The sequence below is a fragment of the Echiichthys vipera genome, assembly GCF_963691815.1.
Source record: "Echiichthys vipera genome assembly, chromosome: X".
NCBI lineage: Eukaryota > Metazoa > Chordata > Actinopteri > Perciformes > Trachinidae > Echiichthys > Echiichthys vipera.
The window spans coordinates 27,008,563-27,080,651 of record NC_139825.1 but is presented as its reverse complement, the minus strand read 5'-3'; the positions used below and the strand labels follow the sequence as shown (position 1 = coordinate 27,080,651).

General features: G+C 40.8%; 5 protein-coding genes across 5 annotated transcripts; 2 read left to right on the top strand and 3 right to left on the bottom strand.

The window, feature by feature from the left end:
* Positions 1-1,298: 1,298 nt before the first annotated feature.
* LOC310965679 (G-protein coupled receptor 61-like) lies at positions 1,299-2,702 on the bottom strand (the record flags this gene model as incomplete). The annotated part of the gene is made up of 1 exon (XM_083939406.1): positions 1,299-2,702. The coding sequence occupies one exon, from the start codon at positions 2,700-2,702 to the stop codon at positions 1,299-1,301; it is 1,404 nt and encodes a 467-aa protein (XP_083795532.1).
* A 20,069-nt stretch (positions 2,703-22,771) lies between these two features.
* On the top strand, positions 22,772-24,304 carry LOC310965254 (amphoterin-induced protein 1-like; the record flags this gene model as incomplete). Its single annotated transcript, XM_083938756.1, has 1 exon — positions 22,772-24,304. One exon carries the CDS (start codon positions 22,772-22,774, stop codon positions 24,302-24,304), a length of 1,533 nt encoding a protein of 510 aa, XP_083794882.1.
* Positions 24,305-28,116: 3,812 nt separating this feature from the next.
* Positions 28,117-32,090, bottom strand: LOC310965572 (pepsin A-like; the record flags this gene model as incomplete). The annotated part of the gene is made up of 9 exons (XM_083939244.1): positions 28,117-28,254; positions 28,530-28,628; positions 28,717-28,861; positions 29,578-29,694; positions 29,801-29,997; positions 30,624-30,742; positions 31,101-31,218; positions 31,304-31,454; positions 32,035-32,090. The coding sequence occupies 9 exons, from the start codon at positions 32,088-32,090 to the stop codon at positions 28,117-28,119; spliced, it is 1,140 nt and encodes a 379-aa protein (XP_083795370.1).
* A 7,018-nt stretch (positions 32,091-39,108) lies between these two features.
* Positions 39,109-42,492, bottom strand: LOC310965054 (RNA-binding protein 15-like). Its single transcript, XM_083938435.1, has one exon. It carries the CDS (start codon positions 42,359-42,361, stop codon positions 39,818-39,820), a length of 2,544 nt encoding a protein of 847 aa, XP_083794561.1. The 5' UTR covers positions 42,362-42,492; the 3' UTR covers positions 39,109-39,817.
* A 13,170-nt stretch (positions 42,493-55,662) lies between these two features.
* Positions 55,663-64,019, top strand: LOC310965370 (sodium-dependent neutral amino acid transporter SLC6A17-like; the record flags this gene model as incomplete). The annotated part of the gene is made up of 11 exons (XM_083938923.1): positions 55,663-55,945; positions 58,735-58,892; positions 59,632-59,758; positions 60,988-61,169; positions 61,259-61,369; positions 61,459-61,700; positions 62,176-62,368; positions 62,465-62,657; positions 62,842-63,001; positions 63,116-63,278; positions 63,612-64,019. 11 exons carry the CDS (start codon positions 55,663-55,665, stop codon positions 64,017-64,019), a joined length of 2,220 nt encoding a protein of 739 aa, XP_083795049.1.
* Between the last annotated feature and the right edge of the window lie 8,070 nt (positions 64,020-72,089).

Below are 72,089 nucleotides of genomic sequence, written 5' to 3'. Positions count from 1 at the left end.
TGAGTGGGGTAGGCAAACTAAATCCAAATGTATTCTCCTTAAAGGATAAAAAATCTCCTCAGGTGAAAAAAAGAAAAAAAAAAAAGTTTTAATGCAGCAATTACTGCATACGAATCAAAATACATCAGCCTTGTTATAATGAAATTCATAACAAATAATTACACTCACTAATAAAAAGAAAAATGGGCATGCTAAGTGAAACACACAACCCAAACTTATACAGTTTTACTAAACATAGCATACAATTTAGTACATTTAACAAATGTAAGAAATAGATCATAATTGAACGTAATGCAGCGCATCAAGAGAATGCTGATTTTTAAGATCTATATTCAAATACACTGATAAATACATCACATGGCAGAAAGCTGGGTGATCCTTAAGATGAGTTATAAAGTTGACCTGCATCCTAAACTGAGATCCGCCTTTTTAAGCAATACATTTAAAAAAAGAAAAAAAAAGATGTGTTTGGACAAGCAGCAAAGAAAGGAAAACAAAAATTCAGGTGGGTTATCTGTAAACAACTCGTAGCAATTCCATGAGAGTTATACCACAATATGCACGCCTCTTAATCGATTGTAATTAGATTGGCCTAAGGGTTAAGAGTGGTACTATCATTGATGAAAGCACAGCTACCAATCAAAAGTGACAGTAGTGCTTTTCCCTCAACGGATCCCCAAAATACTTCATCTATTTGTGTATTTTATTGCTGTCTTCTTCAAAATTACTTATTAAAAAATAATCAACTTAGTGGAGTCTCAAAAATGTTTGATTTGGCAGTTACAAATACAGTATAAGTTGGTGTGTGGAACTGTTTGATCTTCATTCCTGAATACCAAAGGCAATTTGTTTAATAGCAGAAGGAGGGAGCCGGTGTATTTATTTGTATATAAGTGTTAATTTGAGATCAAAGGGGATATTATGAAAACATGTCAGTTACCTTAATAGATTCAAACATATAGTTATTTTTTTATCTTTAATAAATGTTTGAACAAGTTACACCAATAGTAGTCATAAAAGTAATTTACTGTACAGAGCTGAGTGGTGGTGTGGAAGGCCATTTTTATTTATTCATTTAATTGTATCACCATGTCTGTTTTAAGGATGAAATCTGATGAAGCAAAGTGCAATGATTCAAAGATACAATTTAAAGTCATTTAAATGAACTGAGCTACCTGTTGGACAGTTTTCAGTAACAACAGAGAAAGCATGTTTTCACTAAAATAACTCCTGAAACAGTTTACATCTGAATGACCACAATGAGTCTTATTTTCAGACATTTCATTTAATTAATTTTATTAATTGTCTGTATATATATGGTTGTTTTTCACCTGTTCAGTCTCAATCAATTCTGAAGTCTCCTCCGCAATTTGTCCAGGGATACGGAAATCTATCGGTAAGGGCTGTGCTGGCTCCGATGGTTGGGACTGAGACACGGGACAGCAGGCCTCCCCTTTAGGGCTGGAGATGCTGTGAGAGTTTTGAGGATCCAAGTTGCAGCCGGTGCCCTGAAGAAACTGAAGGAAATTCTCCTCGATGGATCCTTCACGGCTGGGCAGTCTGTCCTCCATCTCAACCCCTGCTCGACGAAACAGACAAGGCAGATGTTTGCCCAACTCCTCCCGGATCTGTCTGTTGAGACAGCCATAGAAGAAGGGATTGGAGGTGAAGCAGAAGTAGCCAATCCAAGTAACCACCTCCTCCAGAGAGGCTAGTGTGGCTGGAGGGCTGGCAGCCAGTGCTGAATACAGGTGGAAAGTAAAATAGGGCAGCCAGCAACAAAGGAATTGCCCACCTACTGCTGCCAACACCGCTGCCGCCTTTCCTCCCCCAAAGGGACGCTGTGGAGTGGCTCTGTCTGTCCCAGTCCCCATCCCAGAGCTGGTAACCATAGTGGAACGGCTGCTGAGTGACTCTGACCGCTGGCGACGAGGCGTGTCCATCCAGGTAGGCAGAGGCCCATGGTGCATGGCTGCTACCCGAGCCACTTTGAACATATTGCAGTACACAACAAGAATGACCAGTAGGGGACACAGGAAATACACCAGAGTAAACAGGGCCATGAAGGCTAGGCGATTTGACCCTCCCCCCGTCCAATGTAGTGAGCAGCGCCTGTGACCCTGAGCAGGTGGAGAAGGGACAGCTCCACCTCCTCCTCCCCCCACTCCACTACTCTCCATTAGAGGAGTTCTTCCACCTTGCAGAAACCAAGCGAGCAGTGGCAGAGCAGACATGGCCAGGGCTTTGACCCATATCCCCACCAGCACTGACGCTACCAGGCCAACAGTCATCTTCACTTCATAGCGCATCGGGTGCATGATGTAGTAATAACGCTCCACATTGATGACAGAGATAGAGAGGATGGCAGCGCTAACCAGGCACACACTGAGGAAGAGGTAGCTCCGGCACAGGGCCTCCCCGAAGACGGCTCGGCTTGAGAGCATGCCCAGGGGCATCAGCACCAGGGCTGCCAGCAGGTCCACCAGGCACAGGTGGAAGACGAAGGCAAACTTGTGGAGCTGTGGCGCCTTAGCAATGACTGCCATGACAGCCACATTGCCCACCACAGCCAGCAGATCCATGAGCAGCATGGCCAGCAGAGCTAGCGACTGAGACAGAGCCCAGCCCTCAGGCAGATAGGAGGCAGACATGTTGGACATAAGCTGTGGAGGTGGGTGGGAGGAGTTCCACATCGGCTCCATTGAAGGGTGGGATGAAGCAGGCAGGCAGGAGCAGTCACAGGCCCATCACCCATCCTTCAAAGCCAGGAAGTACGGCCCAAAAACAGCAACTTGAAAATGAGGTCAAAAGCTGCCTTGTAGTGCGGAGTATGATGCTGTGATTGTCAGGAAGTTCAGATTGTATGATTCCTGTCCATTTAGAAAGTCTTCATGTCTGCTGTTAGTGACGACCCACCCTAAAAACAAAAGAGAAAGACGGATGAAAATAGGTGAGTTTGCATATGTATTCCTATATTGAGTGACACTTTTTTTTTGCATTTCTGGGTTTTATGCAAATTTTTAGAGTTTCACTTTTTCCCTAGCTACCATCTAAGATTAATAAATTTGGATCAAGCTTTATCAAATCCTCCTTAGCTTCACAAATCTCTGTTAAGGCGATTTTTCTGATAAGGTAATCCAAAACCAATTAACTCAATTTAAGCATGTATTATTCAAGCCAGGGACATCTGGCACCTTTTGAACAACATGCTGAGAAAACTGAAAAGGTGAAATGATTTGCAAAATCATTGATCATCCTGCAAAAGAGTTGAGTCACTTGAAACATGATGCCCCAAACATCATACAGATCCTCTAGAAAAAAAGAATTAAGGATTTTGGACCACCTTATTTTAATTTTTATTACTATTAAGGTTTAAAAAAAGGGTCAAAGATAAGTCCAGTCTGCTCCTTTGCCGAGAAACTACAGGTGATGAACACTTTTCAAGCGCACATCCTGTCAATGCACAAATGCACGATAATTCCCCAAAACTAGTCCTTTCGACAAATAGGTGGCAGCCCTTTTCAATCACATCTACACCTGCTGTGTGAGCTCTTGTTGAATATGCATACCCAGGGTCTAAACTGGGTAAGTAACAACACAATCACACATTACTGGAAGGCCTTGCCAATGTGCACCCCAGTATGTAGGTCAGATATTCAATGATTTTGTTTGTGTACATGTACTACAATAGCATGTCTGCCACTAAAGAAGCCTTGACCACTTAATATGAGTGAATGTAAAACTTGGGGGTATTCATAGGTTGCAGAGGCTGTCTGCATATTAACTATGCCTAGCTATTACAGACACACATACACGGGTGTCTGCTGCTATAAGTATGTGTCAGATCAAGGAAATCCAGTTGCTTACTGCTATGAATGCTCTATGCCACAGTAACAAAAGCCTGGGATCTGCCTCCAGTCTGCAGAGATAACAGTACAAATAAGGCTAAAAAATTATCTCTAACCTCCCTCATCACCTCTGAATAATTGCCCTTAGAGAGCAACGTCTCTAAATCCCACATAGGGGTACTCCGAATTCTGTTTAACCCTCCTGCCTGGTTCAGTCATGTCTTACCGCCTACTCATTTATATATTAATCATTAAAGCCTAACACCCACTGTATAAAGCAGACCCACGTTCTATATATCACATCACAACTGAATTTGATGTCGTTCACTCAGCAGTATATAATCAGCAGATATGAGAGAAGAGGGTGAGAGCAGGCGAGAAAATGTGGGAATCAGGGAGCGTGATGGGAAGAAACAGAGAGAGAGAAAGAGAGAGCATCATGTACCTGAATCAGAGTATTTCCTGATGTAGCTGTCTGCTTTTGGTCTCTGAGGATGAAAACCTGGTGAAGCTCCCACTGCTGAGGTACACAGTAGACATCAGTCACTGCACCTTGTGAATGCTGTTGAGGTACTTCCCTCTACCACTACCACCACCACTACGAGCCTGTTACTCTCCCCATCCCTCTATCTTCCTCGTGCTTCCAACCCCCCTGGATGACTGTGGCAGCAGAGGTTTTTCTGAAACGATGCTGATGTAAATGCATGCAAAGACCCCAGCTCACTCTCTGCTTTCCCCGTCCACTCACACTCACACTGCAGAGATGGAGCAGGAGGCAGCGAGAAACAGGACCAAAGCTGCTTTCGTCACAGGGTCCTAGTGTCCTCACTATATTGTCTATTTTTAAACCTTCTAAAATAAGGAGCTGAATATGATGGTAGGGAAATGTTATGCTGCCGCTGTAGTTATTAGCATTGTGAGCTGATGTTTATCAGTTAGGTATTAAAGATTAATGAAAATATCCCTCATTGTCCGATATTCTCGAAAACGACTCTAATTCTGTTGTCTTTAAAAAGCACACAGTCTATTATTGCTCAGGCTTATTCTGCTTATTCTCCTTCTTCCGCCTAAAACTTTGATTCGATTCAAGTCTGACGTTGCCAAAACATGCGCAAAACATACACCAAAACATGCGGAATAATTGGGAATGACGTGCTTTGCCAAGCCGTTTTCACAAAAAAATGGCAAAAAAACAGCACCAAAATTCCACATACAATAGGAAATTGTCGTGGATCAAGCTCAAACCCCCCCTCTTTGGGGCCACACCAATTCGCCATACTTGAATGCAGAAACCTGATAAAGAGTTTAAATGGGTCAGGGGATTTGCAACTTGCAGAAAACAACTTGGTCTATCTCACACAATTACAGACGAGTACACATTTGACCCTATGAGCCTCCAAGCGACAGGAGTGCCAACAAGTTTGCTGCAATACAAACTGAGACCAGAAATTGTCCAGATCACAGCAGACATCCAGGTTTTTAACCTGTTCTGCTTCTCACATATTTGACCCCACAAACATCAAAATGAACGTGTTCAGCGTGTCTTTTCTCTCTGGTGATGATCATTGGACATTGGATTCACTTTTTTTTTTATTAAAAGATGTTGTCTGAGAGGTGTAATCTCCATTAAATTAACTTTCCGACCCGTCTACATAAGTTGCTGTCTACCTGTCACCATGGAAACCAGGGCGGCAACAGGTGATTTTAGACAGTGACCTAATGACTGAGCATTCGCTTTGAAAAAAAAGGAAGGATGAATCTAATTTGACATTTCCAATGGATCTCTGATTGGTCCTTTGTATTTTTGTATTTTTGCTTGGACTTTATATTGTATCAGGCTGATGTAAACATTGAAGTCAGCATCTTAAGTAAAGCCTCATATCGTTCACAGTAAAATAGGTTTTTACGATACAACCTTTGGATTTTCGAGGCAAGAGAGTATTATTGATGATAACTAAGTCTCACAAATGCTATCACATCCTGTGGCTACTACTGCTGCTACTGCTACATCTACTACTACTACTACTACTACTACTACTACTACTGCTGCTGGTACATCTACTACTTCTACTACTACTACTACTACTACTACTACTACTACTACTACTACTACTACTGCTGCTACATCTACTACTTCTACTACTACTACTACTACTACTACTGCTACTGCTACTACTACTACTTCTACTACTACTACTACTACTACTACTACTGCTACATCTGCTCGTACTACTACTACTGCTACATCTACTACTACTACTACTACTACTACTACTGCTGGTACATCTACTACTTCTACTACTACTACTACTACTGCTGCTACATCTACTACTTCTACTACTACTACTACTACTACTACTACTGCTACATCTACTACTTCTACTACTACTACTACTACTACTACTACTACTACTGCTACTACTACTACTACTACTACTGCTACTACATCTACTGCTACTACTACTACTACTACTACTACTGCTACATCTACTACTACTGCTACATCTACTGCTACTACTACTACTACTACTACTACTACTACTACTACTTCTACTACTACTTCTACTACTACTACTACTACTGCTACATCTGCTACTACTACTACTACTACTACTACTACTACTGCTACATCTACTACTACTACTACTACTACTACTACTGCTACATCTACTACTACTACTACTACTACTACTACTTCTACTACTACTACTACTGCTACATCTGCTCGTACTACTACTACTGCTACATCTACTACTACTACTACTACTACTACTACTACTACTGCTGCTACTGTTGCTACATCTACTACTACTACTGCTACTACTACTGCTACATCGACTGCTACTACTACTACTACTACTGCTACATCTACTACTACTACTGCTGCTACATCTACTGCTACTACTACTACTACTGCGTCATGAACTGAGCGTGACAGGCACGCATTTCTGTCTTTTTTAACACACATTCCCGCCAAACATTGTATTTCTCATGCAGGAAAACATTTTATAATAAGCTGCAGCGCAGTAGCTTTGCTCTCACTATGGAACCAGCAGGAATCAAGCGCGTCTTCTCTGCAGCTCAATCAAGCTGCCACTTACAAGCCAATCAAAAAAAAGACGGGGGCCTCACAATGGTCAATCAGAAAATAGCACTATTGTATCCAGGTAAGATTTAACATAACAACCAATGAAAAAAGCATAGTTTTAGTGATTCTTTTTTTTTCATTTCATTACTTTATTCACACAAATAGACTTACAACAGTGATTACTGTTAAATCTTAAAACAATATAACAATAGTAACAATAACAATATCGCTTGGTTGTGCATATTTTTATTTATTTATTTGTTTATTTCGGGCATGTCAGTTAGATAAGTCATCATCACACAGTATCTTGGTTTACAATTCACATGACCAAAAGGGAAAGCGAGAGATGCAAAAGCTTATCTAGTTCCGCCCCTGTTACCCACTGAACACTAATCTTCATCGTACTATTTTTCTCGTGTCCAACATGTTTCAACAGCAGGCTGTAATCAGAGCTGCAGTCCAGCTTTATACAGACACACAGACATAGTGTCCATATTAGTCCATCATGAGTGAGCAACAGTCCCGTCTTGTTGCCTGCCATGTATTTTCTTTCCCATCCATCCAGGATGTACCCGTCCAGAGAGGTCCCGTCTCTGACAATCGCATTCAGTGACCAGCTTAGCAGCTCCATCGTGGACCAGTTGATTCTCATTAGTGCTGCGATTTATAGGACCCAGCTGAGTTCTTCAGGGGTCCGTTTCACAAAGCAGGTTAAAAAAACTCTGAGTTTTAACCCTGAACTCTGAGTTGAAACTCTGAGTTTTCGGTTCCAGAACAGTTGATTTGCGTTAGGTTGATCAACTCAGAGTAGTTTGACCTGGAGTTAAGCGCGTGCACCACAAGTAAAAAAAGACAGCATCAATGGAGCCCTGATTCGACGAGTCACCATGGCAACGGGGAAGCGAAGGGCTACGCTACAACTGGAATTGGAAATATTAATGCGCTCATACGGTGAGTTTGAGCAGGTTTACACCGCTGCAGCGGCAAAAGAGAGAGAGACGGTGCGGGAGAACATTGCGGCTCGGGTCAGTGCGTAAGTTTAAATGTAGTCCTGTTGCAATCACAGTAATATCACAGGGGAAACTGCTTGAGTGGGAGCCTATTAATTTATTTCATTTAAGTGCAACCCCGCGGGGGAAAAGCGCACTTGGCAGCAGCTTAAGATGAAAAATAAAAACATTGTTCAAACAGGTAAAACATCGGCACAATCTCATGGTGACACCTCATTTTGAGCAGGTTTTACATGGTAAAGTAAATATTACCGTAAGTGGCTGTTTTATATGTTGCAAAAAAAACTCCCATTTGCAAAAAAAACGCAGCGCAACACACAATATCTGCTGTGATATGGCACAGAACCGCTCAAAAAGAGAATTGCCTGGAAATGCAAGAACATCTATAATCAATAGTCTGATAATCATCTCCCGATGAATATTTAATTCTCTGTGCAGTAATTCTGCACCTTCATCCACGGGATCGTTATCAAAAGGACATGCCATGGTAGTGAAATAGTCGCCACCTAATAAAACTTATAATGACTGACTTTTGTAAATGATTTTCTGAAAAAACAGACGGAACTATACTACGCCAAAACTCGCCCGCTGACTGAATGAATGAGGAAATCAAACACCGTGTGTGGCTGAAAGAGGGCGGAGACAGAGAGAAACTCAAGGTTTTCTGAGAAAAACCTGGTCCCGACTAGGTTAGTTTCAGAGAGCATGTTACCATGGTAACTGACCGAGAGGTTAAGTTACCTCTCTTTGTGAAACAGGCTAGAGTTACCCCTCTGTCTCTAGTTTGAGTTACCTCCCTTTGTTAAACGAAAAACTCAGAGTTTCCCTCATTTCAGGGTTAAAAGACTCAGAGTTTTCACTAAACCTGCTCTGTGAAACGGGCCCCAGTAGTGTCTGTGTGATCTCTCACAGTGTTTGTTTTGTCTCCCATCCTGTCTCAACAACTGTTTATCTTGGCTCATTCTGTAGTGATTCAAAATCATATTTACATACTTCTTTTTGAAGACACTCCTCGCTGTTTAGTTCATTTCACTGTCTGATCCCTCTCAGATTGTGTCCCTCCCCTCTGTCTAAAAATAGTTTTTGCTGGTTGTGGGGGGGCTTTTGTTGGCAGCCTTATACATAAATAAAAAACAAAACAAAACATTGAAGTAAATAAATCATTACAGATCAAATTCATTACAAATGGCTTTAGTTTTCACAGCTTTGCAGTTGGTGCAGTACTTTAGTGTGTTCAGGTAAGAGTTAAAGTAAGAAATGAAAACAATTCTGTTCTGGTTTGCAAATTTGGTGGTGTGTATATAGAATTTCACCAATGAGAAAAATTTAAAAACATACAACTTTTTAACAGGAAATACATTTTCAAAAATACCAAAAAGAAATAAAATCAAGTTTGAGTTTGAGTCGCATACTTTTCTGTTTAAAAAGAGGGTAATGTCATTCCACAGTGTTTTACTAAAAGAGCATTCCCAAAAAAAAGATGTTAAGATGTTATGTTGTTTAATCTGTGACATGACATAAGGAGCAGAGAGGATCAATATTTAACAGATATCTTACAATAACAGAATTAACAGGATAACATCTGTGCAATCATTTCAGAGACACCTCTCACACCTTATTTGAGAAATAATTTCCTGGGTAATAACCATGGTTTTCACACTCTATATCAAAATACCAGGCAGGTTTACTAATTGTGCATCTTTGTATTAATTGCCTTTTACATCTATTATTATTCTTATACTAAAAAAAAGGTTCTAAATTTCCTATATTAAGCTCTGGTAGAGAGGTTTGCTGGATAGATTCTCTGATTGCAGATGAAAGTAGAATTTTAATACCTAAAGGAACGGCATCAAACACAAGGAAGGAGACACAGCAATGTTATTCTCTGATAAAAATTCATTATATGTAAACAAATTACCCTCCTTGTTAAGCTGTTGACAGACAAGAAGTATTCCATTATAACCCAATTCTTTAATAACAATGATTTGCGTTCAAAACATATATACTGGTTATTCCAAATGTAACATTTGCGAGGGGAAAAAATTTGTTTATACACAAGGGACACTAGGGATGTTTATACAGCTTAAAAGTAACTTAATGGGAATCAGAAACTTTTATGGGGAGCTTTTCTATCTTATAATTACATCTTAATAAAACAATCAAATCCTCCTGAAGCTTCAAATATATATGTTGAAATAAAATTCCACAATGAGGTTGGATTAGTTAAATATCTTTTTAACCACTCTATTTTAAAAGTATCCACCATTGCTTAGTTTAATCACAACACCCCCCCACACACACACACACACACACACACACACACACATACACACACACACAGTTAAAATTTCTTGCAGAATTTTTTTATATATTTATAAAATGTATTAAAATATATCAATAATTATATTTTATAAAATAATTTACTATTGGCTTGCCATGTAAAAGACATTTATCATCCTCCGAGCATGAAACAAATGAGATCGTTGATAGCCCAAAGTTTCCTCTATATTGTAGTTTCTAGTGGTTTTATTTAGTGGTTTTAACTTTGACAAGTTACCAGCTGCCTCCCAGGAGCTATAGTGGCACTGAAATGTCATAATAATAAAACTGTGGGCCGTGGAGTCGTGCTACACAGTTGTTAGTTGCGTCGCTGCTAATCATGTTAAATAAATAAAGACAAATAGATCTGTTTTATCTCACACATTATAGATAATAAATACACATCTAAATCAAAGGTTAAAAAAGAAGTGTCATAGATGATAAACAGCTGGCTGAATGGATGTATGAATTCATGAAAGCATCGCGTACCTGTAGCTGCCTCTAGTGAAGGGAAAACGCAGCATGCACCAATGAAACACCAGAAATATGGGCATTACAGATGGGCATTGTGCCCCGAGCTCTGGGCTGGAGGCACTTGTTCTGGCTTTAGCCTGTGCGAGTTGTAGGGGGCGCAACTATACGTGTCCTTTGGTCAACATTTACATTTTTTTTCATTAGCAGGTGAACCCTACCATGGCTGTAACCAGGAAGTTAGCATGTTAGCTTTTGAATTTTACTTCTCATCTCCAAACACAGCTACGAGCCGAAGAATCACTGAAGTCTGAGCCAGATCTAACAATACAGAGCTAAGTCTGTCACTCTAAAGATGTTTTTTCATGGGGGTATTAATATTGAGGCGAAACATTTTTATTTACACCCTGTCAATGATCTAAGAATAGCAAAGTTGTCACTTCCTTTTTCAACGATTGAAGAGTATTTTACATGTTCTTGAGGGTCAATGCTTAGATGACCTCCTAGTGACCTCTTTACTCATAAATAAATAGGAATGTGCACAATGCATGATACCTCACCCTCGTATCTAATCCCTTATTTCTCGTTCCTCTCCTGGTTTATTTATTTTTGTCAGTCAGTAATGATTTGGGTTGTAATTTCAGGGATTTAAGTGCCCTTCAGCTACAAGATTTAAAGACACAATGAGGCATTGATTAGGGCAGACCTCAGCCTCCACCATCTCAGCTACTCAAACTGGAGCTCCTGTTGCCACGGTGATCTTTTTCATATACAGTCCATCTCATCGCTCTGTCAGTAGAGGACAATGAAATCTGGGCTATTATGGCTAAGGCTACTCTTCTGAAGGAGCAAACATGGTTCTGCTAAGTCCTGGGTGTTTTTCATTTGCATTTGTAAGGCTACTGATCATACACATATCATTTGCATCTCATGGAAATCATGTCTTGCAACTCTTTTACCATTAAAAAGCATGTTTTAATTTTCAGCTCTCTCATTACCTGAATTTTTAATGCAGTTCACTAACAACCTCATTATAATAATGCCACTGGTAAAGTCACTGTGACAACTGAGGTCCTCCGGTTCAAATACAATACAGTTTGTTGCTTTCAGTGCAAAAATCAGTGAAAATACTGCACCAGGATCATAGATGCAGTTACAGATGCAATGGTGAAAGACACTTGTTTTACAAACTATTGAATAAAAGTGCTGTTTAAGTCTTATTTTATCACTTTATGTATAACACCACATGGTGTTACAATGATGAGTTGATGCAACTATCAAACCGAAAATTAACCTGCAACTACTTTGAAAACTGATTGTTTGAGTCATCAAAAATGCGACAAATTACCTGGTAAGGTTTAGGAAATGATCGCAGTTTGGATTAAAAAATTAAGTATGTCTGTTCCATAACTGACGTATATGTCGTTAGTTAAGTATGTAAGTTATGAAACATTAGTAAGTTAAACACGAGACAGACGTCTAGACTTTTCGTGGGTATACTCAATAAATGAGACCAGCCTGCCCTAAATATCACCATGACACTCTTCCCATTTCAGCCTGTGTTAAGTTACATTTTCGTCCACAATCTCACAATTCAAATAGCTTTCACTCTCCAATCTCATACAACAACATCACAGTAGTAGACAAGCATCACCACCTTTTGTAATCAGATTCCTCTATTTTGAATTTCATGCAATCCTGTACAATTAACCTATGATCTTTTAAACCTGCCTGGTTACATGCTAACGTCATTTGTCTCTTCCTGTCAACATGCCTGGACAGCAAAACACGATGGACAGTGATTACTACTGTTGTCATGGTGAAGATGTATCAAGATGTCTGGCAACACTGAGGAGAGATGGGAGACATACACGTGCTCGTAACACACGACACCTCAAACAGTATTTCTGTCTTAAACAACAATTGCGCATTGTGTGAAATTTGTTTTCATCTGTATTCAGGCATGCACACGTGTGTGTGTGTGTGTGTGTGTGTGTGTGTGTGTGTGTGTGTGTGTGTGTGTGTGTGTGTGTGTGTGTGCGTGCGTGCGTGCGTGCGTGCGTGCGTGCGTGCGTGCGTGCGTGCGTGCGTGCGTGCGTGCGTGCGTGCGTGCGTGTGTGTGTGTGCATGTATCAGGTGTTGACTCATGACAAAAATAGCAGAGTCTTGTTCGGCCGGCAGCACCAATCGCTGCCACCACAAATACAATGGTTTCCATGGCAACCTTGAAAATAGACTCCACATTCGCACTCAGAAATAGCAGGAGACTGCACTAACCCCAGAGAGCCCCAACTGCCAATAATAACTACCCATAGATATGGATGCACAAATACCAGCCGCACTCAAATCACACTATTGCATTTACCAAAACATAATTACCGCAACCTACACAAACAATCAACTCAAATCCAAATGCACATTAAGCACGGGTGTACCGAGGCATGGGAGAACATTAACCAGGTCTGTGTTTAATAACATCAAAGCAAAAGCAAAAAAAGGCTGTGAAGTCAGGCTCCACAACACCCGATTTGATTGAAGGACAGATTCTTTACAAATACAATACAATGCAAAACGCACCATAACAAGCATCTGTCACGTCATCCTTTCAGATATATTTTGTAAACGTATTGGAGTGGTGATAATGGATAATGGAAGGTTTATATCGCAGCAGACAGTCATTCTGAAACCGTGACTATGTGTATCTAATGTAGAATATTTTGCTGTTTGGGTATTTTTTTTATGCTTCCAGTGAATATTCAACAGTCTGGGGCTTCATCATCCCTGAGATTCATGAAATGTTTGGCATCAGGAATTAAAAGAAGGAGAAGACACACTCACACATGCACAAACAGGGGCTATACACATGCGTTAATGGAGAGATGTCAACTTGTTTATTTTTGTTTTTTTTATTGTGACCATGTCTTAGGTTGCTGGGGGGGGGGGGGGGGGTAGCGGGATTCATGTTGGTTTTTTTCTGTTTGTGTGTTCTTGTCTGCAAAATCCATTAAAAAAAATCTGGGAAAAAAAAGAGATGTCAGAGCGAGGGAGTTGCACATGGACAGACGCCCTGTGCAGATGAGGGTTCAGTGCCTTACTCAAGGGCCCAGGAGACGAACCGAACTGCCGCCCTCAACATGATGTTGGACATTATGAGTCATTCATAATAGGGATGTTGTTTTTCTGAATCACTGGGTCACTGGAAAGAGTTAAGAAAAAAGCTAACCAATAAATGTTTCCTGTGTAAAAATATACATAATTGGGATTATTTTCCCTCAGATGACTGCTATGATGCAAATGCATGTTTTTCATTAGTTACATTGTATGTTTTTGGCAGGATGATGATGGTTTCCTGTGAAACAACCCAACCCTCTCCATTTGGAGGAGCTCTTGGAGTTCAGAAAGTTTGACACCAACAACTACAATTGAGTCCATTAATATAATTTTGTGGACTACTGAATGAGAACAAACCAAAAAAAAAACTGTCAATCACTTGGACTTTTCAGTATTTCAGTCCTCAGACCTTCATTGTAAATAAAGTGGGTCAAAGTTATTGCTATTTTTTGGGTTCTTTCACAGATAGAGCTTACAATGCGTAGCTTATGTAGTGTTGTTTAGGTTTTGTAATAAAAGCAGATGTCATATATCATCATTGTAACGGTTTTCATCTGCTTCATAATACAGTATGTTACAACAAAATGCATCTGGACACCTTTGTCGCAATGGGTTTACCATCTTGCAGCAAAAATGAATGTACAGTAAAAAGAAATATTGTTTGCAATATTTTTTTAGTTTTTAAATAAATCTCATTTGACAATTTCTCTTAGACTGTCACGAGAAGCAGGTTTACTGAGTTATCTTCAGTCATGTTTAAGATTCAGTGCTGTTGTCTAGATAACTCAGCAAACCTGCCTCTGGAACAGGCCCCTGAACATGTTGGCTATGCCAGATGGTGGCAGTGTGTCCACTATATTTTGCGTTTTGTACAGTAGCTGCCTGCTTCATCCACTGTAACAAAAATGACAGCAATATCTCTAAGAACTGTTTTGGTACCGCATTATTTTGTTGCCACATTAAAAAAGAAAATAAGCATGTACATAAACATAACTGTGATACACTAGTGCAAACAAATTCTCCTGCACACAGTTCTTGTGTACATTCTTGTAAATAAACAGAAAATATAAATAGACACATAGGACAAGAATATCTCACATGCATCACGACTGCCAGGGAGTCATGATAACTTTTTACAGCAATAAAACTAGACTTTCATTGTGGGCTTTCAGATTTGGATGAATAATTAAACTAGAATCGATGCCTTGTGGTTGCATGTGTCCACCAACCAGTCAAGTTGCAGTTGACATCCAAACTGTCCAGACTTACATTATATATGTACTGAAGACTTTTAAGGGATTTAATCAAATGTATTAAGTCTACCTTTGTGTCAAAACATGCAAACACATCTATACACACATCTTCAACCCTCCATAATGGACAGATAAGTGTTTTTTGCCGCAGTGAAGTAGACCTTTTGAAAAAAAAATGTCATGTCCTCATCATTTTTTATCCTGTTTGTGTGAATTCCTGAGTTATGGCCAAAAATGTGTTTTGTGCTGTCACAGGGACTTTCATCTTTGACCTTCAAAATCTAATCAGTTCATCCATCCAACTGGACTCCCTCCAGGGGTTTCTGGGATATCACGTTCACAAGGATGGGATGGACAGACGGACAACCCGAAAACATAATGCCTCTGGGTGTCACCGGCGCCGAGGCATAAAGACGTTATAGTTCTGCTCGTGGTAAGATGATATATATCCGTATTCACTCTCCGTCTGAAATGCTTTAGATTTAGCGCCTGACTTCTTATTGGTCAGCATCTGAGCTCTAGGCACATCTGTAACGTCTTTGAAGCATGGGAATGACTGTAACGCCACTGTAGCATTGCTTATTTAGTAAAGTTGTGACATCACAACCGCACAGAAGTCCTGGCGGCTCATTTAAAGGCAGTTTCTGAATACAGGCTGTGTGCATTTCTCTGTGGATTGAACATTTTGATACTTTGACTGTATTTATGTTGCACCTCAACTTGCTTTATAATACAAAACATATGGAAATCTCACTTTTCACAATATTACTATTAGTAATAGTAATATTACTATTAATAGTAATAGTAACCAACCCATAGTCTGTGAGCTAAATTAAAAGGAGAACGACAAAGCCCATCCAATAAGCAATAAACCTGTTACTTGCATGCAATTCAAAACTGAAGTTTAAAAGAACCTGTTGTGGAGAAAACAATATAAAAACAATTATTATTTTTATTGATTGATGCAACTATAAACACATGCATATTATATGACACAAGCCTCATGGCACATCATCTGATATCATGACCAAAATATATTATTTCTGATCATTGTCACTTTTTACATCACAAAACATTTACATCCATTACTTTTCCAGATGACAGCAGTTAGCAGCTCTTCTTGAGAAGAGAGGCGGATCTCATTTAGCTGATAGAGCGCCATAACGTGCTGCCACTGCCCCATGGCTTTACCTCATTTATAATTCACAAGAGAACTGTACATCTCCAGAGAGTAGAACGCCATAAATCAACCCTGTAATGTGATACTTCCCGAGCACGTCGGGTTGAATCAGCTTTGTGAACAGACTGTCGTGACAGCGAGAGATGAGTTTACACGACACGCTCTGGAACAGAAAGTCACAACCGCCATGAGACAATAATGAAGATGGAGAGTCTGTAACTGTAGAATGAATAATTGTGACTTTGTCAAAGGAAATGCTGCATCAGTTGTGCCCTTTGTGAAGGTTGTCTTGATGAATTTAAAGGATAAGGTTGGTGATGTGCTCGGTTTTCTTTGTTTTTGAAAAAAAAGAAGAAAAGTTGGGTGAACTCAAAATTTCAAGGTGACAAACTTCGATAAAACTTTAAGTTGGGCAATTAAATTAAATATTTTAAGTTTTGCTTTTGAGTTTGCTCAATTCTGAATTCTGATTTTTTTTGTCAACTCAAATGTAAGTTGCACTTTACATTGTAATAACTTTTAATCCTTACTTCTGCTAACTCTCCTGTAAATTGTACCGACTTATCATTTTATATTGTAATAACTCTGATTTCTTACGCAGAATCCACTTAAATTTGGTTAAATTTAGTATAGCAGAATAATTTAAGAGGAATTTAAAATTGCACACTGCAATAGTTTATAATGTAACTATTTTTTATATCTTAAGTTAGAACCAATAACTTCTAATCATGTGTATAAATAATTACAGATGCAACACGTATAATGAAAACATTGTTTTATTTAAACTGTACCAGCATCAAATCCTTTCCAACGGTGCCCAGTAAATGCAAACTAATGAGACGTCTGTGATGCAGGCGACAGTGTTTCAGCAGAACAGCTTCCACGGCGTGGGTGAGTTTGCAGAACTTGCACTGCATTTATTTCAGTATTATATAGTATATTTCTGTATTTGTAAGGCGGTCAGTCGAAATTTTACACGTTTTATGAATTAAATGAGAAAGTAAACAATAGACTGGACTAGGGTTGACAAGACATTATAATATTCTGTCCCATTTTATTTCTTAATACATTTTACTGCAATAAGGTGAATTACAATTAACGTTTATTAATTAAGGACATCACTACACAAACAAACACCTTCAACAGTCTAGGTTAAGAAAGGCAGTAAAAATCATGGCAGTAACATATCAACACAATATCTGATCTACAGGTGATTCGTTCTTTCCTGCCACTACACTATTGTGATGATTTTATCTCTGATATGAACTACATCTTAAATTGACACAATACCAACCAGTCAGAAGATAATAGGCCGGTATTTGTCCAGACAAGCTAGCAGCTACAGTAACTGAGCATCAGTTAGCCGCAAACGTTAGCTTTCACTAATGACTGAAAAACTGTTTGTGTTTAAATGCTGAAAATGTGAAGGTTCCCTTCTCCATCAAACAACGTACAACGCGGCACAGGACAACTCAGAATAAAATACCCCTATCATTTAACTTAATTTAATTAAAGGTTGCCTGTGTGGACTCCAGCTCGAGGCAGCACAGCAACATGAGAGTGAGATATGACTCGGACAGTTGGCTTTCTCGCATTTCACAACAAAGAATTAAAAGTTTGCAGACTTTTGTCCCTTGTATTGAACTTCTACTTAAAGAAAGAAGTATTTCCAACCAACCAAATTGTTTTGGAGCACACAACTGGCTTGCTTTGTTGTGCTAACTAACATTATTGATTTAATTTAATTTGATTTATTTTTCCAAGTTTAACCAACTTAAATTACTTTTTGTAAGTTGTCTTTTTTGCAGAGCACAAAACGACCTAAACAACAGCACAGTCATCGGTCTCTCAGGACCAAACTTACCCAGCCTGTCAAGGCCATTGGCCTCTTTTAAAACTAAAATCTTCTGATGTTAGGAAAAAGGCACAGCAATTTCTGTTACTCAAGCTGGAATAAATGTGGTGTTTATTTTCCGCTGCAGATTAAAACACATTTGGTGAGCTTGTAAGTGTTTACAGCAGCAGTACGGTGTATGTGGGCTTGACTCCAAATAATCTACAATGCCTGTGCTCATCGTAATGAAGGAACATGTCAGCAAGTGCAACTATTGATGTTTTTTAATAGTTTTTGGATAACAATGGGACTCTATGGTACAGGTTTGACTACACAGATCAATTTACTGATGGTTTTGGTCTTTTCATGGGATTTGTTGACTATTTTTTTAAATTTGAGCCTGAGTATAGCATACTTATTAATTTTTAACTAAAGAAAAATGACACGTTCCCTGCATCGTAGCAGAAATGCTGTACATTCGTAGAAGCATGATGTGCTTGTTTTTGTGTGTGTGTGTGTGTGTGTGTGTGTGTGTGTGTGTGTGTGTGTGTGTGTGTGTGTGTGTGTGTGTGTGTGTGTGTGTGTGTGTGTGTGTGTGTGTGTGTGTGTGTGTGTGTGTCCAAACACTAAAAACACTCTGGTAATGACGGGTAATTACTACTGAGATCCATGTCAAATTATTATCCAGTGAGGGCTGCAGATGTGTTGCGCCTGCATAGCTCAGTCTCAGCAACACAGCTCCAGATCTCTTTGTATATATATATATTTATATTTGTCTACTAAAAGCTCCATATTTTGCTGATTTTAGGTTTAGAAATCAATTATTATAGGGAAGATGCTCTTTTGTGGGTTTAAACAATTATTTTATGTCTTAGACTAAAAAGACATTAAAAAACTGCTTTTATTTCATGTAAACCTTTGGAGATACATGGAGTAACAGCTTGATGTTTAAATTTCCAAGAGCTATCTCTAGATGAATTAGAATTTATATTTTCAATTTATAACACAATACAGCAAGCTTCGCATTTTCCCTTAATGCTCAGCAGCTCCAGCATAAGAACAGTTGGATTCTGACCCTGAACGTAGGGCAGCGCATATAATGACGTATGAATTCATGGAAACACACACTGCAGCAGTGTAATGCAAACTCATTTGGAAGAGGATGTAACGATGGATCCCTACTAAAATCTCTCAAACATTAATGATGATAATATCAGATAATACTCCTCAAGTTACAGCACTTAGTCTGAATGAGCCGATCCATATACAGCGCAGCATTTTATTTGTACGCTCATTTGATCAAGCTTTTATCATTATCGTCAAGTTTTGACACGTTCATCACATCCCTGAAAGCACTGGTCACTTTCCACTGTGGGAGAAAAAGGCTGCGTAAGAAGGAAGGACTACATTTACTTGTTATGCAAAGACTCCATGTAGACATTTCATATATATTTAATTTAAAGATATTGCCATTTTTGTTTCATCTTCAATCTGAAGAGAGCTCCTAAATGGAGTTTGTAATCTGAAATGCTAATTTATATAGTCATATTTGTCTGTAAGATTGACAATGTAGTCGAAAAGATTTATTTAAATATTTAGAATACACAGTATCTTTGACTTTGGCTAATCTGCTTTATTTAAAGGTCCCATTTTGTAAAATAAAAGTTGAATTTCCATTTTAAAGCAGGTTGAGGTGTACTGTGAAAGTATCCAAATGTTAAATCCACAGAGAAATACCCACAGTCTGTGTTCAGGAACTGAGCCTTTACACAAGCGGTCAGGACTTCTGCACAGTTGTAATGTCACAACTAATGGGTAGGTAGAAAGTGCTGCTGCAGTCATTCCCCGGCTTCAATGACGTATGTCCCCTTTAATGTTTCACTTATTGCTAAACTATCTGGATGGTGTAACATTGTCCTGTAAGTGAGACCTCATGGTGTGACTTGATCAACCATTAAAAAAATTTGTGTCGCAGTTTAAAACTTTTAATCAAAGACTTAATATCGAGTGCTCCATGTCGATCGTTTGCTCCCAGCTGACGTCATCTGTGTTCACTCTTCTCCTCCATCACCTTCTAGCCTTGAAGCACATAGCAACCAGACCTGTGGACCATTTAATCTTCACATCACTTTTTATGAGGTGACCTTGTGCTCAGAAGATTGATAACAAGGTATTTAATGTGCAGCTCCATGTGAGCTGGATGGTCATCTGTCATGTTGATGTCTGCAGGGTCGCCTTTTTCACCTTCTTCAGCTTTAGACTCCAGTCAAAGTCCAGTTCCTGCCCATTTGTTCTATTGGTTGTGCGAATGCTTCCTGTCAACCTGTCTGCCTGTTGTCAGATGTAACCCTCATCACTACATGATCTGTATTGTGTATCAGGCAGCTATTGTCAATGCAAATGCTTTAAAAACTGCACTGTACACAACTACTTGCTCAGCATTAAACAGCAGACAGAACATGCTGGTGAACATAGTGGAGCATTTAGCAGCGTCAGATATTTAGCTCAAGACTATGTAAAAATCAGAGCTGAAAGAGAGGGATTAGAGTAATAGTGCGCTTCACAGGCAAAAAGTCACAAAGTGCTTAAAGGACATAAACAATATAAAGAACAAACACAGAAAAACACATTACATCAAGAAAAAACATAATGTAAAATTTAAAACCTGAGCATCTCGTTGATCTAGAGTAGACAAAGAGTAGACAAAAATACAACTGAAAATGAAAGATAAGATAATGTCGCTCCATGACTGCTGGGGGTGTAAATATCACAAGTGTTTTCTAACCAGTTTACCTGTGTGCACAAGAGTGCTGGATTAATTCTGTATGTAATAACCATAATAATTATTATTATTAATTGTATTCAAGATCGTGCGACTTGCTGCAGCTCATTGGGGGAATTGTTGGGGTTCTGTAAATCATAAATTAGTTATATAGTGTGGTCTAGACATACAGACTCTGTTGTGTCTTGATATAATTGTTTTATGTATGGCACTATAAATAAAATTGAATTGAATTGACTTGTGATGATATGTCAATATCGTGTGGACAACTAGTATCTGCTGCCCCCAAGTGGCAAAAAAGACCTTCATTGCTTTGGTTTTGTGCTTAAACCAGCATTTTCCTAAAATTGTGGGGCCAGGTATTAGGAAAACAATTACACACTGCACAGAAAGTGGGAGGAAGATAAACAAAAAAAAGCAAGAGCTGAAAAGTACATGGAAGGAACAGTACTTCATGTTTAAACCTAATGTTATGACTGTACTAAAAGTGTTTTTTCCACTTCAGGACTATGTTTTCATACTGATATTGATCCCTCAAACACTGCTGCATTCAAATCACGTCCTGTGCTGAAGACTGCTGCAGCTGCAGTTCACACACACACACACACACACACACACACACACACACACACACACACACTGTCCTGCCCTGTCCTTCACCAGAGTATTAGCTGTATCATTACAGACTTATCGCACTGAAATGGCCAGCGTTAGTTAATGCGCCCTGAAAGAGGAGGGGAAATTACACCATCCCTGAGGACCCAGCTTTGTTTTAGGAAAAATGCCTCACGATAATGAAATGTAATGGTCATGAAATATAATCATGCAATGAGCACTGGGGAAGGGAAAAGACAACCAGCCTTCAGCCATCTGAAGCTCATCTCGAAGACAGTTCATTCTCCGCGTTTACCACAATGCATGGCCATTTTAATAATAAAATACTGTCGCTGAAATCAGACACATGGTATGATGTTGTCGTGGCTGTCAGCTTAATATAGTGCACTTGACCATTTGAGGATGATGTGTAATATCTCACTAGAGAGAGGGAGAGAGAGAGAGAGAGAGAGAGAGAGAGAGAGAGAGAGAGAGAGAGAGAGAGAGAGAGAGAGAGAGAGAGATGTGACACCCCCCCTGCTCTGCTCTGTTGCGCTCCTCAGATCAACTATCAGGTGGCTGCATTTCCTCATCTGTGCGGACCTCAGACAGACTACTCCGGTTATTCTGGGCTCCCCGGTGATCGCTGCTGCTGCTGTAATGAAGAGGATGAGACTGTCCTGTAGCGGATCATCGGACAGTCTCTTCGGATCTTAAGAAACCGTCTAAAGGTAAAGGCACTGCAGCGGTGGGGACACTTGAGCCCGCTGGGACAAATGTCTCTGACAGTGAAGAGATGTGATGATGGTCGGAGCGGACGAATGAAACAAACAACAAACCATTATTTTGAGATGTATAGAATTTATTAATTTATACATACCGAGATTTAGCTCGCTAATACATTAATTGCGTTATGACATTTTTTTTATTTACCACCCATAACCTTTTGACCATCTAGTGACCTGGCTGCTGCAGTGCACCCCTGGGTGCATTAGAGCAGTGGCTCTCAAACTGTGTGCCTTGGCAGCTGACCATGTGCGCCTTCAAATTTATCTTATTTATGATTAATTACATATAATCAGATGTAAAGGTGTTCCTTGGATATACTCGGCTTGTGACAAAAAAACGTTTGAGCACCACTGCATTAATGACACAACATCTTTCATATGGACCCTCAGTAAAACAGCTGATTTATTGATCTCATTGTCCACACAGCTCCATGACTCTCCACTTTGAAGACTAGAACACATCCAGACTGCCATAAATTGTAATCCTGACATTATGGCGGGGTCACTCTGGATTTCCCATGGGGCCACTGAAGCGGTTTTCAGAAGAAGGAGCTTCATCACAGTCCTACCTCTGGCTTTATTGTTGCCAACAGTGAGGGTCAATGCTCAGTTAATAGGAGGCCCTCTGGACTTCAAGACTTGTGTGTGCGCCAGCAATATTGTGAGCTGTTCCAATATGAATCTAACCAACGTTCCCGTCGCTCTTCCACAATATACAGCTGTTCTGGACCTCAGCTTCAACGCCATCACCAAGCTTCGTGCTGAGTGGACCTCCGTCACACTCAGCAAACTGCACAGCCTGCTGCTCAGCCACAATGGCCTCACCTTCCTCTCCTCTGAGGCGTTTGTGTCTGTGACAAAGCTTCGTTACCTGGACCTTTCCTTTAATGGCCTCCGCCAGCTGGACGAGTTAATTTTTGAGCCACTGGAGCACCTGGAGGTTCTGCTGCTTTACAGCAACCGCATCTCTCAGATCGATCGCACTGCCTTCAGCGGCCTCAACAGCCTGCAGCGGCTTTACCTGAGCCAGAACCAGATCTCACGCTTCCCCTTGGAGCTTGTGAAGGAGCGGAGCCGGCTGGAAACGCTTAGATTGCTGGATGTGTCCTCCAACCGGATCAAATCGCTGCCCCTCCAAGAGCTCCAGGCTCTTCCCGCCTGGATTAAGAATGGCCTGTACTTCCACAACAACCCTCTGCCCTGCAGCTGTGAGGTGTATGACGTAGTGGCACTCTGGCACCTTAAGGCGCTCAGCTCTGCCACAGACTTTAGTAGCAGCCACACGTGTTTGTTACCAGGCCAACAGAAAGAGAAAACGACCATACTGGATCTGGACAAGTTCTATTTGAACTGCAGTGAGGTCAAAGTAATGGACAAAGAAACATACCTGGAGCAGTTCCTGCTCCTGGACTGTGACACCAGGGAGAAGGACATGTTGAAGAGCTGGGTGCTGCCTGGAAACGTCCCAGTGTCTCCATCACACAAGACTGCTGTGGTGCGTCCTGATGGCAGCCTCCAGATTGGGCCCCTGAAGGCAGAGGAATCAGGGGTCTATACCTGCTATGCCACCAGTGACTCCTTCAATGAGACACTGTATATAACTGTTAGGGTGTTTAATTCCACCAAGAACGGCGGACTGGAGAACCTAAAAACGGCCTACACCACCCTCATAGCATGTCTGGTCAGTGTAGTTTTGGTTCTCATTTACCTCTACCTCACACCGTGTCGCTGCGCTTGTTGTCCTGGTCACGGCCTGAATAAAGGCGACGCCATAGACAGCCTCCACTCTTCAACTGTAAGCATCTCTCAGACTCACGAGGAGATGGGGCAACAGAGAGTGGAAGGCGGAGGCTTCGCCTACAGACATGTGGCCTTCCTGCAGCCCAAGGACCAGCTGGAGCAGAACGGGAGGTTGAACCCAATAGGCGAGGAAGACGAGGAGTGGCAGGGGGACAACAGGGAGAGAAAGAGGTCTGACGCAGAGTCAGTCAGCTCTGTGTGCTCCGATACACCCATGGTGGTGTAAAAGTCCGTGGCAGAGTCTGGAGGGTAAGACAGCGATGGTTTGACCCATGTAGCCGCTCCACAGATTTGTATGCTTTGAATGTGTGCAAGAGTCAAGAGTTCAAGCTTTAATTGGCTCTCGCAGCTACAGTAGCATGCATGGTTGATAATAATAAAAAGGTATCAGAGCAATGTCTTCAAAAAAATAACTTTAAAACATCCAGAACATTGTGATAATGCAGAGAAATGTGGTTAAAATCATCTGCAACCTAAAATATTTTTTACTTATCTTAACTTGCCTTTCAAATAACACTCTTATTTTTTTCAATAGTGTCGCTTTTACTGCAAATTATTTGAGGGTCCTGCAAGAAATTGCTATGCAAGTAAGAACATAAGTCCCTCAAAGGAATAACAAATACTAACTCTTAGCACTAAGATAACTAACAGCATGAAAACAACTTGCTCCTGAATAACCCGAGGCTGCACTTTAAATAAAAGTGACTCTGTTTTTTTATTCACTGGGGATCGTGCAACTACAACCATGACAAGTTGTAAAGATGTTGGACAAAAGCTGCTGCTTGGAAGAGAAACTAGTTTATGCAGAGCTTGCAGCGCTCACCTAATTATCAACGCAAGATGTTTAATATTTATGCTGTTTTACATTCCTGTTTGGTTTTGTCTTCCTTTACAGGAAACAATAATGTAAGGATTACTCTTATGCAATTTTACCTATTTATATTATTCCAGATTTGAGTGTGATTTAATGCTCACTTAATAATATGTGTTGTTGCAGTAACTGAACTTCTGTTGAAGTGTATGCAAGTCTATTCTAAGTCATTTTTGATTATCATTAACTCAGTCTTTTGTACTTCTTCTGTAATTCACTTTATTTCTATTACATTTAGTTTGAATTGTTTCTACCAGAAAAACATGATGACAAAAGGTGTTTAGATCAACCAAATTACATCCAGTTATTAATGTGATAATGACCACATGGTCACACACACCGTTGGTATCACAGGCTGATATCTTGTTGTTTACGTCGATATTAATACAACTATTGACTAGTAACAGACAAATGTCCTAATTTCCAAATTTTTCCCCTCATTTTTAAAAAAAATCCTGACTTTGACTATTGATAAAAGTGAGATTCTTTATGTAATGTAAAATATCAAAGTTGTACTTAAAGATACTTGTCATGACTCAGATTCAGAACAAATGCTGTGGCATTATTTCTTGTCATACTAAATATAGTCTTTGGGCACAAATGGGTTAGCCATGGATACATGACCGGGCGTTCTAATCCCAAAAATAACCCTATTGTTACGATGCAGTTGAAAAGTTTAGTGTCAGATTCAGACTGCTAACATAAAGGTACATCCCGTCACATTGGAGAGTTAGTAGCAGCCAGGAGGCATCTCCCAAGGGAAACAACTGAGAGCAAGTACCATCTACAAAAGGCTTCTGGGCATTAGTGCCCAACCCTCAACGAATCAGCAAATGCCAGCCAGCCGGGCAGCCGTCTCATAAACACAGTCAGAAATAGCAGCCGGTGGTGCAGCCAACACACAGGCTGCCTGACACAGATGAAATGTAAATATACAAGCAGAAGTTCTCAAACAGATCTTAATTTAAGTTACTGAAATACCTTCAAATTGTTGATTTTAAAGGCTCACAGCATAACTCAAATGGTGTCAAAAACTATCCATCATATGATATAAATTAGGAAATAACAGGAAAAAGAGTCTCGTAGAAGGATGTTTTCACAAATTTAAAGTCACTTCAAAACACATCAATCCCAGATGATAGATGTAGCAATGTACAGTGAATATACTTTTATTTTGAAGGAACTTTTATTTTGTATTTTCTCCTGGTGCTTTTTCAAGACGATTTTGGTGAATCAACGCCTTCATTTAATGTCTCTGTATGAAGTATAGCACTGAAAATAGTCATGACATTGTGAGTGTGGTTTAATAGTATGCTGTTATAATGTAGCAACATCATGAGGAACTTATAATTCTCAAAGGGGAACATATCTACTGTATGCTACTGTTCCACATGTCCTCTGAAAGTGACTTATAACCAAAGACTCAGTTACATGATGAGAATGAATAACCTACATGTTCAGTGTTTACATTAGTATGTTGAGGTTGTCTCCTGTATTTCTGTGTTAAGCCACGTACTTATATTTTAACATATGCAATCCTGTATAAGGACTTCTTTTATTTTATTATTTGCTGTGTTATATCTTGTGTATTGTTGTATAATTCCTGTATTTCATAAACTACAAAAATATGGCAACAAAGAGTGAACGATGTCTGTAATATTCCTGTAAGGAGAAAAAAATCAAGTTAAAGAAAAGATTTTAGGAAAGATGCTTATTGGCCTTCTTGCCGAGAGTTAGATGAGCAGCTTGATACCAGGCTTATGTTTAAGAGTGGCTTCATCCCGCTCATCCAACTGTTTGCAAAAATGTGACCAAGCAATATTCATAGTCCTTAAACTGCAGAATGATGTGTGATGAAGCTGATGTCCGTTTAGGTTAAGATCAGTTTCTGTATCCCGCTAATGACACACGACCTTGGTAACTTTATGATGAAACGGGAGACCGCACGGCTCGCTGGAGTGGAAAGTCTTCATTCAGGGAGTCTTGTTTTATTGCACCTGCTCCTCAGTCTTTCTTCTGGCTTTTCAGCCTTTTTTGGCTCATTGACCACAAAATCGCCCTGAGCAGAGAGAGCACGCTGGTCTGTATTCATTGTTCTCTGCCAGGACAGAACAGTCAGTCGGATCAGTATTCACTATTTATTAGCTAATAAATCTTATCTTTACATTTGTGTGATTCTAGCGATAATCACAATTGTTATGTGGAACTTTCTGCATTACATTTCTTCATGTGACGACAGAAAAAGTGCAGAATCATCATTCAGAGTTCATTTTTTGTAAAGATCTTGGTCCATCTTTCTGACAGATGCTGCACTGTGAAACCTCACCCCTGAAGCCCCTCTACAGGATGAATGATTGAAGAGGTCTCCAGGTCTGTGCATGCTCATTGTTTCAGAAGCAGCTGTCTCGTGTTACCATGATTACCCACAACACATGCAACACCAGCCAGGTGTTTGTATCTAGAATGATGTAGATTTAGAAAATGCACTGCAGCAAAGCAGCATTGAATACAGAGTTTTAAAGCATCTCATTAGTAACATGTCAAAAGGACACGATAATAAAAGTCTTCATAGGAGGTGTGGGAGGGTTAATGATCTGTGATGCACGTGTTGAGCTGAATGACTCATCCCTGTAAATCACAGATTATAATTAGAACAAATGCAGCAGACTAAAGAAAATCTCACATCAGTGAACATCACAGACACAGATGGCATGAAGGTAAACTGACGCCTGTTGACAACGAATGACTGGCGGCCGGTTCTGTGTTTTTTAGAGACTGAATTCTAAGCAAGATGACTCATCCTCTCCTCAGGCCGCTCCCTGGATATTCACTTGAACCACATCAGTGGTGAAGTGACTGAATGTGCAGCTCACTGGGTCCTCTGCCATCTAGTGGCCACCAAAACACATATTGGAGTAAAACATTTGGGTTGTTTCTTCACAGGCATTTCAGTCCCTGAATTTAGAGCAAACACATGCTGACTTTGAGGTCGGAAAGGTAACGTTTTATTAGTTTTATTCACTTCAAAATTAATGCTTTTACAGGATGGTTTGTTTTGCAGTGAATCGTGATTATAAAATTACTTTACAAATAGCTCAAGCTCTTAGACTTGAGCCTCTGACAAATGGCTAATATTATTTGAAACAGTCCCGTCTCTTCGCACGCCTTCACACAGCCTGAGCAAAACCCACCCGGTTGTTGCTGACGTCGAAGGCCGTGTAGAACTGCCGCATGAAGACCTCGCCCAGGATCCAGGTGCCGGGTTCCTGTTGCTGTGCAAACCCTGTTCTGCACCCAGACGAGGACTGAGGAGAGAGGACAGAGAGGCATTAGAGAAATACTGGAACAATGGAAGAAATCTGCAGAGGCTACTCAATCAACATTTCTATGCATTAGACTACATCGTAAAATAATTTCTCAAAAGTTGATCATATTCATGTATTATTAATATTGTATAAATTAAACATTGTTTAAATTATGAATAGATTAATAAATGATGTATTAACATCCATAAAGTGAGTAGATACAGCTATTAACTCTTAGAAAGTACCAAATATTAATCTGTGCTTAAAACACAAACCTTGATGATGTAGGCTGATGGAGGAAGAGTGAAGCTGTAGCCGTTTATGTTAAACACAACGTCTGACAGGAGGTCTGTGTTACTGCAGCTTACAGCAGCCTGAGAGACACATCAACAAAATGTTTTTAAAACCCATTACAGTTCACTCCACATATTTAACGTTATACCAAACATTTAAAACACTCACATCACCGTACTTATCCATGGAGGCTCCCAACCAGCCGTTGATGTTGTTAATATCTTTGCCAGGGCCGATGATGAAAGAAGTACCAGAGTCAACTACTGCTGCACAGCTCCCAGAGCACGCAACTGTGTTCCCGTTGATGGTGATACTGCAAAGTAAAGGAAGTATAAAAACGCACCCGCTATTACATCAGAGGCAAGAAAAAGAGACCAAATAACGCCAACTGTGAAGTGGCGATATATATGGAAGCCCATTTTGGGTAAGAAAGAAAAAAGACGATCCTGGAAGTCATTATAAGGCGAAACTTTCTCAAAATAATGACTTAACTATTCTGAAAGAATTACTCATTAGTTTGAGAAAGTTTCTTTATTTTGAAATATGTCATTATTTGAGACACCCAATAATTATTTTTGAGATACTTAATCATTATTTTGAGATACTAACTCATTATTTAGAGATACTAACTCATTATATTGAGACACTATGTCATTATTTTGAGATACTAACTCATTATTTTTAGACAATATGACATTATTTTGACACACTCACTCATTATTTAGAGATACTAACTCATTATTTAGAGATACTAACTCATTATTTTTAGACAATATGTCATTATTTTGACACACTCATTATTTAGAGATACTAACTCATTATTTAGAGATACTTAATCATTATTTAGAGATACTAACTCATTATATTGAGACACTATGTCATTATTTTGACACACTCACTCATTATTTTAGGAACGTTTCTCATTAAAATGACCTACAGGATCTTTTTTTCCATCCCATTAGTGAATATGGGCTTCCATTGTATTGATTAAAGCACAACATGGGCATTTAAACCTGAAAAGGGACCTACCTTTGTAACTGAATGTTCCAAAAGTTTGTGGCCTTATACACGGGGATCCACTGTATGCTTCCAGTGTAATATGAGGAATCAGTTCCTCCAAGAATCAACATGCTGCCCTCTACAGAACTAGAGGCACAGGGAATTTTCTTTTTGAGAAAAAGAGCACTGCACCATTCATAAAATCACAATCCAAGCTCTACTTCTCTGTTTCGTGGCTCAAATATGACCTCACCTGCTCAGGTACATGGAGAACATGTTCTGGGGGATCTTGCCCTGGTTCCACATGTTGTTAAATATAGGTGTGCCTCCCTCATGTGACAAGCCAGGGAAGGCCAGACCAAGAAGCCCATCCCAGGGCACATACTCCAGGAAAGGCGCCTCTGTTTCAGAGAGGCCAAAGATCTGGTGCTCCACGTAGAGGTCGCTCACCTGATTAGGAAAGGCAAATGATTATGGGGAGCAGATCAGGTATTGAATGGTACATATGTGGTGCATGTCAGCAGCGGTGCTCAGATTCATTACTTAAGTAAAAGTATCGATATATTAATGTAAAAAATACTCTTCTTTGAAAATCCTACTTCACTAAAAGTATGGTTTATTATTATTATTATTATTATTATTATTGTTATCATCACTGAAATTAAAGTATATATATAGTATATATATTTTTGGTATTGTTAATACATCAATGTATTCGTTATTTTAGTCGGGCAGTTTCCAACCTAAGGGTCTGCCCCCACCAAAGGGTCACAACATAAATCTGAGGGGTCGTGTGACGATTGATGGGGTGAGAAAATTGTCTTTTTTTTAATATTTGGAAGTTTAGAGCAACTCATAGATGTCTAAAATGTGACACGGGGCCCCAACAAGCCAAAAATGTCAGGGTTAAATCTTTGACAATGTGTTGTATTATATAGGCTTATCGTGTGTTTTCCATGTAAAATGTTAATTTGAAATTAACTTCTAGCTATCATATAAATGTAGAGATGTAAAAAGCTCAGACGTTTGAGTAAAGAGACTTAGTTACTAGCTACTTGTGAATGTTTAATCCTTACCTTTATGAGATCATATCCAGTATTCCCTGCTGCGTATCCGCTGCCGTACGAGATGTAGAAAGTATTTGTGCCGGCCTCAAAAGTGGAGGATGCTGAGCTGCTGAACTTTTCATGTTTGTCTGGTGACAGACAGGAGAGAAACAGGCGACAGAGAGTACATGTCATTACTTTACCTCTCAACACAGGAATATAGTCAGAACCAGGGCTGATCATAACAATTATTTACATTATTGATAAACTGTTTGGTCTAAAATTGTCCCAAAAGTAGTAAAGATTTGACAATAAAATCACCTTTTTTGTCCAATCAATAGAACAAAAGCAGAAGATACCACGCTTATGTTTAAGTTTACTATCATTTATAACAAAACATCGGACAGAAGAGATCAAACATTTTTAGTAATAAAAAGGCTGCTACATAATGGATCATCATCAATATGTTTAATTATGCTGACCTTAAACCTTAATCAATACACTCACCACAAGCAGAGCTGGTGCAGCTCACAGAGGGAACCCACAGGTCGGAGGAACCCGTGTCGAAGAGAACTTTAAAGAACTGAGGTGGAGTCCCGATGCCAATCTCTCCGTAGTATGTTGTCTATGCCCAAAATAAGATTATGTAGTCAGTTCTAGCATTTGATGATTACATGGGGCAGCGTGTACTGCGGTTCCATGTTACTTACGTCTGGGTCAAAGGTCATGGGCACCGCACTCTGCCCCTGCCTGAGGAGAAACTTTGCCGCAGGGTTGTATGGAAACTTCCTCCTGAACTCTTCGAACAGGCCTCTCTCCTCCAGCTGCTCCCTGGCTGACTTCCCTCTCATCAGGGGAATCCTGAGCAGCAGGCAGTGTGACAGTTATCTGGAAGCATACTCACTAACATTTTTAAAAATGTGTCAGACCTCATAACTTATCCTAACAAGGAGTTTTAGCAGAGGGAGGGATTTGGGAAAGTAGAACGGGAATATAAACTCAAGTGCTCTGAGCTTGAAAAGGCCAAGAGCTTGTCTCGTATGCTGTTGATCTATGGACCAACTCAGTGTCACATGATGCCAAATCAATCAATTCAATGCTTGATGCTTCATCATTTTCATCTTAAGAACTGCTGTTTGTACCATGTGTCCGAAATCATTTGAATACCACACCTGTGAAAACTGCTTTAGGGTGGATTTTCTATTTAGAGTATCAAACATGGCTTCATTTGTTTGACCTACAAGTCACCAGTCACCCTAACAGCTGCATGTCTTTGGACTGTGGGAGGAACCCACTTTATTTTAAATGCCTCTTAATTTTATCACTTTGAACTTTTACAGCTATAGACCGTTAAAAAAAAAACCTCAACAACCACACTCAAAAGTATGTTAAACACTATATTTTCCTTTTAATGTCCATGACTGTTTGTCGTAGATCTTACCTGAGAATTCCCTGTGAGACAGCCAGGAAGGCCAGGAGCACGAAGGCGGACTTCATCATGTAAAGTGACCCAACAAAGATCTCACAGGTGGTGTTTTTATATACAGGTCTGAACTAGTCTCAACCCCCTTTTTCACAGCAACTCTCATAATAGCTGAACTGATAAGAAACCACTTTACAAAGTGCCGATGGAGTGAATTCAGATAAAGAACACAATAGAAACAGAGTATGTTTCTCCTAATGTCCTTTAATCTAATGTCAATCAACTCAGCGATAAGAATAATATGTTTAAGTTTACTCAGTTCTTTATTTAAAGTGAACTTGGACCAGAAATCAGGATTAAAAGTCAACACCTCACTGAAACAATAATCAGCATTGTGTAAATGCAGAGAATATAAACTGCTAAATAATGAGTTTCGCCTTTTCCACTGACTTTCTGTTTATAATTTATCCAAGTTAAGTGAATAATAAAAAAAAGAATGTCACAAAAACATTTAAAATAAAGAAAAGGTGATAAATGATCCCAATAAAGTAGATACATATACAGGTTGGATGTGTTTTACATGCTGTGAAGTACAGCCACAGCGGATATACTATCATATCCTGAACAATAAAAAATAACAATATTTCAGACTAAATCAAGTATTTATAATTTGTTCTCTAATTCTGATCACTAGTGTGTGTCCAGGCATGTTTTAAACCTCACTGAAGAAAACAAACCTACAGAGAGGTGTTGGTGGGAAATAAATTAGTTTGGAGCAGATTTCCAGTGCAGTGCAGAAATAACTGATTGAACAAAAAAGTCCCCGTCAGGCTTTGAAGTGTCCACGAACAACACCAAGTTGACTTTAGCAGACAATTAAGGGTTGAAAAGTGCTCTGTTCATTTGGACAACAAAATAAATGTGCAGTCTAATTTCAGCACCTTCTCCCACAGTCAGAGGTGTGCGCGTTTTATAAGTGTGAAGTGCGGTTTGACCTTTACCAGACTGTGTTCTCTACGAGTTTCTGTTGACTTTTCTCATCTACTGCGTGTACCAATGGAAGGAAATGTTAAGTATTATTGAATACGGCAACTTTAAAGGTCCCTCTGCGCTGAAAAATAGTGTTCTAGTAGTAGTGCCTGAATAAAGTGTCAGTGTGGTCTTCTGCTGCTGTTCCCTCTCTGATAGAAAGTAGGTGGTGTTGTGTGTTCACAGATGCTCTCCTGCATTCCTCTGTTGGAACCAGTGGATGTTTGAGTTCCTGTTGCCTTTCTATCAGCTCCAACCAGTCTGGCCATTCTCCTCTGACCTCTGGCTGAAACAAGGCATTTGCGCCCACAGAACTGCCGCTCACTGGATCTTTTTTCTTTTTGGGACCATTCTCTGTAAACCCTAGAGATGGTTGTGCGTGAAAATCCCAGTAGATCAGCAGTTTCTGAAACACTCAGACCAGCCCCTCTGAGTTTTTACAACCATGCCGCGTTCAAAGTCACTTAAATCACCTTTCTTCCCCATTCTGATGCTCGGTTTGAACTGCAGCAGATCGTCTTGACCATGTCTATATGCCTAAATGCATTGAGTTGCTGCCATGTGATTGGCTGATTAGAAATTAACGAGCAGTTGGACAGGTACACCTAATAAAGTGGCCGGTGAGTGCATATGAACTGCATAAGCTTATGGCATTGCTTAAAAAACACACTGATACTGTATAATTTCCCCCTCTAGGCACGTCCTCTGTCCATGTGCTCTGGTAGTTTAATAACTTTTAATCACATCCAATTCTGCCCTCTAGAGGACTGAGAGTCTAAAAAGCAGAATAAACCACTCAAATGACAAAAAAAAACACACGTCGTCAGCATATGTTCTGAGAATAGCAGCATTTATTCAAGGTCAAATCAAATGTATAATACAGAATACTGATAGGTATAGATATGATAAGTGCACTCTTAAAACAAATTTAAAGTTGTACTCACCAAAGGGCACAGTTTGTCTTGTCTGATGAATTCTCTGAATGTGCATCGTCTTTTTTTACCTTTTCAGTGAAGCTGCTAGAGCTCATTCAGTCACACTGCAGCTAAATACAAGTCTTTCTTTTTCCCTCCATACTGAGCTGACGACCTGAAACACTCAACATTTTAATCATTAGCAGGACATGAAAAAAACAAACAAACGGGAGTTTAGTCCAAAACAGTCATTAAGAAAAACAGTGAAGAACAAGAGTTACGTTGTACATTTACTGTCACATAATGTTCTTCTGCCCTACATTCACTAACCATCTGTTTTTAAGTCCCATGCAGTGAACTTCAGGGATCTGCTGGAATTCAAGGCTGCACAAACAATGTGCAAAACAAGTTCTCAAACAGATACATTTAATTTAAAACAAGTATGGTAATTATTCAATATGATCATTTATCATCTTTCAGTGCAGTCACGACTCCTATATTGAGATACAATTGCATCATCTAAATTGATAAAAACAAGCAATTACTGACTAGCACATAAAATCTGATGTGAAATATTTTGAGTTTAGATTTTGTATTGAAGTTCTTAATAAAAATGAGAAAATAAAAAAGAATAGTTCTTTTGTTACGTATTAAACTCACACAGGAGTTGACAAAAATAGGCTTTACTGTGTGATTATATAGATATAGATGAGATGATAAATGACCTATATTGGCCACATCATCCAGCCCTACTTAAATGTGTCTATGCGTGGGGTGACTTTGTGGAACGGACTGGAGGAAGAATCATAGAGGCCTCTAAGTACAGATATCACAGTTTGTTGGTAATATTGTTATTGGTTTTCTTCTTTCTTTTTCACATACTTGGGTCGTGCTGCTGAGGAGGAATGCAGTGGTTTAGTTGTGGGGACTAATGCTGGGACAAGGTGGTAACTGATGTATCAATGATTAGAAGAGGAGTCGGACTTGACGCGCATAGTGCTTCTTACTACTCCTCTTTTAAAATGGATTGATTTCTGTTGCTTACTGTCCACTGTTATTGGTTATTTTGTGGATTTTTTGAAATACTTTTTACAAGGATAAAGAGTTGTGCTCACATTCTAGAAAATATACCATATCATGGGCGGCCGGTTAGAGCAGTCGCCCCATGTAAAGAGGCAGCGGCCGTGGGTTCGACTCTGACCTCCGGCCCTTTGCTGCATGTCTTCCTGTCTGTCCTATATAACAAAGGCTTACAAAGTATAACAAAGTATAACTTATTTTGACTACAACTCACACTACTAATATATACACAGTTATTTATGTACAGCATAGTTTGTTTATCTGTGCTTTGTTTTAAAGTAATTTAGCATCTTTTTGTATGAGTCACATGCAGCTGTCTTTTCTAAAAACACAGGAAATTCCCCCATTTTGTTATGACTATAAGGTGAAATCAGGGGCTGAACTAAGAACAGCGAAGAAGTGCAGACTGCATCGCCAAAACATCATACAGCTATGAACTAAAGATGAAGAAAGACCTCACTTTACTATTACAGTTCGGCCTACACGTCATAGATTAACTGACCTTTACTGCCCCATTATCGCACCCTGACTCAAGTGTCGGCTCTCCAGTATCTAGTTTTTAGTTTAGAGGGTAATGCTCATTTACTGTGTAACCTTCATAAACAGTAAACACACCTTCATATGTATGCAGGCATCATAACATAACTAATCAAACTAATCATCCCCTGGCACTATTTGTATTCACTTTTTTTAAATTCCACTGCATGTTTGACATCCATTACAACCAGTGATGACTCAGTTTGTTATCATCCTGTGCTCCTATGTGATTATAGGTCTTCTAAACATTTTCTGCTTTAACATTCTCAATTCTTGTAAATTAAAAAAGCTTACTTAAACTATCGATTTAAAGAAGCTACTTGGGCTGGAAAAATTAAAAAGAGCAAACAAATTGAATATGGTTCAGACTGTTTTAAGAAATATCCCACTAACAACCTTCGACTTGTTGCCGTTTACCTTTGCTGTTTTTATGTTTGGCATACAACATTACATTATTTTGCAGTAGCTGATTTGTCTACAAGCTTCCTTACGTTGACATTCAGCTACGACCAGTGGTGGAAGGTAACGACATCTATCAGAGGGATATAGTTGCTGGTAATTTTGCAGGTTAAGATAATACAAAACATATGATGACCTAATAAAATATACTGTTGCTCTGCTGACGTAAGTAAAGGATCTTCTTTAACCGCTGAGTATGACTCTTGTGTAGCTGCCTTTGCTGCTGAGATTTACAGTAGTAGCTGCATGGATTGCTGCTGCATTTGTGACCAACACTGCAAAATGATTTTAATTTGAATAGAAAAGTGTCAAAAATCATGACCAAAATTTAATGAAGAAAGCTGAATCAGCAAAAAATAACACCTCAAAAATGTTTTTTGTTGTTTGTTTAGTCGTGTCTGTCTCAACAAAAACGGTGCACTGTGGGCATCAGTTTGGTATTTACTTAAGACATTCCTTTTTTTGTAATTTTTGTGATATTTTCACCCTCTAACCAGATTTTTAATAAGACCTACTCTCTACATATTTAAATACGTACCAAAGTCGGTAGTTTAGGCCATCTTGATACGTTACCTGTGGAACAGGAGCAGGTACAGCCCGGCTGAGACTCAAACCTTTTACAGCTCCGGGAAACCTTGAATCCCAGCTGTGGCACCGCACCAACACTTGAAGCTGCTCAGGTCCTTTTGTTTGGAGGTGACGCGTTGATGAGCAGGAACAGCACCGTCTTGACGATATACATCCTGACTATGATAGCAGGATACTCTTCACTTTGCTTTCATATGCAGATAAAAAGTGTGTAAATCAGATAAACATATCACCTATAGATTTGGATTCCCTGCACAGGCTTCTGTTATCCTCTGTTGTGTTTCCTTTCCGTTTTAAGGCAAATAAAGCAGATGGTGTGTCAGTCTCAACCTCTTCTCCGACACAGGATGAGACACGCTTGACGTCTGGCCCTAGCACAGAGATCTTCTTCAAATCTCCAAGGCAAGAGCAATAAGCAACTACACAAATGAACTCTGCTCCTTTCTGAAGCTGCAGACGCTGAAACAATACTCTGTGCTGCTGGAGCCAGATGAGAAAGAAGACCAGGGCCTTCAAACGCTGCTGTGCTTCCGCTGAGAGGCCATCATGTGGACGCAACCCCGGTGACTTTGGCAAAACTTGGCAAGTGACAAACCAGCCGCACCTCCTGACAAACAGGCCAGAGGTGACTGAGGAATAGGCCACATATCTGAAGAGACACAGTGACTCTAGATTTGCCTTCGCAGAGGGACTGAGAAGTATTCTAGTGCGGCCAAATTTCAATTTGAACGAAGCTCTTCACGAAGAGGTCATTCAACAAATGATGATCAACAAAATGAAAACACAGAACCGAGAGGCTGACCTCCAATTGATGCTCACACTTCCTTTCCTTTCTGCCGGGACGGCTCCTGCTGTCAAAGTGATAAAGCCTTTAGAGTTTGATAGACAATTCCAAGAACAGAAAAGGTCACAAAAGTTGTCTTCCGAAGCACTCGTGTTTCCCACGAAAGAGTAAATTTATTGAGACAAACTCTATCAAGCGCATGTTGCACTTTGACAGTTACGTATACTTCTTAGGCCCATGAGCACTGATGTTCTCCATTTCTTTCTCCAGATATCTTGAGTATACAGTACACATCATTTCTTTTTTTCCCCATTTGAAACACAGTACTCAAATCAAAGCATGAAAAACACTCATTAACAGTCCTTTCAGAGGAAAGTGTGTAAGGCCACTGGAGATGACCTTCTCTCCCCTCTTTCGTTCAGCAGTCCACTGATAGTATAGCAATATGTTCTACTTCTAGACTCCTGATCAAAAAGAGGTGTGCATGGCATACAAAGAGCTCTTAATTTATAGGTTACAGCATCGTTTTCTTAAACAGTACATGCTTCACAGAAAATTTAAGAATTTAATTAACCAATTTCTGTTCAACCAATTTGAATATGATGCCAATAAAAGAACAATATAAAAGGGGTGAACACAAAAGCAACTCTGTATAATGTCACTCAAAACAAAAACCCTACAATACAGTTGACCATTCAGTTGTGTTGAGACACTCCATGGTAATAACATCTAGAACTGAAATTATTAATCAACTGATCGATAATTATTCTGCAACAATTTTGATGAACTGGTCAACCAGTCAATTATATATTATTATATCATTGGATTTTGGACTTTTGGTAGGACCATACAATGCTATTCGAAGACATGAAAGCATCACCTTTAATAATGCAATTCAATATTATTTATAGTGCCAAATCACAACAAAAGTTATCTCAGGACACTTTACAGAGTAGGTAAAGACCACACTCAATGACTTATTTATGATTTACAGAGACCCAACAATTCCCCCGTAGAGTACAGTGGCAGCGAAAACCTTCCCTATAACAGACAGGAACGTGGGACAGACCCAGCTCTGTGGAGGACGGACATCTGTCTGCACCAAACTATAATCAAGAAAAGCACAAGTAGCTTAATCAATAATGAAGTATTAGTTCCAGCCCTAAATATCAGCGTATAACATAATACCGTTCAATAAAACACAGAGCTTAAAATCTGCTCTTTAGCATAATTTTAACACCAAAAAACACAATTATCTTTGTAGTATTATTTGTAGGGTTAATGTATTGAACTGCATTATAATGAACAAGTGATTGATGCTTGTGTCCACCCCTATGTGTGTGTGTTATGTTTATATATATATATATATATATATATATATATATATATATATATATATATATATATATATATATATAAATATATATATATATATATATAAATATATATATATATATATATAAATATATATATATATATATATATATATATATATATATATAAATATATATATATATGCAAACAAACACACATACACACACACACACACCAGTGCTAATGACAATAGTGCAGACAGAAAAACAGAAATCTGCATTAATTTCACCTTGTTATAATCACGAAAACATCCAGATGTGGCTCAGAAAAGAGCATTGTTATTAATGTAATCTATCCTCTTATAACCCTTAATGCCCTTCGACCGGTTACTTTACACAATTTTCTTTAGCTTTACGTAGGACTGGCCAAAACTGACAAAATAGAAAGGCTGTTATAATGAAACTTTGAATCAAAATGTTTACTCGGTCAGCAAAAAGTAATACAGATTCACATCTGGAATATAAATGAGCAATGGGTAAAGCTTTAGAGCGAATAGATATATTTTCTGAATCATATGTACATGAGTTTGATGTAATTCTTTCATAGGCTGGCTGTACAAACATTATAGCACTATAAACGTGTTGACACTGGCCAGTTAAATCTATGCTGTGTACAGACAAAATACTCTGCTTAAATTCTTTTTGTCATAGTCAGGCATTGTATGAAATGATAAAGGAATCGTTTCTTTTTAAATGAGATAAGGCAACACAGAGTATTGATTCACAGAACTGTACCTTGCTCTGAATTACTCTAAGCAGAGCACCTTTCAAGTAATATACATTTATCTAATAACTAAATAGCAGAATGCAGCATTCCTCCTGTATTCATAATCAAACCAATTTATAAAAATGTATTCAATTCAATGGGACTTTCATTTCTAAAAACCTTCAATATGATAAGATAAAAGCTATCATGCAGGTTAGGGAACTTAAAAATCAGACCCCTGTCATTTTGTTATCATTACTTCTCCCTGTTTTTACAACTCACAGTTTAACAGTTCATGAGTGTGAAAAGAGACATTTAGATTTTTTTTTTTTCATGATGCTCCTCTGATAATTACCATCACCATGTAGTCTTCCTCTGATTTAGCAAAGGCTTTGGCAGAGGCATCCACGAACTGCTCTGAGAACTCACATGGGGGGAAAGCGTGAAGGACTCCTCCGTTGTCCTTGTCACGGCTGCCCCCAACAGGGAGGCTGATGATGCCAGCCGCCTCCTTCTGCTTTAGGTAGGACACCAGGTTTTTCAGTGGTCTCTCAGCAGAGTTGCTGGCGTCCTGGATCCCTGCATCTTCAGATTTCCCGGGCACGGCCAGGAGGATGGAGTATCCACTGGAGCCTGCAGCCTTGATTCGACGAGAAACTTCATCCAGCTTGGGCTGATCCAGGCGTAGGCGCTGGCTGATCTTTAGCTGGGACGCTTGTCCCCCTGCGGAGCCCGGCAACAGCAGACTGGTAGCCACGTCCATGTCCCCCTCCAGCAGGTGCAGTGATGTGGGAAAGCTGCTGTTCTTCAGCAGGAGGACGCCCTGCCAGACCCGACTCAGCTTTTGTCCTCCAGCTGCCGACTTAGACTGCGGGCCAGACTTGGAGGAAGCGGAGGATGTACAGAGTTCTAAGCGATCCTCCTTCTTCGCTGGACTCTTGGATGAGTCACTGGTTTTGCGTTTGTGGTCCTTTTCTGAGCCTGGCACAGTCGGGCTTAGAGTTTTTCTTCTCTTGTCTCCAAAGCTGGTGTTCTGGCGCTCTCTGACAGGGGAGGTCCTGCCAAAGCGAGACAGGCGTTCAGGGTCACTGCCGCGTCCCCCATCTCGGCTGTTCCCTCCAGGGCTGCGCTCTAACGAGCCGACATGGCGGCGCAGACCAAAGTCACTGTTGTCAGGTGACTGATCCAGCCGGCTGCCATCATCCAAATGTCTCCTTTTGCGGCTTAGATCTCGGCCGTGTAACTCCCGCTCTATTGTCCAGGTCTCGCCGGAACGCCTGTCCGTACGATCTATGGGATCAAAGCCTGCTCCTCGCATCCTGTCATGGACACCCATGCCAGACCATTCAGCACTGGGGTAAATATCTCTGTCTCTGAAGCGAGCAAGGAGTGGAGGAGACCTCTCCCTCACTCTCATGGAGTCTGTAATGCGGTGGGCAAAGGGCTCAGGAACAAAGTCATAGTGTGGCAGGGGGAGGGGGAGCTGCACATACTGCTGCTGCTGCTGGAAGCGGTGGTCTGTGTCCGCAAAGTCTACTCTGAGTCTCCTGTCAGGACCACCAAGAGGGAAGCCTCTCATGTGAGTACATGCGGCCTGAGCAGCATCCAAACTTTCATACTGGATGTAAGCCCACACCTCACCTTTCCTGTAGTCTATGGTCCTGATGGTGCCAAAGCGGTCAAACTCCTTGGCCAGTGCGGGGAGTGGAACCCAGGGGCCGAGGCCACCGACCCACAGCCTGGTTGTTGGTGTGGGTTTACCATAACCAATTTTAATTGGGTTGTGGCCAACCACTTTACCTGACATCGCTACTTTGGCACCGTGAGCCATGTCGAGATTCTCAAACTTGATGAACCCATAGGTGCTGCTCTGGCCTCTCACTGCCCGCTTTATGTCCACCTCTGTTATGACCCCAAAGCGGTCAAACGCCCTCCTCAGGTCGCTTTCTGTCACAGTGACGTCCAGATTGCCCAGAAACAAAGTCCTGTTTGCCCTCTGGTCATCCTCAGGGGTCATCAGGTCCTCCTCCCGGAAAACAGCACATTCTGGGATGAAGGGGGGTCTATTCCTGGCATCATACACTGAAAAATCCCTGTCTCTTTCCAGATCTCTGATGTGAGGTGGAGGAGGTGGAGGGGGGAGACGGCCCATAGCCAGCTGCTGTAACCGGTAGCCTCTGTAGCCCATAACAGTGGGAGACGAAGCTCTCTGGGAGTGGAGGTGCCTCTGTCCCGGTGAGAAAGTGTCTTTTGAAATAGGGGAGCGGCTCCTGCGTCTGTTCGTGTAAACCGTCTCTATCTTCAAAGGCCGGTCGTACAGCACCAGCTTGCCGCGGGCGTGTTTGGCCGAGCGGGCGTCATCCGGCCTCCTGAAGTTCACATACGCCACCCTGTCGTCGTTTTCTCGGCTGATTTTTACACTCACGTCCCCAAACCTCTTGAACTCGTGGAAAAGCCCGTCCTCTATCTCCTCGTCGTTCAGTTGGTTGCCCAGTTCACTTATTTTCAGAGTCTTGTACTCGTTTTCTGGGGTCGACGCAGGCCGCGGGTCGCTGCGTGAACTGGACCTGGATGTTTCCGCCTCGACGTCAGCGCCGCCGTACGGCTTGTTCCCCGAAACGTAGTCGTTGTACCCGCCGGCAGTCCGGCTGGATGAATTGTGTCCGTCTGAGTCCCTCATGTCTCTTTTCTCGCTGTGTAAACTTCTCCTGGATGACGCGCCGCTGTGAGCAGAGCCGTTACCGTTGCTGCTGCTGCTGCCAACCGTCGCTAGGGCTCCGGTCTTCTTGTTGCCCGGGTGACTTCCTCCTCGCTCTCTGCTCTCGTCTGGCGCCCGGGGCCGTTTTTTCACCGGCGACCGCTCTTTCCCCTTCATTTCCAAAAGCTGATATATGCAGTCTACAGACTAATCTGTTTAAATCCTCTAAAATGTACCTGAACTCGCTTAACTTCTACACGGTTTCCCCCACACTCTCAAGCGAGCGATATATCCGCCATGTTGGACTACTACTTTGCAGCACTACTATGAGTGTTCAGGGAAGTCCCGCCCACGCGTCTTTTAGAAGAAGATGATTGGCTGAGCGGGTTGTCACTTATATGAACAGGATGTCCGCTCGCCTATTATAAACAAGGGTGCGGCTCTGCTCGTGGGGTCAAAGTACTGTCTGTCCACAGGCAGAGGAGGATTTGGGAACTACAGGAAGATAATGAGAGGGACATACTTTTTTTTTTTATTGAAAATAGCGATACACATTACATGTTCTACCAATAATGTTTCTCTTAATGCAGAAGCAATAATAATAAAATAAAATGTACAACGGCAGTAAAACATAGAAACAGGAATGGAGAATAACAAAAACGTATGGGGTCTGCAAAACTAAGGGAGTACATTTGAAATGCTTGAAGTTTTTGCTGATTCATTATTTTTGAGTTTTGAGTTTTCCAAAGTGGTCAAATATGATTTAAAATCTGAATATTTAAAAATATAATATATTGTGACAGACTAGAGCAGCAGAAAAGCCAAAAACAACAGCAGTTTGCATTTAAGAGTTGTCCAATCTTTGTTTTGAATGAATTAATATGAATAAAGATACAGTATAAGTGGAAATAGCCTTATGGGCACATCATTACATAGTTGAAATAACTCAACTCAACTCAAACTTTATTTATTGGGCACAATTTAAAACTTCCAACGGTCCACCAAAGTGCTTTACAGTTTAGTAAGAAATACAATACAATAAGAATAAAAAAATACACATAAAATACAGTAGACAGTGATAGGGAGCATTACATTTTCCCTAGACAGTTTGGGTTAATGTCCAATCCCTGGAGCCACGATTCCCTTGTCGCCTTTGATCTGACTCTGCAGACTTAAATGATGACACTCACGTCACTTCCTTAATGTCATGTTTATGCTTTATAGCCAATGAGATGAAAGCCCATCTCCTCTTGCTATAAGAATCTGATCTTTGTTGTTTTGTTTTAGGTGGCGTCACGCACTACTTTGTGTTGACGACTCTTCTGTTTCTCCTTGGTCAAGTAATTCAACTCCTTCAGTATCAGACATACAGGACACTGGCATTTTCTTTTCTTTTCTGGCATCATAATACATTCTTCCCTCACAGACAGATGTCTTGCTCAGCCTTAATTAAAAGCCATGGAAAACAGGTGGGTCCTCAACAGGGACCTTAAAACCTCCAGGGTCTGATCTGATATGCCAGGGCAAGTTGTTCCAGAGCCCAGGGGCAGCCGCTGCAAAGGCTCGGTCAACTCTGGTTTTCAGTCTGGTCCTGGGGACTTCCAGCAGCCGTTGATCAGCCGACCTCAGTGCTCTTGCTGGAGTGTGACAATGTAAAAATTCAGATAATTACAGCGGTGCTAGTCCATTTAAATTTTTAAAAACAAATAACAAAAGTTTAAAATCAATCCTGAGGCTGACAGGGAGCCAGTGAAACAACATAAATTGGTCTGGAAAAGCACTTTTGCAGATTGCATGGTGACCTTGAAACAACACTGACATTGTATTGAGTAAAACATGGCAGGAAAACCATACGTTTACAGTGGAGGAGGGGCAGACTTTTAGTCTATAGAGCGAGGATGTAACAGGGGCAGCAGGCCAGGGCCTTGTGGCCTTTGCTGTGCCATTAGGCCCGTTCAGTAATCCATCCATGAGTTACTATGGGACACTTACACTGTAGATTGTAAGCTTTCACACTGTAGTTTTTCTCCCAAGAGTTGTAATTGTTTGTATTATATATATATATATATTCTGTACTGTGTTAAGGAATGGTATAGAGATGTAAAGCAAATCAATCAGTGAGGCAGGTGGGGCTATTACATGTCACAGTGTGCCTATTTCTCATGTATTATCTGCCAGAACTTAATTATTTTACAATGATAATACAGTTCAAATTCCAGGATCCAGTTGTGTGTGTGTGTGTGTGTGTGTGTGTGTGTGTGTGTGTGTGTGTGTGTGTGTGTGTGTGTGTGTGTGTGTGTGTGTGTGTGTGTGTGTGTGTGTGTGTGTGTGTGTGTGTGTGTGTGTGTGTGTGTGTGTGTGTGTGTGTGTGTGTGTGTGTGTGTGTGTGTGTGTGTGTGTTAACCAGCTGTACTCCTGTCAGTCACACTATAACAAATACATGTTTTACCTCATTTACACCAGTAGGGGGTAGACAAGATCCTCCTGACAACCACATCAGCTGCAGCCTTTCACTGAAACAGGAAGAAGATAAACCAGGGGTCTTCATTTTTTGGGCCAAGGACCCCTGAAAGAGAGACGAAGCAGGGACCCCCCACTATAGATATTGTTTTAAATGGAGTTGCATATTAAAATGAGCCTACAATAACAGGCGTTGTTAAACATACATGTGGAAGGCCCAGTGAATTCTTAAGCCTAACTGTATCTGTGCATGGCTAACGTAGTGGCTACCTTACCTATGGCCGGTCAGCCTCATCAAGGTTGTGTAAGACTTTTTTTTTTATGAATAGGCAGATTTATCTGTGCTAATAATATGTTGGATTCATTCAAACATTTTTTTGATAGAATCTTGATCTTCCATGTTGGCGGAGCCACTGTCCCAGTTTGGGTGTTACAGCCTCGAGTGCTCAGATTACCACTGAAACCACTGTTGCCATCAATTTCCACATCTTTTCCACATCTTTACTCTCTAAGACCCTGGTATTTTTCAAGCTTATCATGTTCCTCCCTCTTGAGGTTGCTGTCTCTTCGGATTGCGATATCTTTAACATGTGCCATATTCTGCTGTTTGGCGATCACCACAATGTCCGGTTGGTCAGTCATCACCATTTCATCAGTCTGGATCTGGAAGTCCCACAGGATCTTAGCGATCTTATCTGTAATTCTCAGCCACCTTTGGAGGTGCGTCCCACTTTGTCCATAGGACTTCCAGCCCATCTACAACCTTCTTAATATATAAGAATACCCCACTGACTACAAACATTAGTGTAGTGTTGATTATGCTTTAGGCTGCAGCACAGTGATGTATTTACTGTAACAAAAAACTTCAGTTAAATGAAAGAAAACTCAAGGTCAAAGGTCAAGGTTAAACCCATCTATGACAAATGTGTTCCTGTTCACTATGCCAGCCACTTGGCGTTCCCTGTATGCTGTACCTGCCTGCATCTTACATCCTGCTATTATGTGCTGGACTGTCTCAGGGGCATCTTCACACAGCATGCACCTGGAGTTCTGTCTGGTATGGTTTCTGCTTCCTGAGATACTCACTTAGCAGCTCATCACTTGAAGCCATCTTCCCAGTGTACTCCTGGACCTTTGTGGTTTCACCCTGGATAGTGGCTCTGGCACTTACTAGTCCTGGGCCACCCTCCTTCCACTTAGTGTATAGTCTCAGGGTGCTGGACTTGGGGTAAAACCCTCTCTGCATTGTGAGGAACGTTCTTGTCTTGATATCAGTGGTCTCTATCTCTTCCTTTGGCTAGGTTATCATACCAGCAGGGTATCTGATGACTGGCAGTGCGTTGTGTTGATGGCTCGGACCTTGTTCTTCCCATTCAGCTGACTCTTCAGGACCTGCCTAACTCTGTGTAGGTAATTGGCTGTGGCCGCCTCCCTTGCATCCTCCTCATGATTTCCATTTTCCTGTGGGACTCCAAGGTATTAATAGCTGCTATGTGCCTCCCGGTAGTTCCACCCCTTCAGTTGTGACCATCTTACCTTTCTTTGATACCATCTGACCACAAAAAAACTATTTTGACTTACACTGTTGCCAATTAAGTTGGAATAAGATATTTGTTGCCTCTTCTCGTAAAATGATTGTGACAATGTGATTTATTCTTGTTAGATAAAGCGTATATCTTGTCAAAACTTCAATCTCTTACAAACATTTCAGAGGGAAAATTAAACCACATATAAATAAAATCAAAAGAGGAATGTGCAACTTTATGGGCAACAGCACACTAGTGCTTAACTTGAATATTTCCACTTTATACTTCAAACTTTTACTCCACAGAACTTATTTGCTAATCATGGTTACTGGTCACCTTCAACATAAAAAAACATATGATGTGTTTATATGATATGATGGAGTACACTACTTATCTATCCAGTAGTAAACAAACTTTCTAAAATGGGCTCCACATTAATGAACTACAATATAAAAATGCCCTCACAATTATTCAGTGATAAAAACAGCATATAATACTTAATATTAATAATAAAACAACTCTGTGAAAGGAACCATTCCTCGTCGTACTTTTACTTTGAATATATATGAATATATTTTTGAGTAAATTTTGCTGATAATACTTCTGTTCTTTTACTGAATTTACATTTTGAATTAAGGACTTTACTTTAGTAAAAGATCTGAATAGTCACTCCACCACTGCCTGTCCCTCAGATCATTTTGAATTAAATTACAGTTACAGTAAATACATCACTGTGCTGCAGCCTGAAGCATTATCAACACTACACTAATGTTTGAAGTCAGTGGGGTATTCTTATATATTCTTTTGTTAGTGATAACATACAGGACTAAATGCTGAGGCACGTATGTAGGGCGCTCCCACGCATAGGATTACAGCCTGCACGACAGCAGGAGGAGAGGTGGTCGTTCAATTATTAGACTGTGTTGCTTTATGGACAAAAACGCTTGCATTTCAGAAACTTTTGTGACACATGCACATACACACACACACACACACACACACACACACACACACACACACACACTTGTGCGTATGCCGGCTTAATTTTCATTCCTTCATCTGATACGATTCTTAAGAAATAAAGATATTTTTCTGAAGAAATACTGTTTTCTTTGCCCAGGCTGTCATAGAACAGACATATTAATTTACAACAATATTCATCTTTACAAATCAAAAAATATAAAAGACAAATCAAAGGCGATTTTTAGCTTTATCATTTTTGAACAAAACATAACTTAACCACCCTTCTGCTTTCAAATTGTTCCATATTTATTTAAATTCTTTGCTACTAAAAACTTTTAATCTGATCCGTTTTGTTGACTCCCTGAGTCTGACTCTATTATTTGTTGCATAAACCTTGTTGCACTAACAATACTTAGAAAAATTCAGTGTGCTTTGCTGCAGGGGTATTTTAAAAGGATTATGTTGTCCAAAAAAAATGGGGACAGAAGCTTTACCCTCAACCCCTGTGAGCTGGACTGGCCCCTCTTTGAGAGACCATCTGGTGAAGTTCTTCTATAGACCGTCACATGTCCCGGAACAGGCCCAGCGAAGCAATCTGCCACCCAGTATTAAAATGGGTTTAAGTGTGTCTATAAAGATAGTATGAGCGGTGGAAATGTGTTCCTACTATACATCTCTTCCCAACATCCAGGTCAGTTGTTTGTCCTCAACCAATGCAATCATCCAATTGTGCTTATAAAATGGTGGCAATCATGTCAAAGGGAATTATAGTGGCTGTTCTTACAGAAATCAAATCTACACATAGAAATGCTTTTAGTAACATATGTAACAAATTCAACAGAGCTTCAGCTTTGAACTCACTGAAACATGAAACCTTGAATATACTGCAGCAGATTCATTTCATTCATTTCAGATTTGTTTCATCTGATAGTAACCGTCCCGAACAGAATGGCATGCGAGGGTTTTTGTTAATGAGCTGTCAAAAGGGAAAATCTGCACAGGATTAGTGAGGAAAAAACAGCTTTTAATGAGTTTCTATTTTTGTGCGTCGCATTAAGGTGAACAGCATGATCTGACACACTGCACCCCTGGCTCTCACGTGAGACAGATGCTTAGTAACAGATCTATTGGTGCATATCTGCCAACCAAAAGATAACTGACCCCTCACCTGTCTCACCTGAGCATGTATGCGATCTTTGGTGAATTTCCCATCTACAGTGTCTCATTACTACACTGTGTCATAACCGGTCTGTAATGTTTCTCACTGTATCTTCATCTAATGATGAGACTCAGTACAACAGTTTTTGATTACATCCTGTGTTACAGTAATAAACACATGGTGTTGGAGTGTTGCCTTATGGCTGAGCACTGCAGTCGGTCTCTCAGAGCCTGGCGTGACCCACTTTCTCCACTGTGTGAACACCTGCACAACACCAGCAAGTCCCTGCGCACTGATGCACTCTGGGAAAGCAGGGTATGCTACAACAGTATGAGGATGCAGTTAAAGTATAAAGTCAAGACTGCTGTGTATTTTTGACAGTATTAGCGAAAGATGAACAACACATGAAAAGTTATTATTTTTGTATTTCCTCAGAATGTGTTTGTTTTTCTTTCACACATTATTGCACACTTTTTGAATGATGTTGATGAAGTAGTATTGTGAGAAAACGAACCTCAGCGGATTCTCAATGCATTGATCACCGAGAGCAACGTCATGCATGAGCTGGCAAATGCAGACATCGAACATTTTGACTCCTTTATTCGCATATGTCAAAATTGTTCACATTCACTTTGTTTCAGCAATAATTGTGGTGTGGGTGCAATTATGTTTGTTCAAAGTGCTTGTACTCAGAATAATGGGCTAGATAAGCAATACCACAGAGCCCCATGCAGAGTGAATCTTTTTTTAGGAGCTGAGAGTGACCCAGACATCGCAAAACACGAGGGGAGGAACGGGGTGGGGAGGGAGGAATATAAATGAGACTGGAGTGAAGGAAAAGTACTGGGCGGATGCTGTGGTGCAGATGCAGAATGCATGAGCGCACGTGAGTGGAAGTGGGTGTGGGGGAGGACAAAGAAAGCGCGTGCAGCACAGCAGCGGGGAGACTATGTGAAGTTAGAGGCGACTGAAGGTGAACACTGGAGAGGAGTGGAAAAGGGCGCTGACGTCAGACACCAAGACACCATGAGAATCCAATAACAATCACAGAGGACATTTATTCCAGACAGAAATGCTTTATAACAAGAGAAAGGTCACTGTGCAGAGGGACTGTGATAGAGAGCAGAGAAAGGGTGATGATGAAAATAAAGTGTTACATCTAGCCTGAAAGGCTTTCCAAGGAGAAATGTTAGAGACTATGAATTCAAATCTGACAGGAAAGTCTGTCACTAAAGCTTCTCTGGAGCTTGATAGTCATGCTAGCAGTGTGGCTGGATGGAAATGTCAGTGTGCTGGTTTTGGCCCCCCAATTTGGTCCAGACCTAGGAAAAGAGATATTGCATATGATGTGGTGTATGGCACAGTTTCACATTCTGACATTTAAGAAAAAAATCTGGGTTGAGCAAATAAGATAATTACAGTTGCTAAAGTTGCGAGTTAACTCTTACTAACTAAGTTGGAACCTCGACTGAGGTGGTACAGGAAAGAAATACCACCTACTACTCACAATTTTTTCTAATGGAAAATGAAAAAAATGCAAGTCAAATAGAGTGCCGCCGTACCGTACCATGCGTTGGAAATGTGGCATTAGAGCAGTCTCACAGATCTGCTAGCAGGACTGTTTACATCTGTTGCTGAATTAACAAGAACAAGGGAACAAATCTTTGGGGTTTCCCCGAACCAAATACTGCAGATGATCCCAGATGGAGTGTCGTTGATGAGAAAGATTAACAGTATATACAAGAAATACAGGTGTAAGTAAAAGGACATGAGGGAAGTGAAGGCAGAACAAAGCTGCAGCTCTTCCAAAGCAGATGGGACTGTTCGGTCATTTGCTAACCAGAGAGGGTGGCAGCACTGCTGTGCCAACAGTCCCACAGGCCTGCAAGGCTGCTGATGCAAGCTTAATAAAGAAAACCTGAAAAAACTGTGTGACACCACTGTCTACTTAGCAGATGCTCAGATAAGGCTACACTAATCAAGAGCAGTTTTTGTGGCTGAAGACAGTGTGACTTTACAGTTGCCTCATAGTCATGCTACTGTACATATAATTCTTAAACTGGCTTCATCAGACTTCATTATCCACTTACACTTGTTTCAGTCGCAGTTCAGAGATTTCTTCAAAACTTGCTTTTGTTTTAAAAGGAAAGTATAGAGTTGAGGAAAGAGAGGAAACAGTGGAAGGAGGAGGTGTCAGTATAGGAAAAGTCTGTCACCTATCCCACAGAAACTTCAGAGACGATGGTCTAAGTTAATTTACACACGTGTTTGGATGTTTGAAATGCATTTTGTTGTTCTCCTACCAGGATAAAACAATTTGTGGGAGGAGGAACTCAGAGAGGAGAGTGCAGAGAAGAGACAAAGTCTGTCATATGATCCTGAGGTTGCTGTGGCAACTGCTCCCAGCAGTCAGCTCGAGGAAGGTGCGTCAAAAGTGTCAGCAAGCGAGGGCCAGCTGTTTAAGAGAGAACAGATCAGAAGCTTAGCTCAGGTCGTCTTAGATGCTACACACAGTCTGAACTGCATCCTAAAGGAATCACTGATACAGGGAATATGATATGAGATGTGATTAGAGGGCATGTCTTTTTTGGGGTCGGTTCAAAATGTTTTAATGCTTATTAAGCTTGATTTTGTTCCCAGATTAAGTTTAAAGCCACTTAATTCCACTTTTACCTTGTACAAACTCCACCATGATACATGCATTTGAAAATGATGCAGATGAAGAGAAACATCGAGAGACAACCAAAGACAACCATCTGATTAAGACGACCAAGGAGGCAGACGTGTGGGAACAGGGAATGAAATAAATCCATACCGTGGGTCAGAATGAAAAATTACCTCTCGATAATATCTTCCTCCCCAATCTCGGTGATATAAAGAATATTCTGGTGGATGGTGATTTATGGGCCGGTGACTTTATGGTGACTGTGTCGGCTGCAGTCGTGTTGTGTGTCCAATGTTTAATAGAGAAACGACCCCCTAGCTCAAGTCTACAGTTTGAACATGGAGATAAAGCCGCCAGAGATCATTTGTGCAGTCATCTATGAAGTGAATTAATTCCCTCAGAGAAATTATTTCTATCCTTCAAGAGGAAAAAGAATCGTATCAGTACATAGAAGGCAGTGATTAAAAAAAGGTAACTATCTACTCAAGTAATGTAGCTACTTAAGGACAATTTTGGATAGGCCTACTACTATTTCCATGTTTGCACTTCTACTTCACTACAATTTTCTGACAGCTTTGGTTCCTTTTCAGAGGAAGCACTGGAGCTGAAATTTACTTTTGTGTGAGAGGAATACAGCTATTTTGATTGCATATCAATAAATATGTGAATTAACGCATCTTAAACACTTACAGTAGGTTACTTAAATACCTTAAATACTGTATATACGTAGGGTGACTTGTTGCTGCTCATGGGGGATTTGATGGGTCTCTGTAATTAATAAATAAGTCAAAGTGTGGTCTAGACCTTCTCTACATGCAAAGTTTCTTGGGATAACTTTTGCTATGATTTGGCACTATAAATAAAATTGAAATGAATTGAAATAACTGAAAGTGACATCTATTAAATGTGAGCCAATCACATAAAGTATAGTGACTCGATCATGAGGTAATGGTACATCATCACTTTTGAGTAGGCTACATTTTAAAGCTATACAACTAAAATGTAGTCTGGTATTATTATTGTAACATTTTCTTTAAGTGCAAATGATCCTTTTTACCCTTCCGCTGTATTATCCATTTATCTGTTGTATTCATTTATTTAGAAATGTGCATTATTGTTGAGCAGTTGTAGTCTATAACTGTGTCATTTGGGGCGATTCCAACAAACCCTCAGCCCTGCTTTTGTTATCTTTATAATACCATGTGGGTTTTTTCTCTGTAAGCTATTCTGGCAGGCCAGTGTTGAATTGCTTCAATTTTTTATCAATTGAGATGACGACAGCTGCGTCAGAGCATCACTTCCTCAGGTAGGAGTGGATAACCTTGACAAATCCCTCTTTTTTTACTCTCTCTCTCATCGTCCCACCTTCCCGTGTGCAGACATGTTGCCACGGGCGGGGGTCTCAAACAAAAACAAGTGAGTGGCAGGTGATCTTTTATCATTGTTGGAAATGAGCAGCACTTGTGTGCGTCACGGTGCGCCCCGGACTCTCCACCCTGCATGTTAATTGTAGGCAGAGCAGCATGTGATCCTCCGTCCTCCAGTAGTCCTGCGAGCGCTCAGTCAGTAAGCACACCGACACACAAGCGCTGCCCGGCGGATGTATTCACGCCTCTCTACACATCATAATAAACCCTGGATATTTGTGATCGCTCCTAAAGACTCACGGTGAGAAAGATTTTTTTTCCTAACATCCTCCCACTGTGCATTCTTCTCATCACCTGGTATGTAAAAAAGTAAAAGTTCAAAGACAGCTGGGGAAATAGTTTCAATCGCTTTGTTTTAAATCTTAAACAGCTTTTTGTTCGTGTCTACAATGTGCATGGTGGTGTAAATGTGCTCTAGTTGAAACAGAGGAGGTCAGACAATAATCGTCTTTGACCTTGAGTGCGCGTGTTTAAAAGTCGTCGCATCACTCGTGATCGCACTCAGATCCACATCAGCACCAGATGTGTCACCCGGTGTTCACAGGGAGTGATCTGTGCTGCTGGTGTCGGTAAGTGAGGGCTTTACACCTGCAGCTCTGTTCAGTTTCATATAGTGGAAGGGTTTTATGGGGGAAAAGTACAAATCAGTGTCTTAAAGTCTTCAGTTCCTTAGCTTTACACTGATCCATGTCTATATTTCTCAAAGTTCTTCTTTTAATGTCATGGTTGATGATTCAGATATTTTACATGTTGTAATCAATGTGAAACAGCTGATGAACCACTAACTATGGTTCAGAGTCACTGAAAAGTCTGCTAATCACAGGATTAATAATCGATTAATGAACAAGTGTGGACGTTTGAACAGGACTGATTACCGAAGCTGATACCTGCAGGGTCTGCTGGTGGTTTGGAGTATAACTTGTCTGACAGTGAAGTGTGTGATGTGTGAGAGCATGTGTTATGTCTGAACTTCTGCTCTTGTAGGTGGAAAGTTACCAGTGTGATTTATTCACAGGTATTTCTATGCTGCACCATGACCATTTTTAATAGTCTGTCTTGGTTAAAGTCAGTTAGTTGATTGAATGTTCATTTTGATGATTGTGATTAATAATTTCAATAACTTTTCAAGCAAAAACCACGAAACATTTCCGAGGCGATTTGACGACTTTGGCTTTAGGAATATATTTCACTTTTTTCCTGATGTTTTATGTATGAATTGAGAAAATAATCTGCAGGTCAATCGACAATAAACATCCATTCTCAGAGTATGTCCAAGAACATGGAGTCACAACAGAAGACAGCTGCACACACAGCAGACATTATTTCCTAAATTAAATCATTGTCAAAATTCAAAATTACTCTATAATGCACCCTCTGGTGTCGATGTGACATTTCGTCAGAATAAGGGTGAGTCCAAGTCGTTTAGTAAAGGTGGTGAACAGAAAGAAATAACTTGAATATTCAGAGTCCATATCAGATAACTGTGGTTATGTAATCATGGGTAATACAATTCTACAGTTTCTATCTGAGTACTGAAGATGTAGATCTTCCTCTAAGTATATGATTGACACAGGAGAGAGAAAACATTGCAAGCACAAATGAAAGGCTTTTTCCTGCCGTGGAAAACATGGCTTTACTGTGGCATGAAAGTCAGACTTAGCATCAGCATCTAAACTGTGTGATAGGGTTTTTTTTTTCCAGCAGGATTATTCGTTGGGTGTTTTTATTTCTCCGCGTTGGCTGGGTGATGCGGCCTCTGATTGATATTGCATGTCTTTTACACTGTCAGATGGGATTGAATGACAAGACAGAAAGCAAAAAAATCGCTGGGGGCTTTACAGTTAATGCACACAGGATTATGAAGACTTGTGAATGGCCATGGATTATTGCATCACACGCTCATCTTGATAAACACAGGGGAGAAAATCTGTTGCAATGAAAAAAAATACATAAACAAGGACAGCAAATATCCCCTATGTGCACAAAGGGGAAATTATCGTTTTTTTTCTATCATTTTATCACTGAGAGTGTTTGTGTGGAGTTTATGTTGTTTGTGGAGAATCTGATGATACTTAAAGAGGTGTGTGTGTGTGTGTGTGTGTGTGTGCGTGCGTGCGTGCGTGTGTTTTAGGCTGATGTAAGCAGTGAGTGCTGTGACGATGAAGGTCCGTGCGCGTCACTGTTCTTACATCACGCTGGAGGTGCAGCATCTTCATTCAGCCCTGTTCCTCCACTGTTTCCTTCTCTTTTGACAGGACTTTGGTGATTTGATGAGTTAAAAACAGATAATCAAGATCTGTGAGATAGTCTGTATTCCTAGTCTGTTTGTTTGATTCATCTTTTACTCTGCATGTGTTCAAATAACCTCAGTGTTGCAGTTTTTGCACGCGAGCAGACGGCAGATTTTTATAACGGAGAAATGACTCACTCAATAAGTAATGACTCTGCACAGGGTGCTCGTGATGTGGATCAAGAGAACACATGACAGCACTTCATCCAAAGCATCATGTTCACTTCCTCCATTACGTTTGGGTCGAACCAACCACTCCCAGGAAAGAGGGGTGAGGCTGGATGTTGCAGCAAGGCTTCAGAGGATTAGGGGATTTACAGGAGCAAAAAAAAGCTTCACTAAAGTTAAGCTTTACAGAACAGGGAAATTAAATCGAACAATTTGCAGGATTGGGAATTTCGTTTTGGAATTGAAAACATGGCGTGAGAGACAAAAAAAAGCTTTGGTGTAAAATACGTCTGTTTATCCAGGTTAAGTTAACACACAGGTGTGACGAATGGTCTCCTGTCTTTATGTTGACATCCTTCATGGCTCAAGAGAGACATAACCACGGGTTACAGTCCTCTGTCTTATTATGAGCCTAACCGAGCGCTAAATGGAGGAATAATGTGTGAAGTATTATTTAAGGATCACAGCGAGGAAAACAAACCACTCTACATTTAATGAGCCTTGACAAGGGCTGACATTCTTTTATTTAAAATGGAGACGATTTATGGGATTTTTGTCCAATAATACAACATTACTACATTTTCATTTTTTGCATGATGTCCTTGAAACACAATTTTCTATTTGACCTTTCTGTTTGTCTGATGCAGGACTGAGGCCCCGACCTGAAATCCAGCCATCACTCCTCAGCATCTCCCTTAAAGCTACATCCATCCATCTCTCCTCCACTCTCTGCCTGTATCACCTCTTTCTGTTCCCACCGGACTTCTGTCTCTCTGTCTCTCTCCACCCCCCACCCCCTTCCTGACCCTCAGCCTCCCTGATGCCTAAGAACAGCAAGGTGACCCAGCGCGAGCAGAGTCATGAGCACGTCACAGAGTCAGTGGCCGACCTGCTCGCACACGAGGAGCCGCTCGACTACAAGAGCAGCTCCCTGAATGTCGGAGGGGCCGCCGGGAAAAAGGTCCCGCAGCTGGAGGTGCCCGAAGACGATGGACGCCCCGCCTGGAACAGTAAACTGCAGTACATCCTGGCCCAGGTGGGCTTCTCCGTGGGCCTGGGGAACGTGTGGCGCTTCCCTTACCTGTGCCAGAAGAATGGAGGAGGTGAGTTATATTAAATGAATCGCCAACTATTTCGATAATATATGAATCATTTTGAATCCTTTTTTTAAGAAAGAAAAGTCAAAATTCTCTGATTCCAGCTTCTTTAATGTGGATATTTTCTGGTTTCTTTACTCCTCTATGACATTAAGCTGCATATTTTATTTTATACGAGTTTAGGATGCACTAATCGTCATTTTTTACCACTCTCTGACATTTTATAGACCAAATTACTAACCGATTAAATTAGATAAATAATCTACTGATTAATCTACACTGAAAACCATTGTCAGTTGCTGCCCTAATCACATTTACTCTCATGGAGACATTTACTACAGAGTTCCTAAAAATCAGCAATGATGGTAATATGACAGTAATGACAGTAGTGTCTCCAGGGACACTAATAAACTCTAACAGCATTTGAATATTTAAAAGATGGTATAATCACATTCAAAACTTGAAGGGCACTCAGAGAGTACAGACTTCCAGGCCATGCCCTATCTTGCATTGATCACAAAAATAAAAGTAATCAGTGTATCCGCCCCACAATTCACATCTGCTCCAGAATTTAATGGGTTCCCATGCTACATCCTTCCACTAGGTTTCATCAAAATCAGGCCAGTAGTTTTATTCACAATCCTGCTGACAGACAAACCAAAAACATATCCTCCTTGGCGAAGGTAATAAGTGACTGAAGTGAGATCTGTGGGGAAATATTTATATTTATACTGTGATTTTCACAATATTTCAACCACGCATTAAGTCAACTTCAGCTCAGCTTGTCGTCTAGCTCTTTACCTTAAAGTTGCAAGATCTCCATTTTGTTCTTTTTGGCAGAACTTATGGCGATAAGCTGTAACTGCATGTGTGTTTTTGGATCTCACTTCCACTCGTTTTTCATCAGTTTCATCGTCTGTAACCATCGGTCCTTTCTCTGTTTGTTCGGACAAAGTACAAAGTAACCATTTACTCAAAATGCTAGCAGAGAAGAATAGCAGGCTCCGCTGCTTCACAGAAAAGTGAGGTGAACATTTCCTGGACCTGCCCTCTCTGGCGGACCAATCACTGCTGTATGTTGGAAAACACGTCACTAACTGTGTCCCGCTTGTGATTTTTTCCCACTAACGTCACTACAGACACCCAGTTCACAACACTGCAAATTGCAAGATCTTTTATCAGTGAGGCAAGGGCTCTATCATCATTGTGTTACCTCATTTGGTGAATATAGTGACTTAACAGTCATTCGTTTAAGTTAAAGTCTTCTAGATTATAACTTTGAGTAGCTCAGTTACCCCTGACCATCACAGACTACATGCAGCTTCCATTCAGGACATAAGTTTAGAGAGCAGCTATATTGTGCAGAAAACAGCAATGTCTAAATATAGCTGCGTTATTGATTACTACTGTAGGCAGGGCAGGCCAGGCTCCACTGATACTCTGGTAAACAGACAAGGGCTCGATAAAAACTGTAACTGTATAGTGATGATGGTTTATTTTGGTCTGGAGTGCATGTACAGTAATTTGAGCGAAACACAGTGTAAACCTGAGTTCACTGTAGGTGGAAAAACATCTTGTCATCATGGATTGATAAATACACTGCTGCTCACATTATTCCAAGTTTTTAATGTTGTGGTGGCTGCTTTACTGCCTGTGTCTGATTTACTGCATATAAGCAGGATTTATTTCTCATAGGGAGGGTTAACTGACAGTCGACTGACTCCCAGACCAGGGAGGTTATGTGAACATCCAGACATTTGTCACTCTGTAATTGTCAGTCTGGCAGCCAATTACAGACACGTTCGGAAGTTATCGCCACATGGGCTTCTCTCATTATTTCTTTCCTCGTCAGGTCTATTTCTCCTCCCTTTAACATCCTTCCTCCATTCTCACATCTTTATGCCTGTGATGGAGTGGATTTGCAAAAAATCCTGGCAAAGGGCCCGAAACTCCTCACTTCATTATATTAACCTTAATCTTCTCTCTATTTCCGCTTCCTTGATTTAGTCTCTCTCGTCTCTCTGCCTCATTACTCCACCCACTATCAAATATGTGTGCCACTGTATGTAATTCCCACTCTTGATCTATTAATAGTAGAACATGTTTGCCTGCTAGTGTATAAATCCCTGATGATGACTCACCCTTCCCATAAAAAAAAGTTGCATCCTGATTACGTCTCTCTGGATTAAGCTGCAAGTGACAAATTTAGACTTCCCTCAAAATTAAAATGGAAATGAAAGAATATTCGTCACTGGAGTCGAGGGTGTCATGTTTGTGAGGAGCCGGGCGGGGGAACGTGTTTCAGTCACATTTTGCAAGTTAAGCTGATGCAAAAAAAATGCTGTGTTAATGCATATAGCCTACATTTTGGCATGGATGTGAGTATATCTTAATTTATTTTCAACCTCAGCTTTCATAAGTTTGCCAAAATACAGACACTCAGACCCCTTTGGACAAAATTGTTACCATTGAAACCCATTAAAACCACTTTTTTCTCTCTGTCTTATCTAAGGTCCTGGCTTAAAATTGTAGTTTTTACTATTTTCTACCTGGTTGAGCCATTTTCTCATTCTTGCCTTATGCAGCAAACACAGGCTCTTTTTCTGCTCCCAAGAGATGCACATTAGTTAATTAACAGCTATGTCATTAAAGGACCGTACTAGTATATTTGCATATGTTTTTTGTTTGAGTCAATATACTCCAAATCGCTCATAGAATGACCAGAAGAAATGACACATTTACCTTGAAATGCTTCATTCAACGTGCAGTGTGAGCAAGCCTCCCTGTTTTTTCAGGTGCCTATCTGGTTCCCTACTTCATCCTCCTCCTCATCATTGGCATCCCGCTCTTCTTCTTGGAGCTGGCTGTGGGTCAAAAGATCCGACGAGGGAGCATCGGAGTCTGGAACTATGTCTGTCCCAGTCTTGGCGGGATAGGGATGTCCAGTCTAATGGTGAGGGGGTGGAGGAGCACAGATTTTCAGTAAAAGTGTGGCCCTCTGATAAGAATCCAAGAGATTGTAATTGGGGAACAGCTGTCAAAGCCTGTAGTTAGAAGCAGAAGGACAGCTGCTGAATGTGTACCAGTCCAGGGATTAAAAAAAGACTGTATGTGTGATTTATTACCATATTATTATTATTCCTTGTATTTGCATGAGCAAAAACTTATATCCGTCTATATAAGGGACAAATAATAATTTGATCCCTAATTTAAATGAAGTATGGCTTGGTGTCTCTTATGCATGTTTCTAACATGTAGCAGCCGTGAAGCTGATATGGCCATGAGCAGGCTAAAGTTACAGAAACATCTGCATTCGCCACAACAGCCTCAGGTTCTCTTGGGTGTATGGAAGCTATTGACGTGCAGTGAGCAGGTCTGCAGGTAGCCTTTTGCACGGCTGGTGCAGAAGTAGCTATAAATATCTTGTGGAAGATCAGTGTTGAAAAGAGAGCGCTTTAATTATTCACGCTTTCCTTAACATTATTTAGCTTGCGAGTGTCTTGGCTGTCAGGACTGCTCAGAAGACTGAAAGCAACATGGGACATGCACCAAGCGGGCTGCCTCATTTGCATGCTTTTACCACACTGTACAGATCTTATTATACAGTTTACTGGAGATGAAATTTGACACTTTCTATTGGTCATATATGTATCTATCTATCTATCTATCTATCTATCTATCTATCTATACAGGTGTGTGGCTTTGTGGGTCTCTACTATAATGTGATCATCGGCTGGAGCATCTTTTATTTCTTCCAGTCCTTCCAGTATCCTCTTCCATGGAGCGAATGTCCAATCAGAAGGAATGGGAGTCTAGCCAGTGAGTGACATTTATGATAACTAAAAGACAAGGGATGTATTTTAATACAGAGGGGGTATACAGTAAGGTGTATGAATGCCTTAGAACAACATTGAAGGGCGAAATAAAAATCATTAAAGAAATAAAATTGAATATATTAAAACACAAATATGCAAAACAAGACTAAAAGTCCACATGCGAGCAGTTCTAGAGGCTATAGACTACACAGCAATGCTGGAAGTGGTTAATAATACAGATCAGTTTGTGTTTTTTTGTTTCATATCGAAGTGTTGAGTCAAACATCATTACAATAGATTAATGCTCTATTGTCTAATACCAAGAGAGCATGATTTTGAGGATTATATAATGCTTGGAACAATATCCATTTGTGCCATTGCTAAGATCAACCTTTTTGAAAGTATATATTGTTTTCACCATAATTCCTTAATGGAAAAAAATAGAGCCTCAGTCTATCATCACCTTCAGTAAGCAAATCAGAAAGATTGTGTAATGTTATTTCCTTACAACTTTCTGTCACGACTTCACGGGCATAATCCAGATTAAACTCTCTGGAGTTCATTTGATTAGAGGCGATAACAGCATAACCCCGGGGGCCAGCCGAGAAAACATTCAACAGCAAGTCTGTGACTCAGCGAGGCCGCCGGCAGAAAGACGGAGAGATACAGGCTGAAGGACAGCAGCAGGATAAGACACACACAACACAAGCATGATGATGGAACCACCAGACAGGAATTTATTTGTTTGTTTGTGTGTGTGTGTGTGTGTGTGTGTGTGTGTGTGTGTGTGTGTGTGTGTGTGTGTGTGTGTGTGTGTGTGTGTGTGTGTGTGTGTGTGTGTGTGTGTGAGTCTGTGCATCTGCACTGATTCATCTGCACAGTCCTGCAATATTATGTGGAGGATCGCAACTCTACTGACTCTAAACTCGCACACTGGGCTGTATATAGCCTGTACATCATTTCCCCAAGAGAATATACTGCATTGTAAATCTCCGGTGGTGTGAATTGGCGGTCCGTGCTTTGCGTACTGAGCACACAGATGACCTTGTTTAGCTCTCTTCATGTCGGAGAGGTGTAAACCAGCCGAGAATTGATATTGACCCTGAGCAAACACTCATTCTGCCCTCTCTGTGACATCCAAACCTTCCTGACACATCATCACACCCATTTTCTCTTCCTTCATCATCACCCCAAACTGAGTCTATGTCTCCTTCTGTCTGCAAAACTTTACAGTCGTGGAGCCGGAGTGTGACAAAAGCTCGGCCACAACCTACTTCTGGTACCGTCAGACTTTGAACACCACCAGCACCATCGCAGAGAGCGGCGGCCTCAATGTGAAAATGACCCTGTCTCTGCTGGTGGCCTGGATCATCGTCTGCCTCGCCGTCATCAGAGGGATCGCCTCCTCTGGGAAGGTAGCAGCTGGTTTGATGAGAGAAAAATATGAAGGAACCCCCTGGTTTTCCCTTTCCTGAATGAGTGTTTCCCTTTTCCCCCACCACAGGTGATGTACTTCAGCTCTCTGTTCCCCTATGTGGTGCTGTTCTGTTTCCTGGTCCGAGGTTTAATGCTGAAGGGATCAGTGGATGGCATCGCTCACATGTTCACTCCCAAGGTGAGAGTTTCTTCCTCCCTGTGTTTCTAATCATCACGCTGAAAAGAAAAGCTCAACCATCTGACATTCTCTCTCCGTGTCCCTCACAGTTGGAGAAGATGCTGGAGCCCCAGGTGTGGAGGGAGGCAGCCACCCAGGTGTTCTTCGCCCTGGGTCTGGGGTTCGGCGGAGTCATTGCCTTCTCCAGCTACAATAAGATCGATAACAACTGTCATTTTGACGCCGTCCTCGTCTCTTTCATCAACTTCCTCACTTCCATTCTGGCGACGCTGGTGGTGTTCGCCGTGCTGGGCTTCAAGGCCAACATCATGAATGAAAAGTGTGTCGTAGAGTAAGTTCACCATTAATATTGTGTGTAAAACTCTTTAAGGCAAGAAAAGGAAACTTTACCATCTCAACCATCATTGTTAACATGAAATGCATAATTTTGTGTCGAGAAAAAAACGAGAGCACTTTCTACCTATATATATATATAGTGTAAAAAATTGCTGCTACAATGCTGTTCTCACAGTCATTCTCTGGCTGCAGCGATGGTGCAGAGACGCAGAGAGCGCAGATGCGGAAGATCCGACAGCGCCGATCTATCAAAACAGACTGAGCTTTTTCATGAGGGGGTCTTTTAAAAAACAGGCGCTAGTGAGAATGAGAAAAAAGAAATGTGTTTTTTGAGCATTAAAGTTTGTTCTAGTAGAAATAAAAATACAAGTATAACACTGAAAATGAGCGTAATATGGGGCCTTTAAATTCCTTAGATATGTCAACATGCTTGACCCATAAAGCTGATTCTGATTCTTTTATCTCTGCAGGAATGCAGAGAGGATCCTGGGATACCTCAACTCTAACGTCCTGAGCCATGATCTCATCCCTCCACATGTTAACTTCTCCCATCTCACCACATCAGACTACGCTGAGATGTACAGCGTCATCAAGACTGTGAAAGAGGACAGCTTCGCTCAGCTGGGTCTGGATCCTTGTTTGCTGGAGGACGAGCTCAACAAGGTGAGTCTTTACTGAAGTCCTGCTGAAGCCGAATCTTTAGCATGTTCTGTATTTGACTCTTTTTACGCCTGATTTCCTTTTACTGTCTCTCTGCAGTCTGTTCAGGGCACCGGTCTGGCCTTCATCGCCTTCACAGAAGCCATGACCCATTTCCCGGCATCTCCGTTCTGGTCGGTCATGTTCTTCTTCATGCTCATCAACCTCGGCCTAGGCAGCATGATTGGCACCATGACCGGCATTACCACACCTGTCCTTGACGCCTACAAGGTGCAGAAGGAGCTTTTCACAGGTAAACCTCCACCACAGACAGTATGTATGCTGTGTATACTATTAGTAGATGAAACTTCTTACTCAGCACCACATTAAAGCACATTTGGGAACGGGCTGCATCAGGCTTGGAATTATGGCTCCGATTGTACTGAACATGTGCAGTAAACAAAGCAGCTCATTTCCTGTTCCTGTTTCTGTTTCAGTGTGTTGCTGCATTGTGGCCTTCTTCTGCGGCCTGTTGTTTGTTCAACGCTCAGGGAATTACTTTGTCACCATGTTTGATGATTACTCTGCCGGGTTACCTCTCACAGTTGTGGTCATCCTGGAGAATCTGTCTGTCGCTTGGATTTATGGCACAAAAAGGTACAACTGGCCGTCGGTTTATGTGGATGTGTCTGCAATTCATCTGGCTCAGATCTGAAACGTAGAAATAAAACTAACTGTCAATGAGTGTTTTTGTTGTTCTTTCTCCATTAGGTTCATGCAGGATCTGGAGGACATGTTGGGTTTCCGACCATGTATAATCTATTTCTACCTGTGGAAGTACGTCTCCCCTCTGTGTCTCATTGTCCTCATCACAGCCACCGTCATAGAGATGGCCATCAGCCCACCAGGATACAGTGCATGGGTCCAAGAGCTGGTCAGTCTGTGTTTGTTTGTGTGTGTGTGTGTGTGTGTGTGTGTGTGTGTGTGTGTGTGTGTGTGTGTGTGTGTGTGTGTGTGTGTGTGTGTGTGTGTGTGTGTGTGTGTGTGTGTGTGTGTGTGTGTGTGTGTGTGTGTGTGTGTGTGTGTGTGTGTATTTCATCCGGTCCCCTCCTTTTGGAGAAAACATTTTTCTTTGGATGACACAAAATCACTTACCTCTGTGTGTGTGTGTGTGTGTGTGTGTGTGTGTGTGTGTGTGTGTGTGTGTGTGTGTGTGTGTGTGTGTATGTGTGTGTGTGTGTGTGTGTGTGTGTGTGTGTGTTTGCAGGCTCAGGAACGCTTCCAGAGCTATCCTCCCTGGGCGCTGGCCATGTGCTTCTCTCTCATCGCCGTGGCCATGCTTCCTCTTCCTGTTGTCTACATCGCCCGTCGCTTCAACCTTATGTCAGATGGCTCAAACAAGCTATCTGTCTCTTACCGTAAAACCATGATGAAGGATATATCCAACCTGGAGGAGCAGGACGAGTCCAGGTTCATTCTTGGCGCCAAGCCTGGCGAGGTGCCATCATCAGTGCCGGCACGCAAGGCCTACCTGGCTCCAGGAGGGACTAAAACCCTGGACCCCAACTCTCTGTCTCCAAAGAGCTGCTATGGTACGAGCTACCAGAACGCTGCGATCAGCCCCACCACACCGACCACGCCGATTACGCCTGCCACACCAGACTCTGACTCTTGACTGCTGTCCAAACGCCCCTCTGACACCCAGCCTTGAAGCACAGTTTACCCTCCAGCCATAAAGTCTCCACCAGGGGTCACTGCAGCGCCGATAATCCACCACCACTGACCTACTCTTACCACAAAACTGTATGTAGCCGCCCAATTTATCTGAACACACGCTTCCCAAAATAACACCAAGGAGCCACCTGCAGCAGAAGAAAAAAGACAAAAGTAGATCAGACACTGACATCAGGGTGAGACACTGAACATCTGTGTCTATTCTGTAAATAACATCACAGGGTTTATGTGCTCAAGAGGAATATCTTCTTTTCTTTGCCTTAGAATAAGGATCCTCAGCAGACACATCCACTCACAGTTTAATGCACATCCCCGTCTGCAAAGTGCAGAGGATTTGAAAGAATGAATGTAGAGAGGAGCCGGTGTCCCACTGGCTGAAGTGGTTTTCACTGGCACAGACAGAGAGCCAAGATGAATGTGAGTTTAATTATTATAAGGTTTAAATTCATAGTGGTGCTGTGTGTCAAAGCCATACAGTCTAAGTTATTTTCCACTAAATCTTTTGCAGTGGTTTCAGTGAGTACATACAGTCTGTCTACACGGGCACCTCTGCTCTGATGTTCTTAGACACTTGTTGTGTTTTGTGTGTAGCCGGTATCAGTAAACAGTGGTATGCAGTATAGTAATATGATATAGGATAATATGATTGATTTCTGATCTGAAGCCACAGTCTCATCATTCAATACACACACACATTATTATAACCTCTGAAAATATCTTATTTCAGTTTCTCCACCAAAGAGTAAAACTTAGACAACAAAACACTTGAAATCTACATATTTAAGTACAACGTGTTCTCATGAACAAGTTAATACGATATCTCAAGAAACGGGGAACGTAAGCTGACCGCAAGAAGGCGACGGGCCGGAAGTGGCCTGTTGCTTTTGGTGTTAGCGTTACCCCGCTCACCCAGGTGAAATTCCTGTGTTTAGTGACCCATCCACCACCCCAACCTGCCTCCTTTAGCAGATTCTTTATCTTATAGTATGTTTCCAGCTATCAATATGTGAGAAAACACATGCAATACAGTGCATTGCTGTCTTCAGTTACAAACACGTAGAATATACACGCAATAAACACAAAATGCACGGATTACTGCGCACTACGCATTACGAAAAGTGCATGAGAACAGTTTAAAGAAAGGAACTGCTGAATTGTATTGAAAGTGAACTTCAAAGAGCTTGTTTTAAGCTCAAGAGACTGAAACATAAAGCACTCACGCTCTTCAGCGACAGAAAGCACAGCTCGTTCATGTGAACTTGAAACAAGTGTCCATTCCTCACTTAATTCAGTTCTGACTCTCTACAATGCTACAGAAGCACAAATACGATTTTACACAATTATCGTGCACGAGTCAATTACTAATAAGATTTATGCACATGTCAAATTAATTGTTGTCGCTGAACATGTCACACGATGATTAAGCAATATATTTATATTGGAGCACAAACTTTGTTCAATTTGGACCAAAAACATGATGGATATGAAATATAAAATCAGCTGTGGACCAAAAGATTGAGGAACTTAAGGAACAGAAATATAAATAAACTCATCCGATAACTTAATATGAACTTCTGTAAGCCTTGGACATACTGGACTTCAGAGATGTGGACTCAAGTCACTGCTCTGATGACTTGCAACTTCACTTGACAGAAAATAAACGACTTGAGACTCGACTCGGACTAAAAACTCGTGACTTGATTTGACTTGAGACATGATTACATGAGTGTTCATTCAGTTTAAAAAAGTAATAGAAATGTTCAACACGGTCAGTGTTGACATTACAAGTGTCTGCGTTGACTTGAATTGACTTGACTTGACCAAGAAAAAATTACTAGGGACCTTTTTGACACTTGGCCCTAATGACGTGAGTCACCTGTCGGCTGAATATACACACAAACAAAAACACACACATGCACACAGTTTCTGTATATTTGTTGAATAATAAACCTCATGAAGTGTTATTGAAAAAGACAGACACCACAGTTTCGTTGTGAAGAAGATCTTTGACTTTAACTTGATGTTATTCCAGTCTGAACAGGTAAAGTTACAGTAAGACGGACTTATTTCCATGAACCTGATTCATTTTTGTACACTGGTAGTGAATAGTTGTGCAAAACGGTCCACAGGTTTCAACTGAGCACATTCAAGTTCCTGTTACATGGAAGAGGATACCTTTATTTATTTTTGTATCACAGTATTCAAAGCCATGGTGTTAAGGATTAAATGGACTATATTTATATTCCTGTATATTTGCAGTTAATGTAGGTGTGACGAACAACAAAGATTTATCTTTTAAAAGTTACCAGTATACAGTATATTTTCATCTTGTGTGATGCTTACTTAAATTGTATATCTAAAGACTTATCTATTTTGTAGTTTGCGTAGCTAACTCTTAGGTGGAGGTGATGATGTGAAGTATGGACCTTTTCAAAGATGTAAACATATTCATTCTGAATGTGTCCTAGTTTATTTCCTGCTGCAGTGAATGTGAATTACATCAACTGACAGGAAGTTAACAAGGACTAAGGCCGTTGCCTAGCAATGGAAGGCCATTAAAAAGGTTTATAGTCTTTTGAGGGCAGCAGCGGATTCTCTGGCTGCACCTGGTGATGTCCTCTCACCTGTCCCCACTTTACTGGTCGGCTTGTTTTTAGCCCCACTGGCCCCACCTCTGTTTACATGTCAAACTTTCCTCTTGTCCAAAACTTTAGCCCATGACAGGATATCTCTCACAATGACTCCCGTCTGCCTCTGCTATACGCGAGATGAATGCTAATATGCTATTGTTGCATTACCATGCAACCTTTAGCATGACAATATTGTAAGCATACTAACTAATGTAACATTTTACATGTTGTATGGAATATCACCATGCTAACGCATCCAACAGTTGCTAGCATGCATGTTAAGATGCTAACCAAGTGGCAACCTACAGAGATGAAAACTGAAGCCAACGAGGAAGTGCTAAAAACTGCAGTTCCTTCAATGGCCACTTGAGGCTGGCTTCAAAAGCAAGTTGGTCTCCATGGACCCCCGTGTTCAAAATATCCAACTTTACGGCAGAAACAAACTTGGTTAGTGCCCACTATAGCTAATGTAGGCTTCATTCGGCCCGCCTTCTCTCAACCCACCCTCCACCTCTTAGGCCTTAGGCAAGATTATGACAGTCAAAGACTTTGGCTCTCTCCAGAAAATATTTTTATCTACAAAAGGGAGGCCCCTTTTGAAAATAGGGAGTCCCCCCCTAGGGGTCACACCCCCCTGTTTGGGAACCGCACCTCTGTGCCCCTCTTATGGTAGATTTGTCTCTATTTTTCATCCATTCAACAGTTTGTGTGTTAAAAAGAGGACCGGTAGTGTGGCTCTAAACTTAACGTCTTGTTTTATCACTTGTTTTGTTTTAGTTTGTATTAGCAAGGCACGTAGTTCCTGCTGAGAGTATGTCATGTAGTCGCTCTGTTGTTCAAGTCTGTAAATAATCTTCTTGTGTAATCAAACTATTCTGAAGGTAGATTTTATCCGTGTGAAGTATATCAATGTCTTACAAAAGTAACTGTTTTAGCAGTAAATGCAACATAAAGTAATAATGAATGTGATTTATGCACTTTTTTTTCACTAGGACTGCAAAAAAAGGTTGCATTTGTTTTGTTTTCCTCATAGTATAAAAGCAATATCAAGTTATTAAACTGCAGAATAATTTAAGCTTGATAAATTAATGTCAATTAATAGCAATGATTAGGAACTGCCCCTTGCAGCCAAAGGGATGTTACAGCTCTTCAATACAAGTGCTGGAATGTGTGTGTGTGTGTGTGTGTGTGTGTGTGTGTGTGTGTGTGTGTGTGTGTGTGTGTGTGTGTGTGTGTGTGTGTGTGTGTGTGTGTGTGTGTGTGTGTGTGTGTGTGTGTGTGTGTGTGTGTGTGTGTGTGTGTGTGTGTGTGTGCATATGAAGATATAATAAATGTTGTGTGTAGATTCCTTTTTATTACCTGTGGGTGCAGGGCCTTACTGAGCACACGTTTGAAGCACTGTCTGTACAGGAGACATGTTTATAAATGTCCCTTTACAGTTCCTCTCTCTCTGTCTCTTTCCTCAGTCATGTTATGATTGTATGATACTGGCAATTATTGTAAAAAGGCGTGAACATCACCAAAAATATTAATAATAAAGAATGGACAAGCTGCTTCTGGAATTTCATTTTTTTTCTTACTTGAAATTGGGTCAAAACTATCATCGCGCAAAAAAAACTCTATACATAATATATAAAAAAAGGAAAATAGATACACATCTCATCATCATGTGTGTAACAGTTTCAGCAGTTTAAATGTACTGAAGGATTATAATAACATAGAAAAACCATGCAGGCTGATATGAAAAGTACAACATGTAATAAAAAAATTACCCTTAATTAATCTGTTCAGGTGAGTTTGATTAATCGAAAACACGCTGGTTATGTCTCAAATCGCAGATCCTGATGCAACTGTTCTCTCCGAGCCAGAAGCCCGGATACAGCGGCTCTGTGAATTCAGCTTCAATCTTGAAAAGAAACTTCATACTTTCTGTCACTTGGTAGAATGACAGAGATCCCTCTTTAAACTTCAGATAAACACATAGCCTGATATTAGGGGACATTACGAGTTGGATGCTGTAACTCACACTGTTGCTCACACTGTGGTTTGCGGAGAGATTGAGACTCCGGGAAGATGTGTTAAACGCTAGGGGGTCATGAACTATAACTATGAAGTGGAATTCGTCTGTGATAAAATGTAATCCAAATTCATGTAATGTGTCTAGTAACTGAAAAATTGTTGGGCTTTTACTTTGAAAGCACACATCATAATGTCTGAAACTTCCTTGGTGACATGAGGGCGCCATGAAGTATAGCCCTGAATTGAAATTAGACTATGATAACGGTGCGTTTCCTTTAAAATTGGAGCCAAAATCATATGTAATATGTCTCATAATTAAAAAATTTGGTGGACTTTTAATTTGAAACAACACGTCACAATGCAATGTGTTGAAACTTTCTGGGTGATCCTAGGGGGTCATGAACTATGACCCTGAAGGTGAATTAGTCCGTGATAAAAGGGCGTTTCCTTTTAAATTGAATCCAAATTTATGTAATATGTCTCATAATTGAAGATTTGGTGGGCTTTTACTTTGAAACTACACATCAGAATGTCGTGAAACTTCCTGGGTGACCCTTGAGGGTCATGAACTATGACCCTGAAGGTGAATTAGTCTGTGGTAACAGGGCGTTTCCGTTCAAATTGAATCCAAATTCATATGTAATATGTCTCATAATTGAAGATTTGGTGGGCTTTTTCTTTGAAACTACAAATCAAAATGCTTGAAACTTCCTCGGTGACACCAAAGGGTCATGACCTTTAAGTCTGTAGCTGAATTATTCTGTAATGACAAGGTGTTTCCTTTTAAATTGAATCCAAATTGTAATATGTCTCATAATTTCTGCGGAATCCTTTTTTGATTGACAGCTAAATTAGCGAATCAGCGATCTTGAAGAATAAACATCCAGCGGAGCATTTTCCAAGTTTTTCATTCCCTTGTTCTGAACTGATCCGGAGACTTTACTGATCCCCAGAGAATTTGTCTTTGTTAAAAACGACTAGCGTTGTGTTTGCCGACTGGGTTCTTTCACTCTGCGGTTTCTTTCCCCAACAAGCAGCTGCGGAGCTTCTCCCCCCGTCACGATCACTCACAGGCGGTCACACTTCACTGTAGCATGGTGCAACAGCTCCAGCTGCTAGCATTAGCAAGCTGCACATTATGGCCAACACAGTCTCGTTGTTATGGCAGATAATATGAATGTTGTCGACTGGATTTTAGCAAAGCCATTTGATAGTCTTCCTTACAAAGAGAAAATTAAAGTTAAACAGTGGGGTAGGTCAACTCCTAAGACTGATTTAGTGCAAAAGGTGGATAAAAGTAACAGGTGTTTTCAGGTGTCCTGGTCTGACAAGGTGAGCTGGCTGACTGGAAGTGCTGTCACAAATAAAATGTACTGTTGGCCATGCCTCTTGATGAAACCACAATCAGGGATGTGTTGTCTGGTCAAAAGTGGGTTTTGGGGATTTACCTAACTTTGACAGGGCATATGAAAGACATGAAAAAAGCAATGAACATGTGAGTGCATGTGCAAGGTTAAGTTGCCTGGGCAGAGTCAGGGTTAAACATACAATAAATGAAGGTACCCGCATTCAAGTAGCAAAACATAATGAAACAGTCAAACAAAACAGGGCTTTCCTAAAGCGCCTTATTGTTGTGACTTCCTTGCTTGGCCGTCAGGAGCTGTCATTTAGGGGGTGTGATAAAAGTGGTGATTCTGTGCTGGCCACACAATTCCAGTCATCAGCTGTGTTTTCCGGGATGTCCCATTCAATCCAAAATGACTTGATCACTGCTCTTTCAGCCACTGTTTCTGATGAGATCAAAGATTAAATTCAGGCTGCTTCCTTTTTTGCATGGCAGGTGGATGAGACAACTGATAAAGCTTGCTGTGCCCAACTCTCTGTCATTGTTCGCTATGTGGATAGTGCAGGTAAAATTCAGGAGCGCTTTATTGGATTTTTAAAATCTTTCTGGGGGAGGAGATGCTCAGTCTGTTTTTGAAGTCTTGAATGAGAACATGCAGGGCTATAATTTCAGGGAGAAACTTGTGGCACAAACCTATGATGGGGCTGCTATCATGGCTTCAGCTCTCAATGGTTTGCAGGCCAAAGAGACAACACAACTGAGCAAGTGTTGTGTGTTGTTGACCAATCAGGTAGCCTGTTGTTGTTAAGCAGGCCACCTCGTTTCCTTGGACTTTCAAAATAAAAAACAAAAAGAAGAAGAAAAATAAAAAATGTTGCTGTGTATTGCTGGCGTGAAGAGGCCGCTGGCTGCAACAGAACAAAATGAGGATGAGGAGGACGATTTAAAAAAAGTTGAACCTGGTGATTGATTTCAGTTGGGTGTTAACTAAATAAATGAGATCATGAGATGATTGGCTGTTATTTTCTTTTCTAAATGCCCCTCACACCAGGTCAGATGCAGTTGTAAGTCATTATGTAGGTCTAGTCATTAATGAGATCAAGTTAATAACTCAACAGCACTTTATTGTGTATTCTGTATAAGTTCAACAACCATTCTTATGCATTTTCTCAGTCGTTCACTTTTATTTTAGGAACACAAAAAATGTGGCTAGTAAAAAAACTGTAGAAGGTGGATTTCAAAATCAATTGTGACGCTGTCCTGGAGACTCAAGATCATTGCAGATAAGACCATGGATGATGACACATTGGATTGTGCCAAAGGCTTTCTGATGAAACTGGGGGGATTTTGAGTTTATGTTCATGTTGTACACATATGAACAAATCTTCTCAGAGACTGATGTGGTATTTGACATTGTCCAGCAAAGATCTATGGATGTTCTGTACTGCAAGAAAATAATTGAGTCTCTTCTTGGTTATGTCAAAGAGAAGATGTCAGAGGGGGCTTTCCAAGCTGTCAATGACATAGCAGCAGATCTCACATCGGACCCGCAAACTGAGCCCCTGAGAAAGCGCCAACTGCAGGATCCCAAGGAGCTGTACATGGCCATCCTAGACAGTCTTTCAGAGCAGATACCTTGGCGTTTTGCAAATTTGGAAAGTATGCGCTTCTTAGAATTAGTCAATCCAGGGAAATCTGATGAGATGAGATGAGAAGTGTTTCCAGAGGAGGCGTTTCAGAGTGTCCTGAAAAGTTATGGCCAGTTCTTTGCTGGTCTGAACTTCAGGTCCTTTATTCAAACCAGGACTTGCAGGGTAACAGGGGAAAGCTGTGTGATTTCTTGCTGATTCTGAAAGACATGGAGTTGTACAGTGCAAGGCCTCAACTGTACAAACTGTTGTCATTAGTAGCAACAGTTGGAGCTTCATCTGCAGGTGTAGAGAGGAGCTTCTCATTGTTCATTGACAATAAACTGGACTGGACTAAGAACACTGAAGTCCTTTACAAGAAGGGACAG

Excerpts from the sequence above, each read along its gene's own strand:
- LOC310965054 (XM_083938435.1), bottom strand. The coding sequence starts at position 42,361 with ATGAAGGGGAAAGAGCGGTCGCCGGTGAAAAAACGGCCCCGGGCGCCA.